The 72089-nt window shown below is 39.0% G+C and overlaps 2 protein-coding genes across 2 annotated transcripts; one reads left to right on the top strand and one right to left on the bottom strand.

Annotated features, from left to right (window-relative positions):
* Positions 1-15616: 15616 nt before the first annotated feature.
* ATP11B (ATPase phospholipid transporting 11B (putative)) lies at positions 15617-50277 on the top strand (the record flags this gene model as incomplete). Its single annotated transcript, XM_079539634.1, has 23 exons — positions 15617-15691; positions 16189-16305; positions 16900-16989; positions 19781-19861; positions 24188-24295; positions 24480-24608; positions 24698-24801; positions 25369-25416; positions 28368-28518; positions 29726-29923; positions 30221-30379; positions 30636-30808; positions 31154-31222; positions 31822-31895; positions 31975-32078; positions 32217-32398; positions 33718-33871; positions 35838-35940; positions 36833-36978; positions 37527-37586; positions 38470-38568; positions 41817-41882; positions 50155-50277. The coding sequence occupies 23 exons, from the start codon at positions 15617-15619 to the stop codon at positions 50275-50277; spliced, it is 2613 nt and encodes an 870-aa protein (XP_079395760.1).
* A 14989-nt stretch (positions 50278-65266) lies between these two features.
* Positions 65267-71833, bottom strand: DCUN1D1 (defective in cullin neddylation 1 domain containing 1; the record flags this gene model as incomplete). Its single annotated transcript, XM_079540097.1, has 6 exons — positions 71623-71833; positions 70329-70497; positions 69648-69778; positions 67111-67193; positions 66784-66880; positions 65267-65346 (listed from the first exon to the last, which is right to left on the bottom strand). Exons 1-6 carry the CDS (start codon positions 71795-71797, stop codon positions 65267-65269), a joined length of 735 nt encoding a protein of 244 aa, XP_079396223.1. The 5' UTR covers positions 71798-71833.
* Positions 71834-72089: the final 256 nt, after the last annotated feature.

The following is a 72089-nucleotide window of genomic DNA, read 5'->3' as shown; positions in this document are numbered from 1 at the left end:
AGCTGATACTTGCTTTTTGCTACACTGACATCCCTGCTCCTAATCTTTAATTTTTTTTCAGCCCCTGGCTTCAGCGCTGTGCATCACTGCATGACTCGGGGCCATTCAGCATGCCAGTACCTCACTCACTGAAGAACAGCCCCCAAATACCTCTCAGAAATAGTAAAAATACACAAGAGCCTTGTACAAAAGCATGTCAAGGGAAAAAGATCCATAGCTGCATGTTCAGGCAATGATTTTGTGGTTACCAATATTTAATTTTAAAAACCTAAATGTAGTACCACCGATTACATAAGAATTACTCATGCACATATAATTAAAAGCTTGCAGGACCTAATATTTGTGTGCGGTTTTATATTTGCATACATATTTTGTATCAGGCAACACTTGTGTCCTCATCTTGCTAAACAAACATCTGAAATCACTACTCTTATAGATACTTAATGGGAAAGCTCGGAGTCTGATCAAGGAAGCTTAGGAAATGGACTTAGCCTAATTTTCAAATCAGAAGGTTACGTTTTTCTTTTGCAGTTGCTTTTTCTGTGTATAATCCAGCTGTGTTAACTCAAGTGAGATGTCAGGACAATATGTTAAATTGGGAACCGTTATTCTCAGGACAGTTTGAAAAGCACTGGTGCATCATTGGTGAGTCAATATCTATCCTAGCTGATCTGCTTCAGGTTTTTTCCTCCTCAAAATGATTTTGTTCTCAAGAGTGACAGAAAAATTCATAAACATCCAGCATCATCTTTGGAGCAATTTAAAAGGTGCAGAGTTTTACTAGCAAGAACTCCATGCAAGAATGCTATTCTAATATAATTTTGCTGTATATTGGAAAAGTAATGGGGTCAGAGCCTTCTGTGGCACACAGAAAAATAGCTACATTCTATGCATACAGTTTCATATTCTAAAATATGTATTTTTGAAGGGAATGTATAAACCACAAAGATCAAATCTTTTGTAAATTGCTTTTGGGATTTGTCCAGTGCAACACTACCACAGCAGCAATGTGGGGCAGGCAGCGCCAAGTAGCTTTATGTAACAAATGCAAGCAGTGGAAATCCAGCCTTGCAGAAGGTGCACCTCACATTTGAAATTGGCAACAAATATACTTCAGAGAAATGGCATGTGATTTTTGGTGTTTGCTGGCCGGGATGCTGCTTACATCTTATTGGGAAGGAGGAGCAGAACGAGCGTATCAGCCAGGCTTTGGCTCGAGGCTGCTCTCCAGGCAGCGTGCCACAGCTATGAAATCACTCTGTTATTTTAGACTCACATTAGATGAATAGGGTAATGCAAGCTGTTTGAAACTCAGTTTTGATGTACTTAAATGTTTTGAAATAATGGCTAGCATTTAATATGGAGTTTTGCTAACATTAGCTTTCAGAGTCGCCCAATGAAAACAGCCTTATTTCCTACTGTTTTAAAGGTATTTGTCTAATTAAACACAGACGCTTAAACCATCCGCCTTCACCACAAGAATCCATTGTTCAGACGTTCTGTCATCCATCTTAACAGCTGAAATATGTCCTAAATTTCTAACTGATTGCTAAGTCCTACATAAGCAGATACGGCTGTGATTTCTTGCTGCCTGCCACAAGTGCCAGGAAGCAAAGGCGGGTAGCAGGAGTGGCACTCCGCTCCTCACACTGTGCGAGATGTCTTTTTGAGTCAGTGTCAGATTTGTCTCCGACTTAGTGGCAACAGTTTGGTCACAAATACCTGCATATCTTCTGCTTCCAGTGATCGCTGTTAATTCCTAACACGGTGGCCTAGGAGCTGCAGGCTTGCACTGGTGTGTATGGTGATGTTCAAAGCCGAGAGTGATGAGGTGCTGGAACAGGCTGCCCAGAGAGGCTGTGGATGCCCCGTCCTTAGAGGTTTTCAAGGCCAGGTTGGAGCCAGGTTGGATGGGGCCCTGGGCAGCCTGGTCTGGTATTAAATGGCGAGGTTGGTGGCCCTGCATGTGGCGGGGGGTTTGGAAATTCATGATCTTTGAGGTTCCTTCCAACCTGGGCCATTCTGTGATTCTGTGATGGTGAGCACAGTTCTGTTCTTGCGAGTGGTTGCTGTTCCTAGTGCAAAATGGAAACCATGGAGGAGCTCACACATTTTGACAGCCAATTTTAACCAAGGAGCAGTTCAGCATAATGCTGCCAGGAGCAGAAAGAGAGACAAGTGCCAGACCCTCCTGGCACAGGTGTGTAGCAGCACACAGCGTGCTCAACTTTTATGTTTAAATCAGCCGTCGTTTGGCAGAGATGACATAAACACACCAACCCTTTTCAAATTCTTTACTGCTGCAGCACGTGCCATTTTTTACAAGAAAACGTAGAGGAGAAAAAAAGAAAAGCAAGCTTCGCGCTTTACTATTGAAAGAACTATCGGCTCCCCCAGCTCTGCCAACCGCCAGCCGCCCCTTCCTCCCGCACCTCAGCGCCGCCCCGCGCTCCGGCCGCACACGTCACTTCCCGGGGGCGGCCGCAGCGCCGCGAGCCGCGGGTGTCGGGGCGGCGCTGTGATGGCGGCCGCGGGGCGCCGGGGGGGCTGCGCCGCTCCCGCCTCGGCCTCGGGCCCCCGTGCCGTAGGGGGCAGCCGCGGCGGGCGGTCGGCCTGAGGCGGCGGCGACGGCGGAAGGCGCGGCGCTGCCCAGGGAGCCCCGCCGCGGGGGGTCGCGACCCGCGGCGCCGGGGATGTTGCGGTGGGTCCGGCAGCAGCTGGTAGGTGCCTCGTCGCGTGCAGCTAACGGCCGGCCCCGTGCACGGCCCAGGGCTTCCACGCGGGGCCGTCCCGGGAGGCGCGGGGCCGGGCTGGGGGGCTGTAGGGCTGCGGGGGGAGGGGGGAGGAGCGCTTCTCCCGTCGGGGAGATCCGGGACCCGGCACTCCGGGTTTTTTAATCGTTACTTAATTTTTTATTTCTCTAACACGTATCCAGGGCTTGGAGCAGTTTTGCTCCGGTATTTTGTGATTTATTCTTTTCTTTAAACCCCGTTGAGAGTGTGAAAAGCGCATTTCCTTGCCCGTGGCCTCCTTGAGCTCCCCATACTTCAGGGAGGACGGCAGGCCTCTCGCCGTGGGCTGACACACCTGGGTTTGCAGGCCTCGCCGCCTACTTCGGAGGCTTTGCACCTGCTGTACGTGTGCGGCACTGCCCTGTGCCTGAGAGCTGCGCTGTGCTTAGGGCTTTGAAAGCGAAACCTAAGGTGAATGTCAGTGCTTTTGGGCGAGACTGCTCGGGAAAGGCTGCCGTAAGGTCTCTGCTTTCCAGCCCGTGCTGTGAGGGCACTGGTGCAGCCGCCTGCGTTATTTCTCTTTCATTTTCTGAAGCAGTGAAATCAATCTGCTTCAAACTTTTTCCGTTGCTTGCAGTTACCTTGCATCCCAGATGTTGCCCAGGTTTGTACGAAAGAAGTACATTAGTTTGGCTTTTTTGTATTTATGGCTAAAAGATTTGTCTCGTGAGTGATTTCTTTTATTTATCAGTTTTTGCAAAAAGAGAATTCTGTGTTTATTTTTTTTATTCTCCTACCTCTTTCCTGTGGACCAAAGCAAAGCCACAAGCTTTAATTAAGTATGTTCAGTGAAAGGTTAAAAATCACTTTAGTCCCCTAACAGCTCTGTGTTTTCTGTGATGGCTTCCGTGGCAGCTTGACAGCGCTGACTGGTTTGGTTTAACACCGAGATCTATTGACCTGGAAATTAATTACTCTTTTAGAGCTGTGATTGCACTTCTCTGTTCTGTAACAGGCATGTGTGTATTTTTTTCAGAATAAAGTGTGCTTGGTATAACAACTATCATTTTTTTTTTCCTGTGAAGGTAGCTTGAGGTTGTTGAACGTGGTTTTTAAGTTGGCTGCTATAGAGCTGTGATTAGAAGAGACTGCATCAGTGCTAGGAATCCATATATCAACCATGCCTGCTTTTCTTTCTGTCTGTATGCTGGCCAGCTTTCCAGAAACATGTCTGGCCTTAAGAGAAAGTAAAAAATTTATTGCAAGAGGATGAGCAGTACTCTTGGCAGTAAGAGGGTTTTCTTCTAAAGTAAAACGTTGGTGGGAAAATAAATGCTTGAAACTTTGCTAGCTTTCACAGGAGAGTATTAGGATTGTAGAAGAAAGGGATAATAAAATGCTTCAACAGGGAAGAAATGACTGGAAACATACAGGTTTTGATGTTTTTCTTTCTGTAAACCTCACTGCTTGACGTTAATTTTTGTTTCACAGCTCATTAAGTTGACACATAGCCTAAGATAGGTATCACACTGTATATTTCTTCAGAGGGACACTCAGACAGCTTATCCCTGTGTATGATCATTCATTTAACATACATCCCACACGCTTACTTCTTCATATGGCTGTGATGTTTAGTTTGTATTAAGAAAGAATGTCAGAAAGCTGAGAACCTGGGGAAGGATGTTGAAAAGATAATTGGTGCAAGTGGGAAGAGCGGGGTGACAGAACCAGGGTGGTTTGTAGATGGCTCTGCCATCTAAGGAATACTCAGACTATTTGAATTAAAAAAAAGGCAAAGTCTGTCTGAGATATTTCTGATGAAGGGAAAAGAATGTGTGGGATTGGATTCCTTCAGAGCATGCATTTTTACCTGTGTTCGATGTGGCAAGAGCTTCTGAGAAAACTATTCTCCTCCGTATATGAGGATTGGAAGCAAGCACATATGTGGGAGTCATCAAAGTTGGTTGTTGTAGTAATACAAAAGAAAAACGTTGGTGTGAGGAAGTACTGGACTGAGGAAAAAGAGAAGGGACTGGTACTTTGCTGAAGATAGTTGTTAAGTACTCTGTATGAAACCAGTGAATATTTTGCAACTTCTTGTTTAAGAGAACTGTATTTTGTATACTCATTAATGAGATGGTCCTGAATAGATATGTGCTCAAAAACCTGTGATCTCATGTGAGTTGTGAAAGGGGGCAGGGAAAATGAAACAGGTGTTCTTAGAAGCAAGTCACGGGGGAACCTCGTATGCAATTCAGATGGTTTCAGCTGTGTTCTTGAAGTGGTAACTTTGTTCTGTGGACATATGGAAATGACTTCCAGTATGAAAAAAAACCAAAATGGATGACAATAAAACTACTGTTCGGTCTTCATTGCCTATGTAGGAATTTGTTAGAAATTGTCAGGAGTTTTTGGTAACTTGGCTGTTAGTTGGCTTTGTTTCATCAGTAGCAGCTAATAACCCCCCATCTGTCCCAGTCTGATGCTGTCTAATAGTGAATGTACTGCTCGATAAGTCAGTAGCAGCGTGCAGCATTCTAGTCAATATTATAATACCATATTGCAGCAGGTTTTAGTTATTAAAAAACGTAAAGCTAAATGGAGTATAATTACTTGTGTTAAAAAATGACTAAAATGCCCTGATGCGTGTGAAAGAGGAGTGCTGAGCAGAAGGATGCCCGAGTTGGGGCTGTGTTACCTCGAGGTTGCAGGCGGTCAGTGGGCATGTGGATTTGCTGCGGATTGCATAACAGCACGGGCACAGCCAGCTCTGCTTGAGAAAAGCAGCTGAGTAAACAAAAGTTGATTGGAAGTATTGTTAATATTGAGGAATGGTACACCTGATTTACATTTCCAAATGTGATACGTTGAACTACGCTGCTGTTCTGTATACGGCTTATGGTAGCTCTCTGGGTGAGGTTTGTGCAGTACTAGTGTGAAGCATAAGCACAAAGCAGTGTTTGTAATGCTCAGTAACTTCCAGTGCCACTTGGTTTGATGCATTTGTGACAGGGTCTGGGCTGTGTTTATGTCCTGATGGTGTGTATGCAGCATAAGAGCTATTGCAGCGGTATCAACAAAGTAACGGTGATTGAGTTGTCCGGCAGGGAGGTCTCCAAAGCTGTGGTAGAACAGCTGAGTGCAGGAACCCAGCTGTGGAATTTTGCAATTAGTCCTGCTGAGCAAGCACAAGGCCACGGATTGCTCTCTGAGCTGTTGTTTTGTGGGGTCTGAGCCCACTGATCTGTTAAGCATCAGTGAGGTGCCGTGTGAGCAACAAGGGAGAGACATGAGCTACCTGCACAGCCTTCTTCTGTGAAGGACAGCCCAAGAGAAGCAGAGTTGGGCTGTACTTGGCAGACTGTTTTTTTCCTACAGCAGGATTACAAGGAATGCTTTTGCTTGTTTTGTGTTTGGTTGTGGTTTTTGTTTTCCTCCCAAGGACAGTATCAATAGGAGGTTTGGTCATCTTTTGCATGAGCTCAAATGAAAACTTTTGCTCTTAATGGAAATATCCTTGCATAGAGTAGCACTACAGGCCTGTATGTCGGGATTTTTTTCCCTTTCCCTCCAGGTATTGTGATCTGTTGAGATGTCCTGAGAGGAGCAGATGGCATTCTGTAATAGCTCGCTGCATTCTGAATAAGGACAGCACTCCTTGTTTACATCAATGTGTGTGCTTTTCTAACTTAATCGTTTCAAATAATCGACCCTGCGCAGGTCTTTGGGTGTGGGGTGTGTGTTGTTGTGTATTTGCTTGGGGGTCTGTTTTTGTTTAGGAGTTGCTGGGTTTTTGCATACTGAAAATACTGTGAACTGTTCCAATGACTGAGAATCCCAGCTTCTGGAATCACTTTGATTTCTGGATGCGATTTTTTTTTTTTTTCCCCCTCTTTTCTTACCTGCTGTGACTTTGCGCTCTTTTGATAAGAAATGAATGGCTGTTAGTCATTGTATACTTAAAAAGGAAATGCGTATTTGCTCAATGAGAGTTCCCCTAGTTCAGACTGCCCAGCTAAAGCCTTCTGTGCTGTCACCAATGGATCACAGTGAGAAGAGTGTAGGAACAGCCCAGGGGCTGCTTCAGTTTGAGAATCAGAATCGTTAATGTTGCAAAAGACCAAACTAGGGGGAGGACTGTGAGGTTGTGATCAGCTTGCTCTTAACGCAGGAGAATGTATGGCCGTGGGTTTTAGGCTGTGACCTGTTAGACTAGTCCTACCAGGTTAAAAGGCCCAAATTGCGTTTGGGTCTTTTAACCTTATTTTCTTTCAATATTCTGCAACTGCTGAGTGCTGATGCATTTGCAGCACAGTGTGTTCCAAAGCATGCAGAGCCTGGCCCTGCCTGCTGCCAGCTGGCTGTGCTGGGGGAGGCATCCGCTGTGTCCTGTGTAGAAGTTTTACATCTTATCTCATTTAAAAACAACAACAACAACAAAAACCTACCTGATAAAACCAATCTTATCTTAACACTGTTTTTTTTTTTTTTTTAATTGTTTTTAAAAAATAGGAAAATAGGAAAATTTGAGTGATTGGATGTGCTGCGCTGCTGTGAGACTGGAGATTTAACCTGTATCTGATCCTGTTGGTTTTTTTTGGTTGCTTTTTTCCCTAGCCACGAGCCTTTTTAGCAGCAGTTTTTTATTATGTTGGATTGCCAGTTGTCACACACAGCAGCATGACAGTTTCAAGGACTGTTATCTCTCTACTGTGGAGGTCCTGCTCCATTAGTAGCTGCCTTAATGTCTAGTTATGGTTTTGGGGGTTATCTAAACTCTCCTCAGAAGATAAGCATACAATCTGAGACAAGTCAATCTGCGCTGAATGAAATCATTTACCATCTGTGTTATTCAATTGCTATTTGATTTTCCTAGTTTTGGATGAATTGACAGCTGTTGTTTTTTCTTACTGTGATGTCCTCTGTTGTCATGACTGCATTTGCCACTGCCTCTCTGAGCACAAGGCATCTACAACGTATCTTCTAAAAAAATCCTTTAACTTCTAGCACCACGTCTCTTTTAAGCCAGCAGATTAAAGCTGTAGAAAGATAGATCTGACAAAACAGCTCTGTTAAAGCAGAGTGACCTGTTCAGCAAAACACAGGTGACATTTGCTGCTAGACTTTTTTTTTAGTATAGAAACCCCTTTTCAACTGTGTACTGTTTGAAGAAAAAGAGAAATAACAACAGGACTAAAATGAAACTGCTTAGCGATAGCACATGGTGGTGGAAAAGACAGGCAGTAGGACCAACAGCCATGCCATCGTTTAGAAGACCTTGCCATTCCTGTGCTTCCCACGTCCTGTGCCTTAAGAAGACTTTTTTCTTCTTGTTTGCTTGGAGAGTAAAAGGGGGAGACGGGAAATAATGATGCAAGCACAAGGAAGCTGTTTGCTTCCATCCTGAAATGTTTTACAAGGAAAAGCTTTACATGTCATAGGCCAAAAAGTGTATTTTGCTATGTGTTGTTGCATTTACTTACTCCTTTATTCCCATGCATCTCTCTGTGCTAGTTCTGTGTTGGCTGTGCTGACCTCTGCAGATATTTAAATATCTGGAAAAAGAATTATGACAAAACAGAGAGGGAGCTTATGATTTAGTGAGCTTTGGGGATGAAGATGTATGTAGACATGTCTGAAAGCAGCACATTAAATTAATGCTTAGGTCCTACATCATGTTTGAAAAGGAATTAAAACCCAGAGTGCTATTTGATAAAAGGAGTAGCCTCAAATCTGTGATGTTTATGGAGCAGACTTCATCAAACCTGTTAGGAGGAGGAGCCAGGCTGCTCTAGCTGTGAATTGAGTTCTCTTTCCCTGAAATTTGCTAAGCAACAACTGTCAGAGCGATTGCCAGTGCAACTTTGACACACATTCTGAAAAAGCCATGAGGTTTATTGTCCAGGGCCTGAGGTGTTTTTGGAAGAATTTTCAAGTTTTTTTTCATCTTGAAGGGAAATATGAATTGAACTTGCAGTGCGGGAGCTGATAGGCACCAGTAACTGTTGCCTATTGGAAGTCATCTGAGTACTGAACACAAGGCTGGTCAGTATTCACGTGGAATAACAGCTGTATGGGTAGCACAGGGCAGGAACCTGCTTGTATGAAAAAGGTTCATTAATGGCTCTTCAAAACGGTGGGCAAACAGCATTTCATTCTGCATTAAGAGTACTTGTAGTTTCCAAGCAAGTGAAGAGATGCGTGATTCTTTTGTATTTGTTCAGTCATGGAACTGACAAATGTAGTTTCTGTGTATGGTGAAATGGCTAGCTGCAACTTTGACAATGCTTTGTAATTTTAGTGAAAAACAAAGTTGATGATGTGACACAGACTTGAATGCCTTATTTCATAGCAGATTTTTTTTTCTTTGCCTTTAGCATTAAGTGAATGAATCCAGTAACCATGAATAGAGTATGATTAGATATTTATTTATTTATTTAGACGCTGTGATGATTATTTAAGGCATGTGAAGGAATTCTGTGTTGAATGTTTTATGTACTGTACTGGGTCTGTACCTCTTGGAGTGATTTGGTTGGCTTGGCTGCTGCTATTTCTGTGTGATGGAGCACTGCAGAATTGTAGCACTTCACATGTTCAAAGTGCTTCATGTATTTTCAGCAAAAATAAGCTTAATATACTTTGTAAGCAAAAGAACAAAGAGTTTGGACTACAGATACTGTTAAGCTTCAACTTCTGATAGACCTCTTTGACCATCATAATTCAGTCGAAGTAGTTAGGAGACCACCAGCCATTTCCATGAGCTTGTGACTTTCTGCTTAAAATCTGAATAGTCACTAAATTCCTTCTAGACTTAAATGCACTTTCACTGAGAAGTCTTATTTTTTGTCATCTCTGAAGCAGATTGCTTTGCCATGCGTGTGTTTGATTCTTGCCAGAAGTCTCTGCTGCCATTTTCCTCTTATTTAGTGAGTTCCTCATTCATTTCTTATTACTAGCACATTTGCCCCTCTGCAGCAATATGTTTTGTTTTTTTTTAAACTTGCCATTCTATCTGGATATGCAGGTTGTGTGGTCATTGATAAAGGTAGATGTTTGCCATCCCATGAGTGCGTGTTTTTTGGGGAGGCTGTTAATGACAGAGGAGGAATATCTTATAGGCACTAGTTTAATGAAATAGTTTCAATGCAGGAGCATAAGAATTCTAATAATATTGTGGAAAAAGTGCGAAATTGGAATTCTGTTGAAGACAGACATTTGTTTTATCTTATGATGTCTGCAGTGGATTCTGGTGCATAAATGCAGCGATTTGGATTGTAGAGGCGTAGGAGGAGGCCTGTTCCTTAGCTGATGTAAAGTTGGATTATTTTAAAATTAAGCAGCATCCCTTAATTTCTGTTACAATTTTTCACTGCAGCCAGAGCTGAACACGTCGTAGGTCTTTGAAAGAGCTCAGGTAGAAAGGTCAACTTGTGTTCTCAGCTGGCTTTTCCCATTGGGTTGTATTGGTGTTACGTGATCAGCGTGTTTGGCGTCAGTCAGCTGGGGAGCTGGCACAGGTGGAGGAGGCTGCTTGGGCTCACTTCTTTCTTGTGCAGGTAAACAAGGAGTGGATGGTCGTTTTGTTTTTAAGCAGGGATTTTTCCAAATTCTTTTTGTGGGCATCTGATGGGCATTCTGACAAAATAAATGAAACTAAGAATGGCTTGAGCTGCATGTGACCAGGCCTTTGTTCCAAGCACCAGTATGACCTCTCTAAACACAGTACTATGTATTCATGTATTGACTTTGTGAAAGGAACCTTTCTTGCTTTCATGATCTCTTGTTTCTTCCAGTGTTTGCCCAAATGGTGTGTTCTGACAGTAGGTGTTTTGGGAAGTTACAAAACAGTTTGTTACCAGCTGTGCTGAACAACCGCGGCCCTGTGAGCAGGAAGAGGACACTGCCTGAGCAGTGCACAACTTGCAGTGCTCTTTTGTGTCTACTGCAGTAGTATTTAAAAGGGCAGAAACAAATTGCACGGCACTATGTAAACCCCGGGGTACTTCAGCTGATTAACTACTTGTTTAAAATTGTTGTGAGAGGCTGTTTCTTCTTTCATGCTAACCTTTGATATGACAAATTCAGTTTGATAACTGCCCAGCTAGATGACTGAAAGAATTACTGCTTGCTGTTTTGAGTATAATCTTACACAAGCTTCTGAAAATGTGCATGGAGTGTGAATATAGATCATCTTACCTGACAAAAGGAAAGTTATTCCATGTATATTAAAAAAAAATCCAAAGCAAGAAAGTTAAATTTCCTCAGAACAACTTGAATCAAACCATATATTGGCAGCAGGTAATAGCAGGCTTTGGGGATTTCTGCTGGGAAATGCCTTGGTGTTTCTGTAGCTGTGGTGGGTCAGTCACCTTCCCGGGTAAATAAGTTTCTGGGACAGACTTCAGATACATTTATTAGTGTTGTAAACCAGTATGTGATGTCCAGAGAGCTGCTGCTTTCCTGAGCTGTGCTCAGTGTGATTTCTGGAATGAGGAGGAGTCTCTGGGCCTTCCTTCTTCCAGTCACTGGATACTGGTTCTGTACCAGGAGTTCTCCTCACAAGTAGGATTTTCTTTTTTTTTTTTTTTTTTTTTTTGTTTGTTTGTTTGTTTTTTTAATTTTCCTATTAAAAATGAGAACAATCAAGAAACACAAGGAGATTGTTAATACACTATTTGTAGGCAGATCTTAAGCAAAAATTGCTTGTCAGATAACTTGTAGCTATTGATGCATGTGTTACAAAGCTGGAAACAGCAACTGATTTGTTGTGTGCTGGTCTCATGTGTCACTAATCCTAGTGGGGAGATCTGCAGATTTCTGCTGTCTCTCCTAACAGTGCTTCATAGTGCTTGGGGAGGATGTGAGGGGATGCTGTCCTAGGGTAAGCTTTTGTGGTAGTGCTATTAGTGAAGTACATGTTTGCAGTAGATGGAGGAGGGTTTTCCTTTCTTTGTTTCTTCATGTTTGCAGGTGATGGGATGGCTGTCTCTTCCTTTGCACAGTTCTTTTTTCGTGGTGCTTCTTCTCATTTGCTTACTTTGCTTGTTTCCTCAGTTACCCAATTCCTTGTTCATGCTCCCACTGCTTGGGCAGCAGCAATGCAGAACTTCTCCCCTGCTGCATGTTTACGTTGTGCTGGCCAAACAGTTGTGTTGGCCATGTAATTGATGGTTTTAGGGATCTGATCCATTACAAAAAACCACCAACACGCAACTGGGAGCATGGAGGCTTTTCAGCCAAGTCAGTTTCCCACTCTGCTTTACCGTAGGGCTGTGCAGGCAGTGCCCAGCACGGCGGTGTGCTGGGGGCACGATGTGGGAAGCGGAGGAGAGGTGGCTGTTGGAATCAGTTTCTTCCACCCAAGGAATAGCACAGAATCACAGTCAGATGTTTCCCCTCAGTTCCCAAGCATGTTTTCTGTGCTGGTTAAGAGGAGCTGAATTTATTACATGGAGGATGTCTTTGTCTAACTCAGAACACCGAGGAGATCACTACTGAAGTGTTCAGTAAAAATGCCTTTGCATTTGGTTAGAGTCAGTACCAATTTATATTCTAAAAACAAACCAAACAGGAATCACCTTATATTTTTTTCTCTTTTCCAAAAAATTAGTCTGGCTTTCTGCTTTGTAAATCAGCTTGACTCGGACATTGCTGTCTTGTATACAAGTCGTGTTCGTTTCAGCTGTTTTCAAAAAACAAATATGTCAAGTTTATCTGGGTGCAGATTTTCTATTAGGCTGTCGTGTAGTGAAGATGGAAATAGGAGAGCTGTATTCCAGTGGTAGATGAGGTCTGGTTTGTGTTTTTTTTTTTTTGTTTTTTTTTTTTTTTTTTTAAAAAAAAAAGCTGAGTGGCTCAGCTCCAGCCAATAAATCTATATTTAATTTGCAGCATGAAAGGATGAAAACAAGTCAATCTTATGGTTAAAATTGATGTTTATTTACAATGGATTCGTGTAATATGCCTGATTAAGAAGTCTTTAACATCAGGTTTTGCAATAAACTCTGCTTTATTTGTTATGAAGTCAATGGGCTGTGACTTAGGTAGAAATCACCTCACTAGGCAGCAGTAGGAAAAGAAACTTCTATTGAAAACTATCAGTGACAGCTATGATTTTTTTTTTTTTCTCAAGAGCCAAAACTTGATGTAGGGATTCCCTACTCACACTACTTAGCTGCAGAAACCCTTTGAGAATGGCACATTGCTCTAATTCTGCAGCTCAGTTCCATAATGACTATAGAAATAGAGGAAGAAGCTGCTTCTAAGCAAAATTAGGAAGCAGCGTGCTTCCTGCAGCTCTGCTGGTTTGTGTGCAGCTACTGCCCTGTTCCCTCTGGGCAGAGGTTTGGACTACAGGCTGCTGCAGCAGGAGCAGCATCTGTGACAACGGTCACAGTAATAGGAGAATTACAGCAGTTTCTCCTCCTGAACAATTAAATTCTGCACAGAAGTTGAACTTTCTTGGAAGGGAAGCGTAATTAAAATTTCTCTGGAGAAGAATTCTCATTAGATAATTATATGATGACAGAGTTGCTGGGCAATTTTGAAGCATCTCTCATGGTTACAGAAATAAAGATTAGGAGTTGTGGGTTCCTGTCCCAGCTCTGCTGCTCACTCCCTGCTGTGGCTGTGGTCAGCTCACTGGGGCTGTCAGGGGTGCATCCTCTGCCAGCCAGAGCTGCGCAGCTCCAGAGGTTTGTGTCTTCAGCCTGCCTGCCTCCTGCATGGTCTGCTGTGTGAGCAGCGTTGGCACTTTGCTGTGGTAGATCTGAACAAAACAGTTGCAGTTTTAAGCTGTTTTGGTCACACAGCTGCAGCTGTAACCTTTTGTGGCTTGAGATTCTGATTTAGAAAATACATCCCTTGCTTGTAACCTTTTTGGTCTGGTTGAGCAGAGCTGTTCCCTGCTAAAAATGCTAAGAGTGCTCCTTCAGCCAGGGCTCAGATAGTGACCTAAAAGGAAAATCAAAGTACTGCAGTAAAAAATATCTGTGATTTTGGAGTGACTGATATTTTTCATTGAGTAAGAAGCACAGAGATGGCCATTTACCACCACTGCAAGGCTACTCATTGCTTTCTTCGCTTTTTCACTTTTCCCCCTGCTTTACATTTAGTCATTTTGAAATGGAGAAGTTGAAAGTTGATTTTCCAGTGTGAGAGAATCTGGCATTTCGTGAGTGCCAGACATGTTCTGCGATACATCTGTGTGCCTGCTCTTACTAATTTAGCACAGTGTTTCTCTTATTTGTAGAACAACTATATTGTGGCATCTTCTGTAGTGATTTACAAATAGTATGTCACAAATGCCATCTCCAAACTGCTTCTGCTACAATATTCTTTTTTTTAATTTTATGTCAGCATTCAACAGATATCTTGCTTTCATGTTGATATGCCTTTTCTTGGAGTTGTGAACAGCTCTTTCCTTGTATTTTTGGCATCCTGTATGTACGCTGTTCCAGTCCTTTCCAATTTCTACTTTCTCTTATCATTGCACGGCCTTCCACACCACGGTGTGACTGCCGTGGCTTCTGCTGCTCACCGGAGGAGCTCTGTTCTCCTTCAGGTCTCTCTCGGAACTCTCCTGTTACTACCCTCTTCTTTCTTCTGCACCTCTTTCTTTCTGAAGTGAAATGTTCCTCTATTAGAGATGACTAATGCAGTAACCTGCAGGTTTGAAAGGATTTTTTAATTATGTCTTTACTTTAAATGACGCTGTCCTAGATGTGAGCATACCTCATGTCTTACATTAGAGAACTTTATGGGTGAGTGAAAATTCTTGCTTGCATCTATCATTTCTTTGTGTAGTTCATTTTGCTCGCTGTTTGTCACCCCCACTATTTATTGGTATGGAAGTCTCTTCTGCTGAAGCTCTCTGAAATACCAGTTCTTAATAGAGATCAACCAAGGTCTGAGCCTGGTTTCACAAGTAGAACAATGCAACTGCAAAGGTAAATTCCTCACTGCCAGTACTGGAACTGGTAATGCCCTTTCTGCCTGTTTTATCAGTTGTCCTTTCTCTTGGCGTCAGAGAACAAGGAGGCCGTATACGACACAAATCACGTTTGTCAGTTCAAAGATAAACGTCTCGTGCTGAGATTCATGACTTCCCACACAGTCACTGGTGGGAGCAACTTGTCAGTTCCAAGTTTAATTGCTGGTTTGCACCACATGGTAGAGCTTTTTCGTTTGTATTTTAGTCATTTTCTTGGACTGTTATCTGAACTTTGTGTCTCTTTTGTTGTCTCTTGCTATCACCTGCTTCTCCAGGTCAGAATACAGGAGCTGGCAAAGGCTCTGTGAGTCATGTAGCCCCAGGAAAGGCTCTAGTAAAGATAGGCAAGAGTGACCTAGTTATAAGCCCTTGTGTTATGGAGACATCACCGCCTTCCCACATGACTTGGTTTGGTTTCTGATTATTCCTTGCCATCCAAAATTTGTTTTTCCGGCACCAAAACTAAGTTTCCATCGCTGCAGCTGAAGCCTGCTTCTATTCTTCCTTACCCTTCAGGTTACTTCTCAGTGGAAGCATTCTTTATGCTGGAAGATGTGCTAGCATTTTCTGAGTTTCCTCTGCCTTAGGCTGTCACCTCAGTTTGTTTGCTCTTTGCTGGTTATTGTTCAGCCTTGTACTATAACTCATGTTTTCTGTTATGCTATTTTATACATCACATTTCAGTTTAATACCTGCATTCTATGTTTCAGTTTAATACCCGCATTCCCCTCTGCTTGCAGAGGCAGCTGATGAAAATCCTGAGCGTTAGACATGAAGCAAGGCTTTGCTTCCAAGGGGCGTCACTCAGATTTGCTGTTTTGGCTGAAAACTATTGCAAAGTGTTTCTGAGTAAAATTTGCTTTCACTGTTGCTATCAATAATGTGTGAATCAATGGTAGAGTCAATTTTGAGATTAGCCTACCTGTTCTTGGAGATTGAGTTCGCTGGTGAAAAACTCTGCGATCTAGTCAGGCGTATATGGTTTCATTTTTAAGCTGATGAAAACTTGTACGAAAAACAATTATTACAACATAGTAGTATGACCTGTTTGCTTTGTCTTTTCTTTTGATCTAATGAAGTTATCATGGGCATAGCCATGAATTTTTTTTTCCATAGTTCACATATTTTCATCTCCATTTCTGCTTCTTTTTTCCTTGAATTTTCATGAGACTTTCTTGAGCCTTACAATTTATTTTTCTTTCATTTTCCAGAATGAGTACACAACTGCAAAAATTGGATTTTTTTTTAATTCAGCTTCTGTAAATTCTCTTGACAGAGCAGACTTTAATTTCCAGGTTTATTTTATTTCTGATTCAAAAGCCTGCGTTCTAAATCTGTTCCTTCATAGCTAAGTATCATTTTTGAGCACAATGTTAGCAGATATATATATTTTTTTTAAACAACAGGTAATAAAAGTAGTCTTTCCTGACCATCTTTTTTTTTTTCTCTCATTTTGTGTTCTAGGGTTTTGACCCACCGCATCAAAGCGATACACGAACTATTTATATAGCAAATCGTTTTCCCCAGCATGGCCATTATGTTCCTCAGAAGTTTGCAGACAACAGAATCATATCATCCAAGGTAAGGAGAAGTACTTGGTACAGCCCATCACTCTCTCCCCAGAACCTGTGTCTAGAATGATGTTGGTCAGGGCTTCTAAAGTGGCTTTTAAACTAGTTTAGCCCATGTCTGGATTTAGTAGGAAGGGTGAAGGGTTTTTTTGGTGAAGATTTGTAAAATTGCCATATCATAAGCAAGGAATTGTTACAGGTTCCCTCCCAGTGTGACCTTGGATAGGAATCAACAGAACTGATAGGATGGGGATGGTGTTTTGTCATTGAAGTGTAGGAGAGAAAGGGTATAGCTGCAAGAATAAATCTTTTCTCTGGTAGCCTGGCTGCAAGAAACTAGATTAGTCTGGTTTCTCCTATCCAAATTGGCATGAGATAGTTAAAATGTCTGTAAAGGCAACACAGTTGCTACTCCTGCTTTCCTTCTAGGTGCCCTTCATGGGCCCATGAGACTGGATACAGCTGTTCTTTTTGGGAGTAGGGCACTGCCAAGACGCAGTTTGGGGAGGGCAGATGGAAAATGGGAGTTAAGGGAGTTTGATGGGAGAGAAAATGAATTCTTCTGTTCAGCATATTGTAACTATTTATTTTTTTTTTCCTTCAGTATACAGTGTGGAATTTTGTTCCAAAAAACTTATTTGAACAGTTCAGAAGAATAGCCAACTTTTATTTTCTGATAATATTTTTGGTTCAGGTAAGTGAATAATACTCAGTTTATCCATAGAAATTAAGGTGGTAATTGCCATTTGTGTTGTGGATTCTGCTGCTCACTTTCCATTCTGTGAATTTATTTAACTTCTCAATTTCCTGTAAAAACAACACATTTCCAGCTTTGCTGGTAAAATTTGAAGTTTGCTTTTATCAAATTGGACAGTGTTGCACATTCTTGTTCTGTATGGGATCTTACTTGTGTAAATCAACACAAGGTTGTCATGCAGTTCCAAATTCCTCAAATTCACATAAAAGGAGCACACAGAATTTACAGCTAGGGTTGGCAGTTTGTCAGATTTGAAGTTATCAGGGCTGCCAGTAAAGTATAGGTCAAAAATACCACTGTGGCTTTTGTAGCCAGATATATTTCTTTTAATTAATAACATCAGCGAGTATATTGAAGGGATAAGACTGTAAATTTACTGTGATATTCGTACCTCCAGCTCTGTAATTGTACTGAAATTCTCTAGAGCTATTGCAGACTTAGATGAAGGATAAGTGAGATAGAGATGGTAGGGAGAGAAAATACCACTTGAAAGATTTGGTTCATATCTAAGACAGAGACAGGATTTTGGGTTACATAAACTGTTCTTTCATTGTGAAGTAAAATAGTTGGCTTGTGTACAACCCTCTGTGGTGATTGACCAGTACTTACATTATGCACATGAAAAAGGTGGTGCCTCATGACATAAACCAGAGTACTGAAGTGCTGGATAGATTCGGCTGTGACTCTGTCATGTGTAAGTAGCACAGCCAGTTGTGCATCTGTTAATCCATTGCCTCTTGTGTCCCATGATCTTTTTCTCTCACATTTAAACAGAGTAAACTTTCTAATAGACTGAAAATTCTTGTTAGGGATTGCTAGGATCCCTAAAGAAAGTCATATTGTTGTGGCTTCGTTTAACAGGATGTGCTTCCTGTTCTGTTGTCGTAGTTAGGATATTGACTTTGTCCTTCCTGTTGTGGTGTCCCATACTGTTTAGTGGATCATAGCACGAGGAAGATGGGAACATGCCAGAGATGGAACGTAAATGCTACTTACGGTTACCACAAAGTGTTGCTTTTTTCAAGCTTTTGTTTCTTCCTAATGCAAATTTACTTACATAATTCAATTTCAGTCACTTTTTTTCAAACTATTAGTTTAGACTGAAGTAATATGTACACGCAATGCCCATGAACCAATGTGAACCTGAAGGCAGAACTGCTATTCAGTGTTATGTTATTCTTCTCTTAATTTATGACTTGAATGAATACCCTAATTTGTATGTCTTGTGTATATGTATTTGTTCTTGGAAACATAATAGGAATAAAGCTGCAGTCATTTTTGTTCTTCAATGCTGTTTTTCTATTGAACAGAATTTTGTTTTTATTCAAATCTCATCTAGAATTTCATTAATGCATAATACTTTTCTTTTTACAAGGCAAAGATGCCTTTAACATTTGATCACCATGGTATCTTCTCTGTTGTGTGAATCTCATGTGACCACAATGCAGTGCCTGTCAATGCCACTTTATTCCACCGGGGATGACAGGGCTGGGCGAGTTCTTATTTTGTGTTTAAATGTGTAGTGCAATCCGATCCACACTGTCCACCTCACATATGCATGTCAGAAACATAGTGGCGGGCTGCTTTTTGGTTGCGTGATGCTCTGACCAGCCGTGAATGGATATGTGTCCACCTCTGTAGCAGGCACTGGTCTGTGGCATTCTGGTGAAATAAGAAGAGGAGCAATATGCCATGGTGATTCCGCTGGTAGAAAACTTGCCCCCCTTTAACATGTGAGCCCATCTTGAGAAAGAGGAAGAGATTGCAAATGGCAGAAATGTCATAGTTAGGCTTATCTGGCCATAACTAGAGGCTTCTAGCAGGGGCTGTCTGGAACAGGGTGCTGCCGGGCTGAAATTGTAATGCTGCAGTTGAAGAACACGCGATACTGCGAGCTAGGTCTGATTTTGTTGTTACTTTCTGAGTTGTCTGCATCTCAGTGAAATAAATAAATAGTGCACGTGTTGTAATGTCATAATCTGTGTTCTGTGGCTCTTGGCTCTTAATAGAGTAAACTTCACGTGTGATTTTCTTTTTCTTCTTTAATGGTTCCCAAAGCAATGCCATAAGTCTCAGGTAAAGTGAATCAAATCAATATCTGTGGTTTTGAATAGCCCTCTTGTGTATATTTTCTTTGCAGCACTTGACCGTGATGTTTTTTCCTGCAGCAGAGAAGAGCCACCAGCATACCACTTCCCCCCCCCACACATTTTAGTGTATACACTGCACTGTGGCATGAAAACAATGATAGCACAAATTGTGAAATGCGCATGTTGGAGGAACCGAAAAGGGGCTGTCTAGGAAAAGGGCTTCTTTAATATCTGAACTGCTGGCAACTGCTGTTTTTAACTTCATTTTCACTTCTGAAGTGTTTGTTGTTATGTTCTGTACTGCTTAAAGCAGTTGATTGTATAGAATAGAGAAACTGCATAGCAAAATGTAGATTTGACTTCATAAGGTGAAAATATATATTTTAGCAATGAGTCATAAGATTGGCACGTGCTTACAGGTGTGATCAAGTCTGTTCTGTGGCCTAGCACCTTTGTACCATTATTGACATCTGTTCAGATGTCAGGAACTGACTTTTGTTCAAGACGAAAGGATGTCCAGTAGAATTCCTATAGAACTTGGAAAAACAATTGTCATGGGTTTGTTTATTTTTTAGATTTGTTTTAGTACAATTGTAAAATCAAATTGGGGCTAATTTTTACATTTTCTTCTCTTTTAGCTCATGATAGATACCCCAACCAGTCCTATTACGAGCGGATTGCCATTGTTCTTTGTCATAACTGTGACAGCCATAAAGCAGGTAAAGGGGAAAAAATCCTGTAGCATGGATCTTGTGGCTTTAAGGTGAAGTTAATTAACAAAGTCTGACCAAGGTAATGTTTAGAAACAACAATTAAAAAGTGATGTCTTAAAACAGACAAAGTATTTCTGATGTTTCTTGTTAGGCACTTCATCATTTTGCTTAGTTGTCAAGCTCTCAATGACTCACCGTAGTACCCTTAAAGTGAATGACTGTCAGACAGCATTTTTGTCTCAGCATTACATGTCACTTGTTGTAAGACCTTTTCTGAAAGCCCCTTGCTTATTCCTTTGGCACACCTCGCTACGTATTAAAATTAATCCTTCTGTATAACTGTGAGAAAGGAGCTTGGGTAGGTGATGCAACCCGTGTCTGTCAGTAGTTAAAAGGCAAATTTTGCTCCAAGGGATATGTTTCATGGCACGAAGTATACACTAACTATAATCCTGTACCAGGTAAAAGATACCATTTGGGAAGCTTCTGCTTTTGGTTGTTTTTTGGTTTTTTTTTTTTGGTTTTTTTTTTCAGTTGCATAAAACTTTTTGGAATACTTTACAGCACTTGAAATAAAAAAAATCTTATGAGTTGGGTAGGAATCTTTAAGCACTGGACTGGATCCTGGGAAGACCTACAAACCCTCTAAGGCTAATGTAGAAAGGGAATCTTCTGCTTTCTTCTTACCCTTAAGGTGAGAGGAGAGAGAAACAAGCATTGAAATAAAGCGGTGATGTGGCTAGAAACTGTAATTGTTTCTGCAGACAGATAGTTTTCAGGAGCTAGGCCCTTCAGAGGATTTGACAGTGCTGTCTTGAGAAGACATTCGATCATAGCAACTGAAAATTAAGCAGGAGAATTATTTGGAGTTAAAGTTGGAATTTCAATTTGCCTGTTGTGACAGCAAGACGCAAAACCACCCTGAAGTAGGGCTAAAATAAAAATAGCTCTGGCTTTCAGTCAGATTGGTGTTTGGGGCAGAGGGGAACTTAATGCTGTAGAAATCCCTGAATTGCCATTCGGTTTGTTGCTGTGCAGTTAATATATGCAGAGCCCTAACCCAACTCAGTTGCTACACTGACACCCAAAAAATGTATTCAAGAGCTGTCATTGTAGAAAATATCACTTAAAGCAGTATAAGATGAAGAAGATGTTGAAAGTTGGTTACAAATATTAGGGTGTGGTTTGTTGTTTTTTTGTTTTTTTGTTTTTTTTTGGAAAAAATGTTAAAGTCCAAAATAGTCCAAGATGATCTGTTGCCTTGTTTCCCAGTGTCCAGTCTTACATTGGGAAATTTAAATATTTTACCATTACCTGAAAAGAACAGAGATTCTGAAATTCATTCTAGAAAATTCAAATCGTGTATGAGTTGTTGAGCATGAGTTTTTTCTGACCATTTCAGATTTATTTTCAAGGGCTACTGGAACCACTGAATCTGATCTGATGGACTCTTGTCTTTACCTGCTGCAAAGTGGGCAAGCAATATTCACAAGCTCTTACCTTGGAAAGACAATTCAGTCTACTCTTTCCAACAGACTGCACTTGAACCAGAGGGAAATATAAATCTTCTTTTGGAATGCAGAGGAAAACACCCAGTATGGTCTCCAAACCAGTTCCCATTTTCTCTCCACCAGAAGTGGAATAGGAAGAAGTTTCTAGCAGAACCTCAGGGTACAAATTACGTGGGATAAATGTTTAACTGTAATTCAGAGGTCTTTCCAAAGATAAAAGGGAAATGAGAGGTGTTATCTGTATTTGTGTTTGAGAAGTTCAGCAGCAGATGGAAAAACTCTACTGTGTTTTCATAAGGCCAGTTAACTTGGTATCCCTATCAAAAAGTTCCTTCAGAACTTCACTGTATTTTAATCTCAGCCAAGGAAATGGAACCTTTTCTTATCAGAAGTGCAGTTGCACCTAGGTCAGAAGAAGGACATAAAGACTGCAAAATGCTGCAACTCATGCTGTGTCATTTTGTTGAACTTGTTAGTTTGGAACACTTTCCTCCTGCTGCCTCTGAAGATGCTTAGGCAGTCCACAGAAGAATCAAAAATAACGGTCAAGAAAAACAGAACAGATGTTTTATTTTTTTATTTTTATCTTGTACAGATAACATTTTCTAAGGAACTTTAGGGAACTTGGTGCATTTCAGTAAGTTCTTAAGTATTTAGCAAATAAGTTTATTGGACACATGGATGTTTACATGGTTCCCATATGAATGAGAAGTAACTGCTTTGCAGAATTTGGTTAAATATACAAGTAAACTGAGAGTGAAAACCCTGCAGTGCAGTTTGCAGGCCTGCTTTAAATTTATTCTTGACTAAAGTACACAGATGCTCTTTTATTAGCAGGAATTAAAAATATAATCAGTGATTTTTATCTGTTTTCTGTTCATGCAATTAAGCAACTTTAAGAGTGCTCCCGCATCTTTCTTTTGGTAGTATTTTTTCAACGTTTTCAAGTGAGGTTAAGGTACTCCTCAAAAATGCTGCAGTGGGTAAACTTTGGGGGAATTTACACTGGCCATGGGAAGTTGGCTCTTAAGAATTCCCTGGAGTGAGGTGTCACCATTATGTTGCAGACAGTAGGTGTCAGATGGAGAAAGCGCTGAAATCTGTATTTTCTAAAGAAGGTAAATTCCTGTTCTCTGCCAAATGCCCATATTGCTCAGCTGTTCAGATTTATGAGACAAACACCCCAAGGTTACTTGATCTTCCTTGAGTTCTTGTTTTCTTCTGTCAGTCACCTTTTAACAAGGATCTGTAGGTACTGGCTCTTGAAGTTTTTCACACTCACTAGAAAAGAGTCTTAGAGAGTTTCAGGATTCTAATTTCCCAGTATCACTGTGTGGCTTCTGTTGTGACATTTTAATAATTTTTAAGCGTTTAGCATATAAAATAAGTAAATTTTTTCCCTTTTTTGGTAGTAACCTAGGTAGCTTTGTACTTGCTGCTTTCGTTTATGCTAGTGACAGTGTGGTTGCATAAAGGTAAAACTGCAGAACTGTGCTTGAGCATGTGGAACTCATCAAATAATTTCCTTTCAAATGCAAGTCAAGGCTCGGAGTTCTCAGCTGCATCTGTGTTAGTAGCCTTTGTGTTAGGACATTTATACAACTTCTCTAGCATAATAGGAGGAGTTGGGATTACGAATGTTGTTTCAGGGGACCCTCTTTTCCTGTTTGCAACTTTCCATGGAAGTTGTTTTTACTCTTTTTCATGTTATTTTATGCATAGAAGCATTCTAGGAAATGTCTCTACTATTGCAAATCAGTCGTGGAAGCCTTGCCAGGAGGTATGAGGTGGTGGAGAATTTTTGATCCTCTGTGGTTTTACCATAAGCTCATGAGTTCTGAGGATTCTTAAGAATCATCATTTGCTTCTTAATGCATAATATTTTATGGCAGTGCTGTTTTGTTTCATTCTGTGCATTAATGTAAGTTTATGAATCAGCTGCCAGAGAATGTCTTTTCTATATTGAGTAAGCTTTTTTTCTAATTCCTAACTGACATCTTACGTACTCTTCCTGTGAGCCTGCTTTTGTTATTGGAGTTGAATGCATGCATGCATTCATCTCCTGCTTATTTGACTAGGCTTAGTGAGCAAGAAGCAGAACTTAAAGATATTCAGTAATACTTGCTTAACTTCTTATATATGAGCACTCTTTTTTTTGTTGTTGTTGTTTTTTTCCAGAAAGATATATTACAGCTGAACTGCTTGTGTAGACAGACAGATTTATTGAGCTCACTTGTAGCACTTAGCAGGCAGTACTGAGACTTGTGGGTCCAAGATCATGCTATTTGTCACCGTGCTTTTAGGTTAAGTAAAAAATGTATTAATTTCTTAAGAAAGCAGGAGAGGAAAAGTGCACCTGGATTCACTCTCATGAATGTTTGCACATGTGCACAGAATAAAGGATGCTTAAAGAGATGCCAAGTGTCTTGTAAAGAAATTCTGCTTAATTTATGTATTAAAAATACATCAGCATAGAATACAAAACAGAACAGCAACAACAAAAATCCATTAGAGAGACTAGGAGTGACTGGTCCATGTTTTGAGGTATATTAATCCATACAGATCTCATACTGAATGAGTGCTTGTTGATACATCCATACAAAATGTCAGTTTGTTTTATCAAAACACAGGACAGTTGTGTTTCCTCAGCACTTTTTCTACTTGAGTAAAGTAAATGGTTTCTCAGCTTCTTGAGTAACAGCTGTGGTTGATGCTGGAGAGAAGTAAGTAACTCCACTGTACAGCAAGCAGTTTGAAGCATGTTTATTTAAAAGAGGTGATGCTTCACAAGTTTATGCTTGGAAAATGTGTGTTTTCACAGGGTTATGAAGACTGGCTACGGCATAAAGCAGACAATGAAGTAAACGGTGCTCCAGTTTATGTTGTTCGAAGCGGTGGCCTTGTAAAAACTAGATCTAAAAACATTCGGGTATGTGCCTAAAGACAGAGTGAAACTGTTTAAAAAAAACAACCCAACAACTGAAGGTCTTGTTTCATTATTAATCTCTGTTTCATGATGATTCATGATGTTCATGATGATTCAAGAACAGTTATAAATTTAAATCTTCTCAAACTTTTTTTTGTATACTTCTCATTTATCTTCATTTCATTAGGTGGGAGACATTGTCAGAGTAGCCAAAGATGAGACTTTTCCTGTTGATCTGGTGCTTTTATCTTCTGATCGAGTGGACGGTTCATGCCATGTTACTACCGCAAGTTTGGATGGCGAAACTAATCTTAAGGTCTGGATTACTGTTATGAAGTAGAATGTAGCTAGTATGTGATGCCATCTGATTTCTTTATCTGAAAGTTAATGGATGGTGTTTTCCAGACACATGTTGCAGTCCCAGAAACAGCAGTGTTACAGTCAGTTGCCAACCTGGACAAACTTGTAGCTGTCATAGAATGTCAGCAGCCAGAGGCAGATCTGTACAGGTATAATTAATTTTGACTTTGTTTCAAAATGCTTATTAATGATGTGTTCACTATTAGGAGAGAGATGGGTTTTGCTAGATTTAAAGTAGTTTCAAACATATGTTTGTATCTCAGGATTTAATTATGAGCGTAAGCATTTATGTATGTGATGAGTTGAATTGGAGTATTTCAGTACTAAATGAGAAACTATAGCGTACTTACATTTTGAGTTTTAATCATAACACTTATTTATGTACCTTTCTGTTCTAAACAGTAAACTTCTTCCCAAACTATTAAAAATTAAGTGGACAGTGAGTCCAGGCAAGGTGAAGAAAGAAACTTGGATATAATTCCTTCAGGAGATTTCAGTTCAATATAGGACTCCTTGTGAAAGTTATTGCCAGTTTTGCCTTTGCCCTATTGTTCTCATTTATTTGCATTGTTAATTAAGACTGATTTGTATTTGAGAAATGTTAATGATCTTTTTGTAGATGTGGAATGGCTCAGTGTTTATTTTATTGCATTTTGCCCTTTTGAGATTTTATGTAGATATATCTGACACGTGACCCTGTTTACCCTGTTTCATAGGTTTGTTGGAAGAATAACTATAAGCCAACAAATGGAGGAAATAGTACGGTAAGTAAAATTCTGTCAGATTAATGTTAAGAACATAGTGGTAATTAAACTGACCATCACAAAAAAAAAAAGCTACGGTTGAATAAGCATCAGGGAGGGGTGTTTTAAATTGAATATTTAGCACACAGATTGTTTTCTATTGAGGGCAGTGTGGCTGAGTCTAAAAAACAAGCTAACAAAAAAGAGCAGTCAGCCAAACAACAGAAACACGAGTCAGACACTTCTCTTCAAAGTGTGATCTTGTGTCATGATGCTAAGTGTGTCACAGAAATAAGCTAGTGCTGTGATTCTTTCACTCTTTAATGTTTATAAATGTTATACTTTTCTAGTAAAACTTCTACATGAATCAAATATGAAAGCAGTATTGATTTCCATTTAAGCTAATGCAGCTATTGGAGTAAAGTATCCAAAATTAACTTTGTATGAACTTTGCCCATAACTGTGCCATTATTTTCAAAGTTTTTTTTATTTTCACATTTTGCAGTTAGCTGATCAGATGAATGGATTATGTTGACCTAATAGATGTGAAGAGAAAAAGCACATGTAAAATTTTATCTTTTTGCTTTAGAAACCAGAATTTGCATGGTTATGTTGTCCATCCATCTTTATTTTACCGATTTGAATAATTTCTTTTGAACCTGGCAGAGAATTTCAGTTTGACAGAGGGGTAGAAGTAAGATAAAACAGATAAAACTGAAATAACATTCCGGTTGCACTGTGAACTTGACAGGATTTTGGCATGTTGGCTCTTCACTTAACTTGCAGCTCTTTCTGAACCAGACATTTGGAACATTTAGCGCTAGCCACTAGTGGGAGGATACTGGGGGGGTGACCAAAGGATGAAACTGAAAGCTCTGAAGATGAGAGGGGATTTACAGAACACACTTGACCTCTTTGCATAGGAAACTGGATGTCATTAGCCCCACAGAGTATGGAACAACTCATTTTTAAATGCTGGTATGTCTATTTCTTTTTAGACCTCTGGGGCCTGAAAGTCTCTTACTTCGTGGAGCAAGATTAAAAAACACTAAAGAAATATTTGGTTTGTAGACTCTTCTTAAAGCATGTTGATGAACTGTGGTTTAACTCTACTTGCAGTGAAGAGACTGTGATAATCTTCCTGCTGGTTACCTGAGGAGATGTGATTGTAGATGAAAGTAATGGTATTACACTAAAGAATCTCTAAGGATACAGAGTTTCAACATCACTTTATGAAAATACTTCAAGTGGTTTGATAAAGGAGTAACTTTAATGGTTAAATGACTGATATTACTGTTACATTGTTCAAGACATTCTCTTGAGATTCTGATTTCCATAAAATACATATTAAAGAGCAGTAAGAAATAATAATGGACAGTATTTTAGTAGGTGTTAAAATTACTGCAATATTACTGTTTTACCATAGTGAAATATTGCAAATAATTACAAAATACTGTCTCACTGTTGCACTGAAGTAAATACAAAAATAATAGTCACCTCTTGATTTTTAGTCTGTGTCTCTTAAACAAAATGAAAAATGCCACAAATTGCATACATGCAGAAAGCAATATCCTTTCTCCTCTTTATTCCCAGGTGTTGCAGTGTATACAGGTATGGAGACAAAGATGGCATTAAATTACAAGAGTAAATCTCAGAAACGGTCAGCAGTAGAAAAGTATGTTTATTCTCTAATACCTTTCTTGCTTTTAGAATTGTTGTTTAGTCTTTTCTCATTAACTTAAGTAGCCTTGTGATCCCACTGTTAGGTTGTAGGCAAGGGAAGAGAGGACAGTTGATTTACTTTCCTTCTGTGTAATTATATCCTTTATTGTTTCTTTAAGTAACACACAGACTTGTGATACTCAGGAAGTAGGCAGCAGAAGTTAATGTAGGAGCGGGGAACACCTAATGGTAGGTGAAGTGCAGTCTTGAACAAGGTGCTTACAGAAGTATTCTTCATAGCACTTGTAGCCTCTGCTGTCTCTGCAACATTACTGTAAGGCTGCATTGTGTCTTTAAATAGGATGAACTAAAATCTTAATTGCTTGCAGATCTTTGTCCTGACTGCTGGTATCTGATACAACAGGAATATAGTTTTGTTTTGGGTATCTGCATAGGCTTTGTCCTTAAGGATATCTTCTACAGTGAATCTTGTTTCTAACACAAGTTGTAGGCTCAGTTTAAAAAAAATTGTGTTATAAATAGGTGATAAATGTTCCTGTAATAGAGATTTAATATGTTGAACTCACTGAATTATTTTAAAAGAAAAAGGAGTTTTGATGTGTTGCCTTTCTTGTTACCAAAAAAAAAAAAAAAAAAAAAAAAAAAAAACCCAACAAAAAAACCCCCAAAAAACAGAGAGTGCATCATCATATTTTCTTGGAAATGTGAGATTGATTATTCTTCTGTAGTCAGATAGAAACAAATCTGTAGGCTGCACAAGAAAAAATTCTGTCATCAGAGGGGTAGAAGGACATAACAGAATGTTTGAGAAGTCCCCTTCATATAGCATACCTAGAGTTAAATAACTAGATGGACAAGGAAGTGCTCTTCTAATTGAGGAGGAAGGTTCGAGGAAGGTTCAGCTTTGAATTTCCGGGGTAGTTGTTTCTGCTGCCATCACAGCCTCACTAGATATTTGGGAAAGAAGGGAATGTCTGGAAGAAGACTGTCAGCCCTCAGAATTCTGGACAACAGGTGTAATACAAGTCAGCTGAGAATGTATTCTTGCACCTTAATTGGTCCTCCTATTGACTGTATGTAGAATGCATATTAGCCAGATGTTGATTTTCTTCTCTTTCCTGTTTTTTTTGTTTTTTGTTTTTTGTTTTTGTCACATAGTAACTTTGGGTCCATGTGAAACACAGGTTAAAAAACATCCACTAACTTTTCTGATCAGGTCATATGTACATAGTGTGTTGACAGATTCAGTGAAATAAACTGAAATTGAATCTTTTTTGGCCTTGTTCTAGGTCTATGAATTCCTTTTTGATTATTTATCTAATAATCCTCCTCTTTGAAGCCATTTTGAGTACTATTTTAAAATATGCCTGGCAAGCTGAAGAAAAATGGGATGAACCTTGGTATAATGATAAAACAGAACATGAAAGGAACAGCAGTAAGGTAATGTGGTTCTACCCAGTAGTTTATCTGAGGAACTTCAACTAGTAGATGTTAAGTGCAATATTTACTGTGTCTCTCTTCTTGGAAATAGATGTAGCTACCACATGATCCATGTGCAAGTATGTGTGTTCTTGGTATTTTTGAAAGAGCTTTAGTCCTTTATAGCGTGGCCCTGGCGTAGAAAAATTTAATCTCCGAGATTGAAGGGATACTTTGAAGTGTTCCTTAAATCGAACACTTAAATACAGTTCAGACTTGTAAAATTTATTTTGTTTTTGAGTTTTGTTTTGTAATGATTCTGTATTTTTCTGTTTGATTTCTGATTTCTGTGTGAGTCTGGCATATTCCAAAGCAGTTCAGAAGCTGACTGGAGCTGATTCTAAGAAGTAGAGGGCATTCTTATATCACAGAAGTGTTAAAAATCCAGTTTCCACATATGACGTGGTGCTAGGCATTTAACACTCCTTTTGTCTCTCATAGAGTTGAGAATTGAATCTGCTCACCAGTTGCCTTTTGTGTTTAAAGGTTCAAATCCCAAATTAGAAAGCTCTGTTCTGTTTCATAAGCAGAGCAAAAATTAAAGTTAGTACATAATTGTTTGGAGAGGAGAATAGAAGGACTTGGAGAATTTCTTTGATTCTTCCAGGATAGTTAAAAATGTGCCAGCATCCATGAGAACAGAGAGCTTCCTCAAACGTGTAATGGGAACTATCTTCGTAGTTCAAATGGGAAAATATCTCAATACCAAGTGTTCTTTAAGTGATTAGTTCTGGTTGTCAGTACAGCTATCACAAACTTTTCAGTATTCTAAAATGGCCTTATCTACAGGTGTCAGTGTTGAGGAGTAGTAAAGAAATTCACAAATTTTCAAATTGTTGAGTGACTTTTCTTTTTAGCCCCTGCAACCACTTACAGCACTTTCCACTGTTGAAGTGGTCAGTTGATCACAGTAAATTTTTTTTTTTTAACTTCTTCTTAATGTGAAGTAACTGCTGTATAAATTATAGTAGCCTCTGGAATGTTTTTATATTAGAAGAAAATGGGCTATATATTTATTCCATTTCACTTAAGCAAGGAATTTGGTCTCCTCTTGCTCTTGCATACATTTTTTTTTTCCACACATATTTGGAAAAAAACCCCAAAACTAGTCAGCCATGCTTGACCTGATCACTGCATTAATCTTCATGTTTCTTCTTTTCTCTCATAGATTCTGAGATTTATTTCAGATTTCCTTGCTTTTCTGGTACTTTACAATTTTATTATACCCATTTCACTTTATGTAACTGTTGAGATGCAGAAGTTTCTTGGATCTTTTTTTATTGGCTGGGATCTTGACCTCTATCATGAAGAGACAAATCAGAGAGCTCAAGTAAATACTTCAGACCTCAATGAGGAACTTGGACAGGTAGAAATTCTATTTAACTTCATTTCTACTTCTTTTTTAATGGTCAAGCTTACTATTACAGACTTTTTTATTGATAGTGCTTTGATATCTGATTAGTTGAAAATAAGATTCAAGCTTGTGATTTTATGGTCAAAATTGGAATTATTTCATGATCAAAAAAGGTGGGTAATGAAGTGGGAAAACTAAGTTGAGGGGTTTTATTCATTGTGTTGTTTTGTTTTGTTTTTTCCTGATTAAAAAAAATAAATGTTACTCCACATCTGTTTTATTTATTTGTTTATTTTTCTTTTCCAAAAGGTAGAGTATGTGTTTACAGACAAAACCGGTACATTAACTGAAAATGAGATGCAGTTTCGGGAGTGCTCCATTAACGGCATAAAGTACCAGGAGGTCAATGGTAAACTGACTCCAGAGGGGTTTTCTGAAGATTCTCCAGATGGAAATAGGCATACTTTGGTAAGACTCCTATTTTTTTTCCCTCACCATTAGGCATCTTAGGTAGTGTTTATGCTGGGGACAGAAAATCCTTCTGGTATTAGCATTAAATTAAAAAATCTGGATTTCAGAGTAGTTTGAAGCTATTAAGTGTTACTGAACAAAAAATATTTATTAAATAGTTGAGATCGTTTTACGTGGAATATTTGACTTCAAAGTATGTACAAAAGTGGGTTGATATCTAAATGTTACAAATCATGGTTCTTCTTTTTTACAGATGAAAGAGGAAGAACTCTTCTTGAAAGCAGTTTGTCTTTGTCATACAGTACAGATCAGTGCAGATCAAACAGATGGTGCCGATGGGCCCTGGCATGCCAATGGAATAGCATCCCCATTGGAGTATTATGCTTCTTCACCAGATGAGAAAGCTTTAGTTGAAGCTGCAAGCCGGTGAGGTTTAAGCCAAATTTACGTGCTGCAGAAATTGCCTTTTAGGGCAAGGAATTTGTATCAAGAACAATCTTAAAATATTTCTCTGAGAAATTTTAAAGCCTGAGGCCTGTTGCCATCAATTTATTATGAAAACATTCAAAAACATAATGCATAGAAGCCTAGGGATGTTGTGATGCAGAATTAGAAATGTTTAGGGAAATCCTTTTGGAATGACAGTGAATGCATTGTGTTGTTTTTGAAGAACTGTATGAAGTGTTTTGTTTTTTTCCATTTAGCATCCAGGAGGCATTACATGTACAGTTCCACAGCATCGAATAAATATCTATTTTCTTCTACTTTTAGGGTTGGAGTAGTATTTATGGGAACTAGTGGGGACAGTATGGAAGTAAAAAGTCTTGGAAAACCAGAAAGGTATTTTCATTTAAAAAAAAAAACAAACAAAAACCAGCAAACAAATAAAAACCCTTTGTTCTTGTAAGAATGACTTAACGTATTCGAGACAGCTTGCATCATAGTCCTTAAGAGTTCAAATTGAGATGCAAGAACTTTGTGTGAGAGTTGTCTGTGTAATTGTATATTGTAATGGTTTGCATCTTTGACCGTTCTTCAAAAGTGAGACTCTAGTAGAGTTACAAATACATAAAGGAATTGGGATGCTTATTCAGTTTCCATGATTTGTGCTTTCAGCTCTAGAAACTCCCGGAATCAGCTCTGCTAGCAAGTCTCACACATGCATAATCCAGTTACATCTTTCCCAAAATTACTGTGTATCTGCAGCATGTCATAACACCTTTCATGTACATAGATATATACAAAGTAATGAAAAACAACTAATTGCAGAAATGCAGATAACAGTGATTGTTGCTCAATGAAATATTGTGAAGTTTCATTATAAAAATGACACTTGGGGATTAGCTCTGGGGATAAGTGTGCATTTGCAGTTGTAAGCAATTGCATTTGGAAATTTATTTCTAAAACTGTGTTCTCTTCTGTTAAAACACAAAATAAAGGTACAAGTTGCTTCATGTTTTGGAGTTTGATCCAAATCGCAGACGAATGAGCGTCATTGTAGAGAGTCCCTCGGGTAAGTGATCAGAAGTTACAATTGAGAGCTTCTGAAGTAATAAAAATATTCTTAATTTCTATCCTGTTTTCCTTTTTAGGGGAAAAGCTTTTATTCACAAAGGGAGCAGAATCTTCCATTCTTCCTCGTAGTAAGAGTGGAGAAATAGACAAAACAAGGATACATGTTGATGAATTTGCTTTGGTAAGTGTAGTCATCCTGCCCAGCTGATTTTTCTGGTTCTTCTGGTACAGACTCTGTGACTTGAACGAGTTGCAGTTGATGCCTTGTTAGACCAAAATCTAGTCTAGTCTGAATTAGTAGTCTTCTGTTTTCTCATAGAAAGGACTACGAACTTTGTGCGTGGCATACAGAAGGTTCACACCAGAGGAATACCAGGAAATTGGCAAACGCCTTCATGAGGCCAGGACTGCCTTACAACAGCGGGAAGAAAAATTAGCAGATGTATTCAACTTCATAGAAAGGGATCTGGAACTGCTTGGGGCTACTGGAGTAGAAGACAAGTATGTAATTGACGTTTTGCAAGCTATGTTCAGAAACACAGCAAGTTTAGGATCTGTAGCTGTATTATGATGCGTGCCACTGGAAGATGTCCTGCCATTGCCAGAAGTTCTGTGCTATTTTTGTTTAGTTTACCTCCTTTTTGAGTTAAGGAACACTGAAAACATATGTTGTACAAACTGATTTTGGCAATGTAACAGTGACATAGTGAGCTTTATTAGGAGACATTTAATGCAAAATTGGAACAATTAGGAGAAATTTAAAACAAAATTGGAATAGAATCACAGAATCTCAGAACCACAGAAACACCAAGGTTGGAAAAGACCTGCAGATCATCCAATCCAAGCATCCACCTATCACCAGTAGTTCTCACTAAACCACATCCCTCATATAATTTAGTAAACATTAAACTTGATAGCTAATTCCTTGTGAAAACTTACATATGTAGCTAATATACAGAGCATGCAATATGCAAGCAGAATGTTTGTAAGTTAGAGAGTGTATTATCTGTTAGAATGTACAGATGGAGCACTTCAGATCTTTTCATGCACCACATTAGTTAGTATTTGTGACAAACTGTTTATAAGCTTTTCAAATGCAGTGATAGTGCTTAATTTAAATTGAGATGTGCTTATTAGGAATTTTTAATTGCCACAGTGTTATTGAAATTCAGCTTTAACTTCATGAAATCTTTTGCTCATAACTGAATGTCATTACTAAACTGTAGTTCTTGAAAATACGTACTTGAAATGCAGTCTTAAATCATCATGATGTTACAGAGCGTGTTCTTTTTTCTCTGAAGTGTTTGGTTAGCTAAGATTTTCTTGTTTGTAGACTGCAGGAGAAAGTCCAAGAAACTATAGAAGCACTCAGATTGGCTGGTATCAAAGTGTGGGTTCTGACTGGAGATAAGCATGAAACGGCTGTTAGTGTCAGTTTATCATGTGGACACTTTCATAGAACCATGAACATCCTTGAACTTGTACAGCACAAATCAGACAGTACATGCGCAGAGCAGCTGAGGCAGCTAGCCAAGAGGTAAAAATCCATGATGTCATTAACTCAGCAGTGTCCTTGATTTTCTTTCATTTTAAAATTTTATGGTTATAATTTTATGTGCCTAATAAATGTTGGGTTTTTTCTGTTTGTTTTCTTTCCATTCCCCTTTCTCCCTCCCTTCTTTCTCCCTCCCTTTTAACTTGAAAAAGGAGTCTAACAGGTTAACTTCTTTACGTATTGTATGGGCAACTGCATAGTTTGTAACAAAACTCAAAGTTTTCCTTCACATCACTACAAAATCAACATTTTTGTCTCTCAATAGAATAAAAGAAGACCATGTTATCCAGCATGGTCTGGTAGTGGATGGGACCAGCCTCTCTCTTGCACTCAGGGAACATGAAAAACTGTTCATGGAAGTTTGTAAAAGCTGTTCTGCAGTGTTGTGTTGTCGTATGGCACCGCTTCAGAAAGCAAAGGTAAGTATGGATATAGTCAGTATTGTCTTGTAAGTACTTTTATCTTGCTGTCTTAGAGACAGGCATTTCTGGAGATAGTTTGTTTCTGGTTGTCTTGCCTTTTACATGATTTTTGACTCTTTTCAGTTCAATTGGAGTAGTTTGCTCAGAAGTTTGTACGTGTATTTGTGAAAATTCAGAATTACATTGGGGAAAGGAGTCAAAGTACTGCCACGGTGGGATCGAATAAAAAAGCTAATCTTTAGTAAGCCTCTCTTGTGTTTTATAAGGTGGTAATTATCTTCATAGCATACATAGTTTTGTGTTGCCTATTTCATTATACCATTCAAAATGGGAAGGCTGAGTGAGGAAAGAAGTTTGTGACAGTTTTTTCTAGCTTTGTGTTGGTTTTCTGCCTTAGACATACTTTGTGAAACTTATTCCAGGGCTAAGATGGAATGCAGATTTGTATTTACTTAATCTTTTTCTTTAATTTTACTGCTTGTCAGTATATGGCCCATAGTCTCACTACTCTCGTTTATATTTTTGTATTTTTTTATGTCTCTGATGCCCTTTGAAACATAAAATCATAAAAGCATAGAATGTCTGGGATTGTAAGGGACTTCATATCACCTAGTTCCAACCCTCTGCCATGGGCAGGGTTGCTGACCGCTAGATCAAGTGCTAGATCTTGTTTCCTAGGGCCCCATACAGCATGGCCTTGAACATTCCAGGGACGGGGCGTCCACAACCTCACTGGGCAGCCTGTTCCAGCACCTCACATTCTTTCTGTTAGAAACTTCCCCTGACATCTAATCTGAATCTTTTCTGGAAGGAAAATATGGTACTTTCCATAGATAAGTATGTTTCAAAGAAGTGCTCTGGCATCGTCTCATGAGTTCATCAGGTGTTCTGTTGCTATAGTAAAATCTTTGCATTCTGTCCTCTTGCAATTGAATCCATGGAGATGCATCTCTTTTTATATGTAAGGAATTTCAACTTGAATGAATGTGGCTTGGTTAAACCCTCTCTGTCCTTGCACCAAGTTTCTTTCTTCTGCTGGTTAATGTACTGTTTGGGCCCTTTTTCTTACTCCTCTCTTACTTGTTTCTTATTCAGTGTAGAATAATGGGGAGCAGAACTATAACCTCCTATTGGTAGTTCATCTGCTCAGGGAAGTAAAACAAAGATAATTAAACATTTAAATCCATCAGGTCAGAGTTTCCTTTGTGGCCTTTACTGCTTATAACATTGAAAATTAGAAGAATCTAGCCAGGTCTGATGAAGGGGTTTAAATACTGGATTACTCCCTAAGTTTTCCATTCTAACTTTTGGCTTGATTTGCAAGTTAAAGCAGCAGGCTCCAGGGAGACCTGATAGTGGCCTTTTGGTTTCTAAAGGGAGACTATAAGAAGGACGGGGCAGACTCCTTAACAGGGTCTGTTGTGATAGGACAAGGGGAAATGGTTTTAAACGAAAAGAGGAGAGATTTAGATTGGGTGTGAGGAAGAGGTTTTTTACGGTAAGGGTGGTGGGGCACTGGAACAGGTTGCCCAGATTGGTGGTAGAAGCCCCATCCTTGCAGACATTCAGTGTCAGGGTGGACCGTGCTCTGAGCAGCCTGATATAGCTGTAGGTGTCCCTGTTCATTGCAGGAAAATTTGACTGGGTGACCTTTAAAGGTCCCTTCCAGCTCAATTCTGTGAGGAAGCTGTGAAAGAACGGCTAAATGTGGGCATTATGCAAAATAAGCTAAAGCCAGGTGTAATACTTAATAAGACTTGCAGCCAAAAGCGAGCAGCTTTTCTAAAGAAGAAATGAATTAGCCAAAGATGTTTCTTACCCATATGTGTCCATTCGTAAAATGAGGTAATTACACATACAGGTAGGTAACTATCAAAGATGTGCAGTGCTTACAGCACAGTTTGTAGAAAGACTGTATGGTTCTAAAAGTTACTGCCTTTTTTTTTTTTTTTTTTTTTTCCAGGTAGTGAGACTGTTAAAAACATCTCCGGAAAAACCTATAACATTAGCAATTGGTGATGGTGCTAATGATGTGAGCATGATACAAGAAGCACACGTTGGCATAGGTAAATTACTGCTGTTTAAAGAGATAAAGGCAAACAAGGTGAAAATTTTTAGTAGAATGTTTGACGGTGAATAGTGTTTATGAACAGATAAACTTCTGACACTTCTGCAACTTCCAGGTTGTTTGCTTTTTGAAGTCTTAGGTTTATTGTGAAGTCTATGAATATTCAGAGGTCACGCTAAATACTGTCTTAAGAACAGAGATTCTCTTTAACCGAAATCTCAGAAGTTCTCTGCTTTGTTTATTGGAATTGGATGCCTCTTATTACAGTCATTGCCAATTCCTAAGTTCCTGTGTAAACTTTACATTCAGATCTTTCTTTGCTCAATGCTTCTGCCGTTTTCACCATGTCTGTATCATTGCATTAGTACTACTTGTGTCTGGGTTGTCTTTGAGGCTTGCATTGCATCTCTGGGGAAGTTGTTACTGATTTTTTTTTCAGCTGAATTCTCCATTAACATTGTTTTCTATAATCTGCTTTGAGCCGCCTTTAACCTTTTCTGCCGTGGTGTGTAACTCAATATGAAGAAACATGAATATCTGAATTAATACCCGTCGCAAATTCTGTCTTGGTTTTGTTCGTATGTTCTTATTTCTATGTCTTCTCATAAATCTCTTCTTAAGTGTAGCTTATGTAAATAGCCTCTTTTTTCTACCTTCTCTTTTCATTGGTTCAGCATTAAGCAAGCAATTTCCCTCAGATGTGTCATGAATAATGCTTTTGTTTTTATGCTTATTGGAGTCTTAATGTTGAAATGTAAAAGAACATAACGATGGCTTTATATATATGTTAGGTGTTGATTAGGTGTATATAGATGTAAGTTGTTGATGTTTTAAATACGTATATCGTTTTGATAATGTTTAACCTCTTCCTTGTTTCACAAATATTACAGGAATCATGGGCAAGGAAGGAAGACAGGCTGTAAGAAATAGTGACTATGCAATAGCACGATTTAAATTCCTCTCCAAGTTGCTTTTTGTTCACGGGCACTTTTACTATATTAGAATAGCAACCCTTGTACAGTACTTTTTTTATAAGGTAAGTTGTCTGACTGTGTGCCTGTGAAGTTCATAAAAAAAAAAAAAGTGTATCTGTTTCCCAGCAATAAATTTGTTTATTGGAATTGGCTATCTCTTATTACAGTCATTGCCAATTCCTAAGTTCTTGTGTAAACTTTGCATTCAGATCTTTTTTTGCTCAATGCTTCTGCCGTTTTCACCATGTCTGTATCATTGCATTAATACTATTGGTGTCTCGGTTGTCTAGATGTAACGTTTTTGGGTGCAGCTGTAATATCTCTGTTCATGCATGTTTTCACTCATGTATGTTTCTTCAATCAGATATGAGTTTTTAACTTAGTAATTGCTTAAAACCTATTTCTAGTGGAAGTATTAAGTACCTTGATGAGTTCACCTGGTTTCAGGATTTGATACTGTTTGTCTAGAATTCTTGCGTTAGCCACCAAGGCACATATTTGTTTTCTAGCTGTATTTTTACTAGCTTGCCAAAGTTAGCATTTTCTTTTTGAGATTACAGGGTCTTCTATATTGGAGGATTAATTGTTTGCCTCACTTCTTGTTTTTCAGAATGTGTGCTTTATTACACCACAATTTTTATATCAGTTCTTCTGTTTGTTTTCACAACAGGTAAGTATTGGATGCTACTGGATGTTATATAGCTAGTTAAAGGTGTACAATAATTGAAGAAATTGGAAGGAAAACAATGAAATAGTCTTTCCCTCTTTGGGAAGAAATATATTTACTGTTTGATTGTTTTTAATATCTGTTTTATTATGCCCAGTGCTTGGGAACTCATATGAAAGAAATTTCACTTGTACAATTTTTTTAAAATGTGACTCTGTAGGAGCTTTTTGTCAAGTCTACTTGCTAATATGACTGTCAAAATAAAGTAAATGGCTACTGTTTCTTCTCCTTTAGAAAAAATCATAAATCAGTAGTGAAGTTTGTTACTTTTGCCTGTATTTTTCAAGCTTGATTGACCAACTGCTGGGTCCGTTTCCTGTACTGAAACATAATTATATGGATGATTATATATAAGTATTTCTGATGCATGTAACTCTTCTATTCACCTGTTTTCTGAAGGAGTAGAAAAGAGTTCTTTGCTTCACTGTAAACATAAATATTTCGTGCTGTTAATTCTAAAAATCTCCCATATACCATATTGCAACTTCCTTGTAGCCATTCTGCATACTTTGAGAGTACTTCAAGAAGGTTTTAAAGTTTCAAGTCCTTCTGTATGGTTTTCTCATGCTGTTGACAAATTTAATTTCTTCATGGAAAAGATTGATTACAAGGAGCTTCACTGATTCACAGGTCTAATACTCAACAAATATCCAGCTTATTTTTTACAGTTTGAGAACTTGATGTTACTAGATTGTTATGTAAATATAGCTTGTTTTCCTGTTAGTAAATTCACATGAATTAATGATATGTTGTGGCTCTTGTCTTTTAGTAAATGTGAGCAACATTTTTCTTCAAATCTCAAAATAACCTTTATTTCCGTTTTCAGACCCTCTATGACAGTGTATACCTGACTTTGTATAATATTTGTTTCACTTCCTTGCCTGTCCTCATCTACAGTCTTTTTGAACAGCATGTGCATCCGCATGTATTGCAGAGTAAACCTGTGCTTTATCGGTACGTATGTCCTACACACATTGCAGCAGCAGCACATCATTCACAACATTGGCATCTGCAGAAGTCTGAACTTGCTACTGTGCATTCCTACCGTATTTCTATCTGTAGTTTATGCCATTTTTTGTAACTGTCCTCAAGGAAGGATAGTTACTTAGCTCATAGTTTTCATCCCAAGTGTTAATTAAAAGTAGTGTTTTAAGAGAAGCGTGTTTTTATGTCAGTTATGTTAAGTCTGGGAGGGACTTGGGTAAATGATTGGTAGACTTCTCCACAGTCGTTGAGGCATCACTGCAAAATGCTTTTTTAAGAGGGGAAGCTATTTCCTGTAGAATTAGGTATCCTCCCAGTGGTAGCATGTTGTACTGCATACTGCTTGTGGAGAAGTACATTATTTTTGTGAAAGAGGTGTCTCTTAGTTTACTTCTTCAGTTTAGTTGAAGCTCTTCTAAACAGAACAGTGGGCAAGTATCAGGAGATCTGAGTATTTCTTCTGGCAATTCTGTCTCTATGGGGGAGGATTTCTGGTGTGTGTTAATTTTGATTTGACTCATAAAACACAATTGCCATTGGTGATCTCTGCATAAGCAAAGGCAGCTCTGAGTTCCTTTTTGCCCATGATTTACTATTTTTGTAAGTCTGCATTCATTAAACATATCTTGTTGCAGTTGAATGTTACATTTATTCTAGGCAATAATAATCATGTAGTATAAATAGGTGATGGAGTATATATGGACAGTCTAACATCCAAAATTTACTCATTTTTGCAGAGACATCAGTAAAAATGCTCATCTTGGGTATAAACCATTTCTTTACTGGACCATCTTGGGCTTCTTGCATGCATTTGTTTTCTTTTATGGTTCGTATCTTCTAATGGGAGAAGACACTTCATTGCTGGGAAATGGCCAGGTAAATTGTCATTAGATTTTTCCATCATTGTATCCTTTGGTGATATTTGGTTTTCTGTTATAGAACTTGTCCATTTGCAGATTTTAGCCTGTGTTAAATCTCCTGAAAATGCATTGTTTAAATGGATTTAAAGTATACATATATGTGTATGATGTAAGTTGCTATTAAATAATGTTTTTAGTTGAGTAAAGACAAGAACTAACTTAATGAAACCAAATTCTAAAATAGATCCCTTTTTTTTTTTTTAATGATATGAAAGTTGAGAGGAAAAGTCATGTTAAAAAACCAAACAACGAACCAAAAGCAAACAAAACGAAACCCAGTAAAACTTTAAATGAAACCATTGTAAATCTGCTGCTTCATTTCTCCAGTTCATTAGCCCAGGCTAGAGCAATCAGATTCTGGCTTCTTCGAAATACTGTTAGGAGTAACAATCCAAAAAGATATTTGTTTTCCTCCTTATGCTGTTCTTACTGCTGAAATGAGTTGTGTGTTCATTCATGTGCAGTCATTGGTAGAACTGCAAGTTACGGCACTTGGTTTGAAAAGATTATTTTGCTGTCTTTGCTTTGGTCGTAGGACTGAGGATTGTCCATCTGATGATGGACAATGGTCAGAAACTGAGTAACTAAAATTAAGAGGCAGTTAAGGGTGAGAGAATCCTGCATGCTGCTGAAGTGCTTTCTTCAAGAAATCATCACTTCACACATGTGATAAACTACAGAGTCAGTGCAAGGCAGTAATCCAGCAGTAGCTTCATTTTTTCATTCTGAATTCCCAATTTGGAGCCAAACACAATGGGAGAGATTGTACATAATTTGCTAATGGTGGTCGTTTGTTAGACTTTCATCAGCACATCTTGCAACAATTTGATCTTTTAGTTCTTTTTTTCTCCCCCCTTTTCCATGCTGTGCATGTCGTCAGATATTGAAACCTAACAGGCAAATGGTAAGAGTTCAGAAGAGGAGGAGATACAAAATATTGTATCTGTTACTTCACAGGATTAAAGGATGCAGCATCCACAGTGTAAAAGTGTTCAAAAATAAAATGGTGGCAAGAATCCGTTCGCAGTTTGCATTTTAACTCTGTGACCTTTATAGAGCAGTGTCAGCAAAGACACTTTCTTTCACAGGTCATTCAGAAGCAGTGGTCTAATTTTATTTCAAGATTATCGTTGCAACAATTAGTAGTAAGCATGCTGTTAAATGCTTCGTATTTACTTTTCACACCAAGGTCTGACTTAACTTTTTCCTGTGTATGAAGTTGGCAAAAGCAGTTGTAAGACCTGTGATTAGATTGCTGGGATGTATAGATATGTCTTTGTCAGAGCTCTGTAACAAGGACTACAACCGTGCCAATCCTTGTTTCATGACCCTGTGCTGCACTGACCAATCAAATCTGAGATGATTTTGATTGCCTGTCTGCATGTGGTCCCTGTGTCCTTGCTTGCTTAGGTTGCTGCTGGTATTTACCAATACTGAGGTCGAGAGTTTGTCCGTTTCCAGTATATCAGTGATAAAAGTAGCTACGAAAAAGCAAACTGTGGATTCAGCACCAAGACTGCTTGCAAAAGCACAGTAGCTGGTCCTGTGTAGAATGGCAGTGTGCATCTGAGCAGCATGTGGGTAGATGGATGACAAACTCCACATCCTCTGCTTGGTGTCAGAGCTGAGATTTTGTTGTTGTAGAACTTGTTCAGAGTTTTGATGTTTAATGTATGTGGGCAGCAGAATACCAAAGTGACAGCATCTTAGAATTTTGTTTTCATTAGCCTTGAAACAAAGTGTCTTTATGAAAGTGTCTTTTTCTTTGAAAAAAATAGAATGGCACCATTATTTTTGAATTGTACAAATGTGCTTGGGAAAAATGTGGACTTTCAGGTGATGCTGCATAAAACTGTCTGAAAATGTTTATTTAAATCCAAGTGTTTTGCACTTGTGTTAAAGTGAATACCTGCTACCCAGTATTTGTTTCTGTTCAGATGCTTACGTTAAATCAATCAATTTGGTATCTTTATCCTACCATTTCATGTAACTGTTCTGATTTTACTTCGTCGTTCATGTAGGCTTTTGGTGATCTGTTTTGAACCAGGAAGGAAGATGATGTGGATTGTTAATTTTGCTCTTATCATAAGCTAATTTTTTGTAGTACTCTGTGTTGCATCCTTCTTAGTTTTTCATAATTAGTAAAATCACAAGCTTTTGTCCATGGTTTTGTTACATAAGTGTAGCTGATTTGAGAAAAATCTAACTTAACCATTGATGCTGTTAGCTCATCTTTTTTCCTTGACTTTTTACCTTGCTGTTTTCTTAGATGTTTGGAAACTGGACATTTGGTACTTTAGTCTTCACCGTTATGGTTATAACCGTTACGATGAAGGTATGTTGCTGTACTCCCTTCTCTTGTATGTGTTAGAAAAATACTTAGTTGTGGCACAAATATGGTTCGTAGCACATTCAAATGAGTTCAGACCAGCATTTGTCATTTTCTGTAAGGTGGGGGGAATAAGGAAATTAATTGAAGTTCTCATTCTTTCAGATGGCGCTGGAAACTCACTTCTGGACATGGATAAACCATTTTGTTACTTGGGGTTCCATTGTGTTTTATTTCATATTCTCCTTATTTTATGGGGGAATTATCTGGTGAGTGATTTTCTTTTTTCCCTCTAAATACATGATAAGTATAGAATCATAGAATCGCACAGTTGGAAACGACCTGCAAGATCATCTAGTCCAACCAACCTCCCATTCCTATCAGTACCACAAGCTACTAAAGCATCTCTTGTAGCTCCTCATCCAGGCGCCTCTTGAACGCTGCCAGGGACGGCGACTCCACCACCTCCCTGGGCAGCCATTGCAGTGCCTGACCACCTTCTGAGAGAAAAAGTTTCTCCTACTGTTCAACCTAAACCTCCTCTGGTACAACTTCTGGCCGTTTCCTCAGGTTCTACTATTTGCCTGGGAGAAGAGGCCAGACCCTTTTTCATCACAACCTCCCTTCAGGAAGTTGTAAAGTTGTAAAGTGCAATGAGGTCATGAGTGAAGTCATGAAAGAACATTAAAGTATTATGTTCTATTGCGTTGCTCTGAATTTTATGGTAGGTGCTGAAAAACAAATTTCTAAACCTACAGAGACCAATTACTTTTGGTGATTCTTTTAGAAATGGCAGCCATGCTGCTTAAGCTGTTGTGCTTAGGGAGGGAATTATCTCTGACAGCCTGTGATTATTAAGACATTTTTGTTTGTAAAAAGCACATAGAATTCCTAAAGGTTCTGTGTAACAGGTGAATGCTTGCAACAAAAATTAGGGCGCTGATGTTTGAATCAGTGCAGTAATATATTTTTATTATACTTGAATTTTGGGGTCTTGGAGGTCACTTTCCTCCAAAGTTCTATTCCCCTTTTACCAGTGTTCTTTTGCAGACCAAGTCCAAGAAATTGCTAATCTCTTTGGGCAGTATACAGTTTTAGTTTGTATCTTAAAGACTTACTGCTTGTCCATCTGTACTGTACTTGGTTTCTGGAAGTTCCTTTTATTAATATCCATTTCTTTTAACTTCTCAGGCCATTTTTACATACCCAGGATATGTACTTTGTATTTGTTCAGCTGTTGTCAAGTGGTTCTGCTTGGTTTGCCATAATACTCATAGTAGTTGCTTGTCTGTTTCTTGATGTTGTGAAGAAAGTGCTGTACAGGCATCTACAACCAACAAGTACTGAAAAAGCTCAGGTAACATTATGCTTTTATATCCAACTTGATCAGCATGTTAAAAAAACACATGTTAAAATCTGTCTTGTACGCTCATTGCCTTCCTGTGATATTTTAGTATCCCCTTACATTGCTGTCATCTTTTAACGTACGGGTGAGTGTTCCCGTTTCAGAAGATTAATTTTAATTTAGAATTACTGAACTAAGGACACAATTTTATGGGAATGAGTTAAAAGCTTAAGTAAGCAATGCATTAACAGTAGCAAACACTTAGAGAGGGCTCACTGAGGCTTTTACATGTTGATTTGCAACTGTGTAGGAGGATTAGGAACTTTCTTGCTCAGCTTTAAAGATAACTTATTTTTGTAAACGTATTAGAAGTTCTCTTCAAATGTAATTGATATTGATTAGTTTTTAAGATGTTGATGGAAAAAATAATTTTAAATATTACTTTAGTAGAACTTGTTTTAATGAGTATTTCTCATCATATCATACCGTAGATAACACGTATTTTGTTGCTGATTAGAGGTAATTACCAATGTGGCATTTTCATAAATTAATCAATGAGGCCTAAAGAGAATCTGTGATAACAGAATCTTCCTCTTGCCAATACAGGCCATAAAAGCTCCCCAGAATCATTCTGTTAAAGTTAGGCTCTCTTTTACGTAGAATTCTCATCCATATTTTAGTGTTTTCTTCTATTTAGTGGCAGTGCAGTTAAGAAGTCATCTTAACCCATAGTTGTTGTCATAGTTAATCTCTCTGTTTTTATTTTTCAGCATATTCCTTTTGTATGCATTTTCTGATAATCTGAAAATTCTTCAGTTAATTTTGTTTGTTTTATTCACACTTATGTTTGTGATCAAGGTAACTTGCTCTCTGGTATAGATTGATCTTGAATCTTTTTGAGGGGGGAAAAAAAACCAATTTACTTTCCATCACTACATATGTCAGTGCCAAGTATGGAAATGATGAGTCCCTCAGCTGCATTCAGCTTATTAATTATGATATATGATAACCTGTTATCTTTGGCATCTTTTTTACTCTTTTCTTCCATGTCATCACTGAGAGGTCAGATAGCATAGGAATCTTACCAAAAAGCATCCTGTTCTGTTCTGGAATCAGTTTTTAGGTTTTAGGCTGTTTAATGTGTGCCATATTGATCATTGTGGTGTCCTATTTGCTTTAATGTAAGTTACATTGAGCTGTGTATCATGGAGCACTTATCACTGCGTTACATCAGCGCTGCTAACTTTAGCATCAAACCTTTAAATTACTTTGATGTAAGTGTATGTTGATTTTCTTAAATTACTCTGCCCTGCTAATTTGTGTTCAGAAACATCCACCTGAGGCATTCTCATGCAGCTAGCCAAATATCCCGTTAGTCCTTTTTGAGAGCTGGAATACTAGCTGCTTTTTCCACTCAAGGAATTTAATAGCTCAAATCTGAGATAAAGAACCACGATTTTTTTTGAGAACTGCTCAGGTAGACCTGGTAAGACTCTTAGTTGCATGTTTGATTTAGGAGAACATGGCTAATTACATATCTTGCCCCTTGTGTCATCTCCCACCCTTCTCCCCCAAACAAACAACCAGAACTTACAGCAACGTACTGAACACTTGCTGTTTCCTTCCTGTGCATCAGCTGTTTCCATTTGGCAGTGTATCGTTACGGTCGTTGAAGATTCTCATGTCCCTAAAGTCATTCCATTTAAAAAAAAAACCAAAACTTCCTTGATTTCCCCCCCCCCCCCCCCCCCCAACCTTATCCATGTACTTATTTCTGCGTTCTCTTACCTTCTGGGTCTATTCTAAAAAAAATTGCAGGTTCAGTTTGTTTCCACTGCAGTTATTTTGACCGTGACATAAAGAAATTTAAGTGAACTAAGGCAGAAACATTTGATAAATTTAATTAAATGCAGTTATTGTTCTGTGTCACAGTGATTTTAAGAAAAAAATCAGTGGCCTCTTGTAGGCTTAGTGTGAGTTGACTTCTATAGCAGGATGGGATTCGTGAGTTCTGCCTTTCCCAGTGGGCTCAGTTTGATTGTGTAGTCTGTGGGTTTTTGTTCTTTGTTTTGGTTTTTACTGGGGATGTGAGGGGTGGGGATGTTTTTTTTACTGTTGATTTGTTTGTTTTAAATGTGTCCCTTTTTTTCTTTTTTTTTCTTTTTTTTAAATAACCTTAAAGATAATCCATCATATTATGTTTGACTTTGATATGTTGCCCTTTGGTCTGTTACCCCATTCTGGGTAACATCTGACTACAGTTCTGTTCTTTTCTGACTATAGCAAGTAGGAGGAAGTGGACAGTAAGGACAGTCTGAATCAAAATGTAAATCTTGGGGTAAATGTAAAATTACAGCCCTATTAAGGAGAGAAGGTAATACTGAATAAGGATTCCAGGTAAAGTATAGTCATGTAAGTTCATAGGCTTAGAATGAAAGCTAAGGTGCACTTAAGTACGATCCTCCCAAAAATATCTGGCTGTGATGATTCTGGGAGTTGTCCTCAAGGTACCAGGTGTGTGTTTCTGTATATAACGTGTGTTCCACTTAAATAACAATGTCTTGTCCTGTGTCTTTTTCTTAGAAAATTACTACTGCTACTGACTGACATGTATGTTCCATCCCTTCTCTGTCCAATTGTAGATGTACTCCAACAGAGTTGCTTTAAGTGACGAGTTCATCGCACTGCAGCCATTGTCCAGGGCAAGGAATCAGCTGAGCAAAATTAGGTAGAGTAGGAGGGGCAGTTCCTCATCAACTCTTATGCATGCTGAAGGTGAACTAACAGTGCTGAGAGAGACGGAAAGAGGCATGAATGTTAGCGGGTTGAGAGGGCAGTATATCTATATAGCGCAGATACATTTGGTGTATTTTTTGGCTTTGCTCTGTGTTTTTGAGCCAAATGCTTCTCTTAAGTAGCATGTTGGACGTGCTTTGTTCTTAGGAAAAAAAATCCCTAGCATGATGCTCAACTTTCAGAATACAGACCTAGCTCTTCTTGCATCCATTTTTAAATAATTATAATTTCTAGCATGTTTACAATGCTTTTAATTTCTTCATGATCAAAATTAACAGTGCTTTTTGCATGTCGGAATAATTTCAGCTTCATAAGCCTGCGACAAAGGCCCATATATCGCAAGCAGCAGTTTGGTGCAAGTTGTTTGCCCATATTAATTTGTTTTCACTTGTATTGAAAGCGCAGAAAATGTTTTTGGTTTGGGTGCCTACATACACTTGTGCAGCTAAGGCTTTTTGTGTTCTGTGCCTCTACAAAGCGAGTGTTGTTTGTTTTCTGTGTGTTACGGGTACATATTCTCAGACCTTTGTATACAAAGTGGTAGGAAATTATTCGAGCAAAGATTAAAGCATATGTGTGTTGCAGAATTCAAATCAAAAAATGATTCTAAGTCTGAAACATCCTGACACAGCAGTGATGTCTGAACCTGTTTCTATTACTGACACTTATCTACATCTCTATTCTATGCTAAGAAGTAATGCAGAGAACTGGTTTCTTTTACATAGCTTTTAGCTGACTATTGTCTAAAAATATGAAAATGGATGCTAGGAGAATCAGGCACAGGTTTCAGGGCATTCATTCCCATTTGCTTAAATAAGGAAAAGCAGAAGAAATGATGAATGTGTTGTAAGAGTACTTTCAGTGATTAACTGAAACAGTGAAAGTCCTTTAAAAGAAGGAGAGGGATAAAAAAGAAAAGCTTTCTGTTTCCTCAACGTACTGTGCCTTTGCTGGGAGAAATGTGAAGTGGTCATTCTGTTCAAATGGTTTATTAACAGGTTTTAGCTGTTATGTCACACTGCGAAACACAACAGGAATCCTACCATTTAGATTGCTGAACACCCCAGGGAGGCAGTGTTTTTAAATCTAGCACTTACTAGCTTTAAAGGAGAAGCAAAAACTGCAGTGTAAGCACCTCTCCAACATCAGTAAACTTAGTAGTATATTCTGGAGGTTTCTCTGCAAAACCTTTTTTACAGGTCAGCTTCTTAAATTCCTGGTTTACCAGTGTAACATAAATAATCTATATTTTAAAACTTTGGATGAAATATATTTTCAGTAAGCTTGTTTTCTTTCTGGGTTGTTGAAGTAAATGATGTCTGCATCAAAGGTTTTTCAGCAAAAGATTCTGTTAAACTTTTCAAAACAAAGTACATTTTAAGAGTTAAGCAGCTAAATGGTGAAGGAAAAGTCGAGCTGTCTAGGGATGCAGCACCGTAGTTACCATTTAACAATACATGATGTCTTGCTAATATGAGGGCATCTTCTTTGTACTGCTTTAGGGAAGAGTTGAAAAAAAAATTTTTTTCATCCATGAGTACATAAATCCAGTTCTCTCGTGTATAAGAACTTTTGAACTGAGTATCTAATATGGGTACCTAAAATACAAGCGGAGTCTTACACTACCAGGTGGAATTAGAACGTGCGAAAAGAGAGAGAACAAGGACTCGGGTTTCTCTAGTTCTTATTAAAAGTCTCCAGATAAAGTTCAGAAGCTACTCTGTGAATCCTTGCCTAATGGGAAAACCAATTAATAGATTAAAAACCACTCACTTCACTAGACTAAGTAAAAACTAATTTGGGATGGAGACGGTGGTTTGGTTTCTGTGGCGTCCCAGGCAGCTCATTTCCAATAGCAGCGGAGCACAGAAAGCAAGGAAAGCTGTAGGAATGGGAAACCAAGCAGCTGCTTGGTGAGTGTTGTAGGAAATGGCTGATTGTCACAGCTCAGTTGTGTGCCCGCTCAGTAATTGCAGCCTTTCTAGCTGCAGATTGCACGTGGATTGATAAGCACACTCTGGTAGTTGTGTTGCTTGTTTAAAACTTCAGTATAGTGCCAGGTTTAACTGACTTATGCCTCATTTTGCATATGTGCTTACTGTTGTGGTGATTTACCAACACTACAGTGAAGGTTTACCGATGAAAATTAAGATGTGTGATGCTATCGCCAGTTTTTATGTGGATAGGAAATTTGGAGAAAAAGTTAGGAGCTTATAAGAACACTCGGGTGTACACAAAGTTAAGTGCTTTTAGCGGAATCTGCTGAGCGTCCGTGTGATTTCTGTATGCAGTCTTGTGCATGCCTGTGAAACACCTGTGAGCTGTACTGTTACTGCTGTAGCGTGGGAGGAAGAGGAGATGAGGCAGCACACTCAGGTGCAGGCTTTGTGCTTTAGCAGAGGTTGATGGCCCAGTTCTTCAGCAAAATCCTCTTGCCTCTGTAGCCATCTCTGTTGAAGTTTTAGGAGCATGTGAAATATTGTTTGGGGCTATTAAGTAGGCCCCTTTATATCTCATATCGTTTTTCTCTTCATAAACAAAGTTGATGTGTGAGGATTGTGAATGTATACGTGCAGTGTCTGTGCTTTATAAGAACTGCCGGAAATCTTACGCTACGTGTGAGACATGTTGCTCAGATGCTTGTTCTAATTCTAATCACTGATGGAATTAACTGTCTTCACTGAGTTTTTACATTCTGCATTTCAACAGTAAATGCCAGGGAAATGAGAATCACTGGCAAGGTTTTGATTTTTAGGGAAACCACTGGTGTGTAACATTTTCTCTAGGGCTCTCAAACACTAGCATTTACTGTAGCACAGCCAAGACTGTTTTTCCCCATCTGCCCTGCTGTGACTCTGTTGTTGCCATGTTTTTCATTTGTTTCTGTATAGATCTGCTTGCTTTGGTTGTCTGTGATGTAACTCCTTGCCCTAGCTTCAGGACCTTCATTTCTTGTCTTTTTTTTTTTTCCTCTACTTGCTATTGTGTATTAATTCTCTCCAAATAGCTGTCGTATCTGATCCAGACCAGCTGTGTAGAAATCAGAGCAGGAAGTTTCCTGTTTCTTTATATATTCCTTATAGAAAACACTTATTTTAATTTCCGAGAAGCCTATGCAAGTGCCCACTAGTGAAATATGTCAGAACACATTCATTTGCTGTACTTTGAACAGTCTGTGAGCTTTTCCTTTACAGGTTTGTTAATTGTTAGCATGGGGTGGTGCTGGTCTGTGAGGTAATCCACAGAACTTTTCATAGGAAGAAGGAATAAAAAAGAGTAGATTATTTCTTACTTATCTTCAGTCACATGTGTACTTCATGTAGACACTTTTTTGTAATTCTTTGGATCAAGCAGGCTTACAAATACCAATTTATTGACTTATTTCAAAGAGGTGGAGAGTAGAAAATCTAGAAAAATGTTGAAACCGGAAGTGCCAGTGAAGTTGTTGGATGTCATTACTCATTTTCTCTTAAAATTCTGAAGCTTTCTAATTGTTTGATATTTGGGTACATAATATGTTATGGGTTAAAAACAAACAAAAATAAGAGTGAGCTTTACAATAGAGAACTGAGTTTCAGCTTAATTGTGGAATAGCAGTAGCCGCTCCCTGTATCTTCTGTAACGTCTGTATGGCATCAAACGTGTTGGGAGCAAGGAGCAGGAAGATAACCTGCAGTGTTCTTACCTTGATGTACAGGGCTAAAGGTATTTCCTGTTAAGTAAGTCCCAACTGCGTATTTCAGAGTGATGAAATGTTTAGTTGAAATGTCTCTTGTGTGGCAAACAGAACAATAAGATGGACAAACTGCAGTGATCCTTTTTGTTGGAAAGGGAAAACATCTAAACCTGAATCTGAAACCAGAATTTGAAAATTTGAAATAGGTTTCAGATTTGTTGTGTTTCCCGTTCTGTAGTCTGTGGTGCACAAAAATACCAATTTTTTATAATACTTGTGCACTGATAACCTGTGTTTGAGTTACCAGTTAACTCAAAAACATTTACCTTTTCTGTGTAAATATGCTCTGTTCTCTCAGGAACAGATCTGTAGAATCAAAGTTTCTATATAAATATGGTGACTGTTGTAAAGCGATGCAAGCATGGTTCTTTATAAGATTTGTTGCTTTTCTATCCTTCTAGATGGAAGAAGATAAGGGTTCAGTCAGCTCAGCATGTGACTTTGCTGAAAGCAAGCACAGAGGGGAGGACAATAGGCAACTGCTAGATCCATCTAGCCTACAGGACAGTTCTTACGTTCACTAGGTAGTACTCCCACTCTACCCTACTGTGTGTGTATATTTATTTTTATATATCATTCTGTGGACAGTCACAGAGCCATCTCCAAAATACCCATATTTTTTATATCTACAAGAAAATTTACATCACAATATGTGCGTTTGATTTTCTTTTTCAAATGAAATCTTTCTTTAATTCAGCATTTCAACTTTTTGATTTATTACATGAAACAGTCCATTATCATATAAAGTATTATGTTATTGTGATCTCAAATCTTAATGTATGAAAACACTTTTTTTCCAGCCCAAATGTGAAAAATATCAGGTATTTTTCCAAGTTCTAATTTGGTAAGCTTTGACTCTCCTGCCTTTCATTTCCTTTGGGTGCATTTCAGGTCTTCGGAAATTTATTATGCTCTACTGCCTCACCATGCCAGGTTTTACTTGGATATAGACCTATGATTGTAACTGTCTGCCATAGAGAGGAAAGTGAGAAAAGAGAGTCTTTACCATAATATATCTTCCTTCTGTATTGTGGGCATCAATATAAAAATCCATGCTTGCTAGACAATGGTACACAACATACCTACACATAAAATAGAATGTACTTTCATGTGTCCTTAATGCTTGCCCTGTGTTATTTTAGACTTAGCTGTGAATTTGATAAAAGATTTGTGTGAAGGCTATATAAGGTCATAGTTGTTATTTTTTTTTATGGAAAAGCTGTTGTTATCCTTTAATCATGGTTCAAGCATGATCCCAGCTTTTAGTTGGTAACTCAGAATTACAGAATGGTTTGGGTTGGAAGGGACCTTTAGGGTCCTCTCTTCCCAAACCCCTGCTGTAGGCAGGGATACCTCCCACTAGACCAGATTGTTCAAAGCCCAGTGTTCAATACTTGAGAAGAGCAAATGAGATTCTACTGAGGAGCTGTGAGCATTTCTCTAAAATCCAGAACTGAAGGCTCACTCCTTGAGAACGAGTTGGTTCCAACTCGTGCCCATCTTTTAATGATATCTTGGACTGCTCTGTGTCAGGACTTTGAAATCCTAGGGGAAGGGATGTTGAGAATTTGTTCTGCATTGCAGCATACACAAAGTGAAGATGGCTGTATGTGCAGCAGGAAGCTTTAGGACTTCCTTCTGCTCTATGTAGTTTATTGTCGGATGCTCTGTGACTGTGAAATTGCTGTGAAGGTCGTTTTTGCTTTCACTGCACTGCTGTAAATTATGCTGTTCCTAATCACTATATCTTCTTTGACAGTATAGTTGTGAATAGATGTGATGGTTGTCAGATAAGGGAATTCAGGGACGTGAGCCCTTCGTTTTATTCTTGTTGTAATCAAAACCCCCTTCAGAACTGTCAGTTGCAATGCTCCTGTCTCCCAGGTGTTTACAGAAGTTCATTGTCTTAGTAAATGTTAACGTGTCCAGAAGACCTCCAGAACGAGTGGGAGTTCTGACTGCACTTCTTGTCCATGGCATCCGATACACAGCAACTGCATCAAAGGTTTCAGTCTGTAATCCTTGTTGCTTTCTGTAAGTTGATGTAACTGCTGACCTTCCTTCAAGCGTTGAGCAGTGTGGCTGGAAGGTTCTGGAAGAATCGTGGGGAACGTAGAGCAGAGCTGAGGAAGGGGCAAGTATAGGAAGCAATGCATGTGGCCCCATTTCTGCTTGTGTGCCCCCCCCCCCCCCCAACATACCAGTTGTTTTTTTTCTTTTGGATTTCCAAAAGCCTTCTCTTTCTTTTGGCTGCTGCTGCTTTCTAAAATAGAAACTGTTACAAAACACTAATCTATTGGTCCCCTGTTTTTTAGGGGGTTAGGAAGGAAGGTGTGTGCTCCTAGCAAAAACTATTATCTGAGATCAAACTGAGGTGCTTTGCTTTCCTCCAGTATTAAGCAAGTGCAGATGGTGTGAAAGAAATTGAGGCTTTGGTTTCCAAAGTCAGACATACAGTGATGTTTTGTCAGATGGTAAAATGTTGGGGAGTGTTCTTAAAAGTGAGCTGTGCTCTGCCATAGACTAAGATGCCTTCTCCCCAGCTCTCCTCATTCACGGGTTTGTGAGAGTGAGGTGTGGGTCACGGATGCTTAAGTTTAGCCTGCATGTTTGGCATTTGATTGACAGGATGCTCTCATGGGGAGCTTTAAGTTAAGTTAGAATCTCCACACGCTGCTTTTGTATTTCTTTTTGAAAAGAGTCATGCAGTCAGTTTGGGATATTCTCTGCCCAGCAGTGCCAAATTTCAGTTGAATTTTAGTTCTGCTGCCATTGACCGGTGCTCAAGAACAATGAAGTGCACTCATAGATGCACTCCTCTGTAAACTCCTCTGTGTCTGTAATTTCTTTCATTTTGAGTCTTTTTCTCATGCACTAAGAATAAAAAATAGCATACTATGCTAATGTTGACTAGTTCCTCATAGTAGCATGAGCCTGACTAAGCCTTTTTAACATCAGTCTTACTTGTATTTATGTAGGATATTCACAAAATCAGGAATTTGCTTTTCTTACCAAGCCAAGAGGGTACCTATGGAACTGCTAGGATATAAATTATTACTGAAAGTTGCATTCTGCACTTCTTGAGGAATAGTTAACACTTACCATCATGTTGCTGCAGTGTTTGCAGCTTTGATCTGAAACTTTCTCATGATAGATATTTAAAAAGGAGTAGACCTGAAGTTTGTACAAGATGTACCTCTACTGAGGCTAATCAAGGCTGGACAGCTCAAACTCCAGAGATTCATTACAGCTGTACAGAGAATTGCTAACCAGTTTCTCTTCATTTTAAGCTGAGATGGTGCTAAAGAATTTCCATGTGCTCAGCAAGACTGCATTTGAACGTTGGGAAGATCAAACGTTAGCATTTAGGCATTAGGAAGGGAAATGATGAACATGACTGTAGTACTTCTGTAAGACTGAAAAATATTCAACACTAACTTAATGAAAACCTCCCTTTTCTGAGTGATATCTGATGACATCTTTATTGATAGAATCTGCAAATACTGATACATATTTTTTTCTTTTTATCTTTCCAGCTTACTGAGACAGGTTCAAGTATCAACTGCATGGACTCCATGTGCTGCTTCTCAGATGGGGAAACAGCATGCACATCTATTAGAAGAATGCTGGAACGACTAATGGGAAGATGTAGTCCAACCCGGGTCAACAGGTGTGGAATTTCTCTCAATAGCCTTTGCTGCAGACGATTCTCCTATAAACTGGAACCTGATGAGCCTGCAGCTATAGATGCATAGCAAACCAGCTGCAGGTTCTCTTTAAGTAGGAAGTGCAACGTTTTACTGTACTTTATTCACCCTAAAAGATAAGTTTCTTGCTTCTCTTTGCGTGTTTTCTTTTGGGATCAGGAGGGGGAAAAACGGTTCTCAACGATTTCTGTTGAACTGTTTAGTTTGACTTTAGTAGAAGTTCTTGAGTTGTATCTGTCTTAATTTCTCTTGATTTTTGTACGTTCTTCTCCTTAGATAATCAAGCCTCGCTGCTGCTTTTCTTCTCCTGTTTTATGATTATTATTTTTTTGCCTTCACGAATCAGGAGTTGTTTGTAAAGTCGAAAGACTTTTCCCCGTGGTTCTTGATGTACAACCTCCAAATATTTACCTTGGAGCTTGCATTACTCCTGAAGATACACTAAAGGCTCACACTCCCCTCCTTAAGTATAACTTTATTGTTACAAGGAAAGTCTTTAAATCTTTCAGCCATTGATTGATATGGAGATTAAATATTTTTGTAGTATAACTTTTATATTCTATTTCTAAAATCGGTAATTAACGGAACAGAACGTCAGGTTCTAATAATTTTAAATGGTTTTTTTTTTTCAGTTCTAGAAGGTGTCAAAGTCATATGTGCCATTCCAAAGTATGTGCTAAACAAATCTTTTCCTTCACAAACCACGTGTGAGACAAACCTCAGTGGGATAGAAGCATTTTAGAGTAATCAAATACTTTAGAGGAATGAGACTGCTCTTGCAGTGAGCAAAGCGGGGGGATAAAAGCTCTCAGTAAACCTGCTTATGTGCCATCTCCCCACTTCAAAATAGAGAGGGCTGTCTAATAAATATGGAAATATTTGGGGGTAGAAATAATTATAGTCTCTTGTACATCGTAATCTCTCAATGCCTGAATGATGTCATGGTCTTTCATCGGTCAAAAGGTAAACCTGAAAGAGCTGTGCTTCATGTGTTTTCAAGGAAACTTATTTTGTGTTTGACTTTGTCACTTTTAGCTAAAGGTCGTGATATCATTCATTCAGTATGAAATCTCGTGTGGGCAGTTTTCACTGACGAGCTTTGTCAGTTCTGATTTTGCGTCCCTGTTTCCAGCTCTTGCGCTGAGCACTGCCTGCGATTTCAGTTGGTTTCTCATCTGACTTGCTCATGAAATTTATTCAACATTTCTACGCGTCCAGGGAATAATTATGCAATGTTTCATTCTGTATGAAAAATGAACTGTTATGATTAAGTACACTTTTAATTAAAATTTGCTGTATAGAAGGTGAGCATGATGTATAAAATAAACAATTTAGTAGAATTTTTGATCTACAAGATGAGCATTTAATTGATCTGAAAATCAACATTTTAATGGTAATTGCTCTAAGCTCTTGGTTTGTTTGGGTTTTTCTTTTTTTCTATTTCTTTGTAAAACTGTGCTTTCTAAATGAGGAACTTCTCATGCTGCTTTTTAAAATTCATTGTTATCTAATCAGAAGCAATTTTTTTTGGTTTACATTTCCCTTTAAAGAACTTGTGTAGTTATACAAGGTAGGTATTCTGTTTTATTTCCTGCAATGCATTTTCATCTTTACAATTTTTCTCTTTCCACTCAGTATATACTGACTTTCTTCAGGAACTTGCTTAAAACTATATACTGAATATAAATCATATTTGACAGAATATTGGTCAGTTTTTGAAGGTAGCTTTTTCTCAGGTTTCTTGTCTGCTTACCACGTCTTTTTCAAACGAAGTTCCAGTTAGCTCTGTAATTTTAGAGTGTTTAATGGTCATGCAGAACTGTCCTGTGCTGCATTGAGGGCCTGAAGCTCTGTAGCTTTTGTTTCTGCCTGTGGTTGAAATTATTCAGAACTACTTTCTAGTTTCCCTTAATTTTCTGAACAGGAGAACTAGAAAGAATGCTCCTTAAAATGTAATTCTTGCTTGCTTTCTTTGGTGACTTCAGTTCCATCCATACTACGTTATTACTTAAAAGCTAGTCTAACAGTCAGGGTACTGTTAAAAGTCAAGGCTATTTATGTTCTTTCCTTATGCTTGCCATATAATAAGCATCAGTCTTAGTTTAATTCTGCTGTAATCACATTCAACAGCTACAAATTGAAAAGTGCTGAAGGTGTGCTTAGCAGAGCTGTTCGGCAATTCAGAAGTGTTTGTAAAACTTAAGTCCTAGGCCGCTTTCATTGAACTCAGGAACTGATGTTTTCTGAGGATCCTGTGATCCTGAACAGTTCAGTCTTGTGTGTACGTGTGCTTCATAAAACAGCTCTGTATTCAGCCAGGAGGAGCTGCAGATTGGCTGTAAGCGTGCTGTGGAATGAAGAGCAGTGTTTAAAACAGTGTTGATGTCATAGGTTGTGTTGTATTTTATGCTCATTATAATCTATCAAGTATGATATTCTGTCAAGTATGAGAACATGAAATCAAATATGGTATCAACTTTTCCTAGAAACTTTGGATCAAAGTTGTACAAATGCTTGGAGTAGAGGGCTACAGGAATATAGTACTTTATGCTTGTGAAATGCATTTAAGAAGTATTTGCTATAGTTCCATTCACCGGTTAGAATGTGAACTGTGTGCCATGGTAAGAATGCATTTTTGTCTGTCTGTCCCATTCAATTGTCTGTCAGTTTGTCAGTCACTAAAACATTAGGAATTCTGGATCACTTCACATTCTTGTAAGATTCATTATGAGTTGTTGGCTCTCCCATGAGTGGTACTTGTGTCAAAGCACTGCATGTAAAAGTTCTGAAGAAACAGCAGATTTCTGACAGAGAAGACACATTTGGAGGATAAAGTTCTTATATTCCCTGCCTTCCCACCTTTTATTTTTCAGCTTTTCACATACAGTCCTATAATGCTGTTCAGTGGAGAACCGTGGTTGCTGTGCAGTAGTAGAAACAGTAATCTGTCCTTGAGGGAAAGATGTTGGGAGATCATATCTGAACCAGAAGCCGTGTTAGCTTTTCGATGCCTTAAATTTTAACTTAAATTTAACAGTGAGAGTTGGAATAACCTCATGTCTGTAGATAAGGTTTTGCCCACGTGTGACTTTAGGCAGCGTTTCACATCAGAACACCCATGAACTGACATACTGTGGCTGGCTGTGCGTTCTGCAAGGCTGTACTTGAATGTCCTCAGGCAGTTGAACCGCACTGCTCTCAGTGCCTCAGCTTAGGTGTGCAACATTTGTTTTCTTTGCTTGAGGCACGTTACTAAAAATGTAGTCGTAAAGCTGGCCTTGGAGGCCTGTGGTCATTTCAGCTCAAAGCAATGAAAACATCTGATTAACTTTACATTTCTGGCAAATTTGGAATTGTTAACTACATAGTTGGATTTACTAATTGCAGTATACTTTCAAGGGTTAAAATGAATTGCAAGTGAAATATGAAATAATGGCTAAGTCTTTTAAAGGGTTACATGAGCCTAATCTCGTAACATTTTTATCTTTGCTTTCATAGACTTTTTTCCTCACCTCTAGCTTGTAAGTTCCCAGTCAGCCAAACTTCTTTTTTATTGTTACTTTAGATCATGGAGTTCATCGGATCCCTTCTATGCCAACGACAGAAGCATCTTGACTCTCTCCACAATGGACTCCTCCACTTGTTAACAGGGACATTTGTAAATACCTTGTGGAAGCCAAGTGGTGCTCACGTACCTGTAGTAGGTTCTGAAGCGAGTACAGTTCTATATCCCTGCCCTAGACAGGACTAGTGTGACTTAAAGGCAAACTGGCTGTCCTGTAGCCAAGCATAGCAGTCATCTGGACTGTATTTGCTTCCAATATTTTTTCTAATGATATCCACAAATTGCTAATTTTTTTTGGTAAGAAACACTTTCAGCTCTCACCATTACATCTTTTTTGTTACCATATTAGCAGATTGGAACCTTGTATTTGATATTTGAGACGCTGGTACAACACAGTGCAAAATCTTCTCCCAAATGCAAGCGATCAAATAGAATTTGCACAATGAAACGTAAGTGGAACATAATGAAATTAGATTGCTCTTTACTGCACACGCACTCAGTTTGAACTGTCTTTTACAGCTGCTATCTTAGCGGGTTGCAGATCAGATTATTGTTTCCATGGACGGTTTCTAAAGTGTTTAAATACTCAGTAATTTTAGAGATAAATATTATTCAAATATTTGTGCTGGTGTATGAATGGCAATTTTATTAGTCATCACTTTGAGAAACAGCATACATCGGTCATTCGGAGTCGTGAGGATTTAACAGGTCGCTGTTTTCTTGAAGCGTGATTCAAAGCCAGTCATCTTCTCTAGCAACTGTTTCGTTAACCAGTCACAAACTTGATGTGGAAAAATGGGTAAGAAACAGTGGCTCATGCAGGTGTCTCACTAGCATAAATTTTTGAGTGAGGAATCCTTTTAATGTTGGTGAATCTTTGCATGTTTTATTCTTTTTCATGTATTCATATTTGGCCGCGTTGTACGTTGAAGATGCAATTAATGCTTAATTATCTTCATATATCTGAAGAATCTGAGACATTGGTGGCAGTGTTTTGATACCTAAGTATGTCAATAAAAACAAATTGCACCAATGCAGCTTTGAATGGTACATGATGCATCTTGCAGGTACTTTTTTTTTCTTTCCTGTCAGTTTAAATAAATGTGTCTTCATATTTGGGGAAGGATAACAACATTTGCCTCTTTGTTCTGCAGTGTTGGCCAGAGCTATTAGGGTTCTTTCTTTATGTGTGAGAGCTAAATGAAGGTTAGAGCTTTGTCTTAGGTAGTCCTCAGGTGCAGGCCAGGAAAAATGCTGCTGTGTTTGGACACCTGTTTGGGAATCCAGTTTGAAGTCAGTCTCAAGTCCTATCACTATTGAAAGAATCTTCCTGCCAGCCAGCAGAAGGTAAAAAGCAGTGTATTAAAATTCTCAGTGAAAGAAACTAGATCCAACAGACTGTAAATAGCTAATAGCTCCTGTAACAACTTCTTAACTGAAGATGCAGTTAAGCTTGAAATCAGTACAAAACCAGCATTGGCTGCTTTCAGCACACCTGCAGAATAGGGGGAACCCCCCTATTGGCCTGAGTAAGTTGCTTGTCTTAGCAGTTTCTCATTCTGAGACAGTCTTCTATCTGACATCAATATCTAAGATGTTTCTAAAAACTCTAACAGATATCTGCTGTTTTGTCATATCTTTTGTGTGTAAGCCACCATGTTTCACTGTTGAGAAGTGTGTGTTTGTCCGTGTCACCCACAGCACCCAGGCAGAGTGTGTGACTGTTGGGCCTCATTAGCTAGCTCATCTGTGTGTCTGGCTGGTGCACCATGTGTGGAAATAGACACTGTGCTTCACTCTGTCTGAATGTCAGAGGGTTTGATAAGCCCACTCCAAGCACTTAGATGGGGTCAGGATCTGTACAGAAATGTTTGTTGGCTTTTACCATACAAGTATGTTGATTATGTGCACAGAAGACGCACAGTCCTGAACTTGAAGAATAATTTACATTGATTATATATGTTTCTTTAAAACGTTCCATCTCCTCTTGTCCCTCTTCCCCTGCTTTCCCTTTTCCCAGTGTTTGTAAGGTTACCGAAGAAACACGCATTTAAACAGTTCAGGAAGAACTTAAGAATCCATCTGTCTGCCAAGGTATATTTTTCTATTTGCAGTACAAGTTAAACCTGTAATTTATCATTTAATGAGTATAGAATCAGTTTGCACATGACCAGATTTTTGGTCTGGCAAACACTCAGTTAGGACCATATGTTTTTGTAGATATGTCACAGATGATTGAGAATTGCTTTTGCTCAAGGAAGAAAGCTGTTGTGTATTTCTCTGACATTTAAAGTGTATGAAACACTCGTGCACTGAGTCTATTGTAAAAGTCAGTCAGTCTTGACAAAGATGACAGCACAAAATGCAGCTTACTCCATTTAAAGAAGAATTTAGCTCTCTGATTCAGTGGTGAGGGAGAATGTGCCATAGGAAGGAAATAAATAACTATGATAGAGCTGGGTCTCAGCCTTGAAGCCCATAACATGTGGCAGGAAAGCAAGCAGTCCGTTAAAGCAAGTTACCAGACTTATGCTTTTTAACCATGCAGCAGAAAAGAGGGAGTGGGAATATGTTCCACTTTGTTCACAAACTAGAATGTGTGTAGATTCTGCTTAAAATATTCTGTGTATTTTTTAAGGCAAGGGAGGAGGGAATTTAAAAAAGGAGGAAGAACTCATTCTGAGTTCTTGTTTTCTAGTACAAAACATTATGCAGCTCAACTCAGAGTGCGCATATATTATTAGACAACCATAATTTCTTACTGGAACCTTTAGTAATACTTTCCAAATGTTCTTTTTTATGACTAGCTTCGATACTGGGGGGGAAGAAGTCTCATTTTCTAGTGTTAGAAGTGTCTCAAAGCTGTTGAATCAGAAGTCTATATTATTTTTAATAGTTTTGTTTTCTTTGACACTTACTTCCATACTTATTGAAATTTAGTGTCCAAAAGTGCATCATAATGTGTTTGTGAGCCATTTAAGCTGTCCTTCTTTTGCTCTGGAAAATAACTTACTTAATAGCTATAACCACCAGCACTGCACCTGCTTTGTTCTTTTTTTTTTTTAATGGAGATGCATTCCTAGAGCTGGGTGAACCAGCCATCCTGAAGTATGGATTAATTTCAGCCTTCTCTTCTTGTTTCTAAATTATTTCCTACTTAGACTTTTGTTGCAGGCTGTTTCTTTTTTTCTGTGACTCTTTATTGTTGGCTGGTTTGTATGTTCTTTGCTTCTGTTTGCTTCCAGTGGTATGACTTCTCTGGTTTCTGCTTCCTATTTGATTGACTCAATTTACAAACAGGAGGAAAGATGGGATGCTCATGGCTGCACCACCTCACTCTTGCCCTCGATCAGCTTAAACATGCATTCGCATCGGTATTTGCGAGGCTTCTGCTTCCCTTAGATTGTTCAGCTGCTCATAGAGATGTCAGCACTGGCTCTGCTGCCCACGCTTCTGTGGCTTTCGTTAAAAGGAATGTTCTCATCACGTTGATGTACTTGCCCTGCTCTAGGTGTTGCCATATTACCTTGCTGTTCTACAATAAGTATTTAAAATTGTCACTGTAGATACGACTTCTTTGTTGCTGTTTCTGGTTTGTATAAATGCATGGACATGAATAAAAGCTGATGGGCCGTGGGCCAAAGATCTCTATACGTAATATGAAGTGATAAGAGATGAAAAATACTGCAGATTACAGCAGTGTGACTTGCCTAAAAGAAATCCTACGCTTCACCCGAATGGGATGCAGTGTGTATGTTCCTCAGCACTTTTACATGGAGTAGCAGCAGAGTTCAGTCATTCTCATCTTTTTTGCATTGTGGCAATGAATTTTAAAAAAATATATACATATATCACTGTTTTCCTCTGTTGCTGGTATGGGTTATAATGGGGTTCGCTTTCAGATACAAAGAGGATGCAAGGAAGTGACTTCCTCTATTTCCAGTTATGTTCCTACTGTAGATTTCAGTTCTTATGCACACTTACCATCACTCCTTCCTCCTGGGAGGGGCATCAAGTTCTCCTTGCTCTTTTTTTTTTTTTTTTTTGAGAAAAAAAACCAACATGAATAGGAAAAGCATGTGAGGGTACCATGTTAACGAAGTCAATCCTTAATTTTAGGCAATTAAGGATCACAGGCAAGTGGTAACTGTAGCAATAATTAGTACTAAGAATTCTGGACCTGTGACACTGTGGCTGCCTCGTGTTCCTTCTGACGCTGACAGCGCATCTGTGTGCTTGCGCATCGTGCAGCTCGGGCAGTAGAAGTTGCTTTATGGTTTATGGAAATGAATTATATTTATTAAATAAAACTTTCGCTTACAGCTGAGTCATTGTTTTAATTACGGGTCAGAGGAAAAGATACCTCAGAGCAGTGAGGCTGCTCCCCCCTCTATCCCCACCTTCAGTCATAGAGGAAGAGACAGGAACAGTCCAACAGGGCTGCACAGCTCCACAAAGACATGTAACCAGAGACTGACAGACAGACAGCTGCATGGACAGATAGAAACAAACGGACAACTGGACAGATGGACAGGCACATGGACAGATTTTACCTTGCCAACCTCCTTCCACATCCCTTTCCTCAGCTTTGGTTTCTTTAACAGTGCCCCTGTTCAATATTTTGCCTTCTGCCCTTGAATGCTTTGGGAGAAAGGCTTGACACGTCATACGACAAAGACATTAGAATTAAGCTTAAAAGGGAAACACAAAGTACCAGTTTATTTTGTTATCTACAAGGAGAACTGAAATAACTAGTATGAGGTTATTGGAGGAAAAAAAATAGTTGGCAGAACATCAGAAGCTACCAGTTAACAAGTACCTGTTCATATGTCCACCCTTCGGCCATTCTGACTGCAGAGCCCAACTCCTTAGCTGCTCTCTCCTGTTGGTTCTCAATCATTCAGTACTGCAAAGCAAAAGCCTCTTCCTTAGCCCTAAGTTTACAATTTCCTCAACTACATACGGGGCTGTCTGAGCTCTCTAAGAGCAGAGGACTTAAAAACCAAATACAGGCAGCATTACCACACACAAATAAAATCTACAGAGACGTCTGGCACTGTTATTTCAAATAAGTGTGAATGACAAAAGTTTATTAAATGCGTTCTTAAAAAATTATATCTTTCTTAAATAAGGAGTTCTCTGCAAGGAGTTCATTGTAAAACAGTTCTGAAGCAATTCATAAGTTATGCATTAACAGGTTGTTCAATAAAAAAAAGTCACTTTATGGTACTGTAGTCTTTAACCCAACTTAAACAAATGCACTGTGTGTGGTGTCTTCCACTGCATGGTAGGTAATGGTAATGCAGCACAGCTGGGTAAGGTCAGCTCCATTCTGTACCTGTAAACATTCAGCATAAGCAGTAGGCAAGACTGCATCAGTTCATAGATACTTTCCCCCAAAAAAGACTTACCCCCCCTTAAAAGTGTGTGTTTTAGGCAAGGGACCAATATTCCACTCTTATTTGTTTGTGGCTAAAAAAGCAGTCTAGAAAGGTCTTACAAATAATACACTGAAACAATGCATGAGAAGACTTAGTCATGGCAATTTCATTGGAGCTTTATTGCCTCTGTTGGGAATGCGAGGGATTTAAGAAGTTACATTTGAACTTACAGAGATATGTAAATGATGGTTTCTTACTAAATATAATCTTGACATGAGTGTTTTATATCAGGGCACTTCTAATTTTGTACATATTTAATGTATAAAAACAGATTATAAATGAGATGTTTACCTTTTTTTTTTTCCTCACATTTGGCAAAATTAAATTGATCCATTAAGGGGAGATGATCAGATTGAGGACATTAGCACTTAAGAATTAAAGCAATCCAAGGAAGCAACTGTCTGCATTCTTAAAAAAAAACAGAACTAAAGGAACAAAAAAACCACATGGCCATATCTGAGCACTTTTCAGTACAAAATATTCTCTCACCAGGCATTTTGTCCTTAGAACAACACCCTGTTAAATCAGTGTTTTTTGAAAAACTCTTTAAGATGCCATCATAGCACAAATAACCTTTTTCTGCAACATAATTACTCAAAGTTTTATGTATTTCTTTATAATTACACAGTAATTATAAGCACATAGTACCAAACTGATGACAACACTATTTTGTTGAAAAGATTTTGCATTCAAAAGGAATATTCTTTAAAACAGCACGGCATTATGCCACTACCCCACGTCAGACTTCTTTTGAGGGACAAGTCTGTCCTGGGACAAAAACAGTTGGTTCTCATCCCAGACACAGCGTACGAACAAATCAACCTCAAACTGTACCAGAACCCTCAAGACAGAAAACAGCACGCAAAGATACCTTGTAGAGCTTTTTCCACACACACCCCGCCCCTAATCTCAAGTCCCCGTTTATATTTACACAAAATTTAAAAAGGAAATAGTGAAAGCAGCAAAACACACATTTTTTGGCATAGCCAATTCCAGTAGCTGGAGAAAGTCTGCAATGGTTCTGCGGAACCGGATTCTGGAAATAAATGCACAGATGGGTTTGCAAAGGGCACTGCTATGAGGGGAGCGAGCCTTGTGGTCAAACCTCACAGAACAGAAACAAACATTTTCAGCAATCTTATAGTCTTTTTTTTTTTTTTTCTCCTTTTTTTTTCCCCCCCTAAAATACTTTCAGCATCCGCACACAAGTGTTCTGCTGCTTACTGCAAGTACCAGTTACTATTTCAGAAGTGCGGCCTTACCATGGGACTGCTCAGCACATGGACTCTCACCTCTGACCTTAATGGCAACTAAGGCTTCTGCTTTCCCGGAGCTTTGTATTTTCCACCTCGCTTTTACAGAGCAGAACTGATCTCAAGAGAACATCTCTTCCCCAGTAACAACTCAGCAGTAGATCACGTTTAGCACAACAGCAGGGCATGAGCTCTCTTGTAACATTACAAATAAAGGATTGCATCCGATAACACCTGTTCTGAACAAAAGGAACTTGGTTTAATTAAACGCAGTAAGACAACGAGAAGTAGTGATGAACCAACAAAATAACTTAAGGAAACAAAGCCAGTGTAGTAGTTTATATCTGATCTGTGTCTGGACATGCTTTACACTTCATTTCTGTATTTGGCAACCACAGTGAAATGTCCGTTTAAGGAAAGCTCAACAAAATAATTAAAAATCGGCGTCATCCATAGCGGCAGTACCTCTACATGATGAAGATTCAACTTGCTTCTCAGAGTAATGGTTTCAAAACCAGGTTTCATATCAAACTCACCATCTTCTCATTATAACAGGGCCGTTTGCTTCCTCACACCTCAAACATGAAAGCTCCATGCCTGAATTTGAAATACTGTGTTGTGCTGCAAACGTTAAGACACAAATTCAGCATATTCAAGTTTTAGATTTCCACAGCAATGAGAAAGCTTTTGTGTGACAGAAGCATTTCAGAACTGCAACAAAATCCATTTCCTTAGATGACACCTAAAGAATCTTAGAATCTACCCTTACACACACAGCTCATCTCACCAAAGGCCGTCTGTAACACCCAACACAGCTGCTGTAAGCGCACAGGAGTTGTGTCATACTTCAACTGTTCTCAGGGGCAGCTGATGTACAATCAAGTAATGCAGACAGGCACCCAGACAGCCCAGTATCAACAACCTGAAGCTTTCCTGGTTCTTTTGTAACTCTTATTACCAGACGCTCACACTCACTTAGACCATACCTGCAGTTTTCCAGAAAAGGGAAAAAAAAAAATTTAATTAAAAAAGCAAAATCAGACCCAGTACACTTAAATATATCACTCTTAAAGGAAGTGCTATCAAGACTGTCTTTGCAACTAGCCCCAAGTGTATATTTAAGGATTCCTTTAGAAACTCTTCTGATGTTGAGCTGTATAATTCAGATGCCATACAACAGTCGTGTGGTGATGACCAGCATTGTGCTTTATGCAAAACCAGAAACCTCAAAATCATTATAAAGCTGCTCGGACTTATGGGAGCTGAAACTTGGGCAGTCCAGAAAAAAAATCATCATCCATGATGAAATCCACAATGTTGGAATTTTAACGGGCAGCAGTGGTCCAGACTAGAAGAAAAGCCCAAACCACCAGTAGAAGGATGAATTACGATATGGTCCATGATGTATCCTTAAAGGTTTGTCTCAACCCTCAGCCACATTGTGAGGATTGATCTTCAGTTCAGTCCAGCCAGCAGAAATTGACTGTGCAATTTTCCATTTCAGGTATTTGTACAGACTATGTACACTCTATAAGGGTCCTTTAGTGCTACACTGTTGTACTTTTTGTCCCAGCAATTTGAGGGCGTGCAAATTCCACAAAGTCATCAATAAGAACTGGCCATGCCCCTAAAAAAAAAAAAAAAAGAAGAAAAAAGGAGGACCAAAGCATAAGAAATCAGTTTGACACAGGCTTTCTTTCTTTTAAAGCTTTGGATCTGAAGAATTTATTTACATTCTGGTCTTAAATAGTTTCAAGCAAAAAAATATTATTTGGCTTCCTTGCTTGAAATGTAAACGCTGGTTACAGATTTCTGCCTTCCTTAGACCCTGCTGATAGAAATCCCCCTCAAGAGTGATAACTGCCTTAATCCTCCTGACCAAACTAAAAGTTCCAGCTTAAAACTGTCTGTTGTTGGGACAGTAACTCCAACTTGATGATCCAGGGTGGCAGGAGCTGCTTGCAAACCCCTGGGCACTGCATGGGGCAGCCCATGCTGTAAGCTGCAGCCAGCACATGCAGCTCACCATGTGATTTTGCAGGAATGAAAAGCACACCTGTTAGAATCAGCACATGGCGCCATATCCAAAGCCAACAAAACGCACTGCGATGGCCTAGAAACTGGTATTACACTGCCATGGCACTACATTTCCATACTCCTTATCATGACGTAGTTAAAATGCGCATCAACATCTAGCATGTTACAGGTAGTGATATCTAAAGAGCTGCCACCACCACTCCTGTGCACCACAGTCCCATAAAGGTTAAAGTAAAGGTGGGTGCTTGAGCTCCTGCCCTGGAAATATTTTTACTCCAAATAACTAGAACATGTTTTTCTGCCTTTAGCTTTCCAAAACCACACTGACTTATGGTTGGCAGCAGCCAGTTTGCTTAATGAAAAGGGAATGAGAAGTGTCCAAAGTTATTCAAGTTGTAGAAGTTTGCTCCCCACTGCTCTAAAAGTACAATAAGTTCAGTTTCCTCCACTCAGTGACTGATCTGCCACCAAGGACTGATGGTAATTAGCAGTTTTTGGCTGCAGATGGATTGAAAGAGGAAAGATCAATACAAAAGTTTACAAGAAACACATGGTGCAGGAATAACTTCTGTTCAGTGACTGCTGTATTGCAGCCAGCTCCACATTATTATGTCTGATCTTGATGCAAACCAAAATAATCAAACTTTGAATGTATTCTAGGCTAAGAAATGTATTATCTACAAGGAAATGCACAGCCCACCCAATCCATTACTTGGTTGAAGATGCCAAAAAATGCACTGGCAGAGAACCCATGTTTTAAAATGGACAGATGAAGGGCTGTCCGAGAGCAAATTAACATCTAAGCTAAGAAGGAAAAAATAAACCAAGTTTAAGAAAACATCAGCATTTCTTTTTTTGAAGCTGCAGTAAACAGATGATAACAGCATGCATTAGGCAGCTCTAACTGGACTTTAGATCACCAGTGATCTTCTAATTCTGCTGCTGTTAGACAGCTGTGTCAAAGCAGACACACAGAAATAAGTGTAACGTAAGACAGAAGTTAATGAAAGAAAATAGAAATTGTTACCTTCCTCATCATAGTTTGACATATCATCTGCTATCATTGTACTAAAGTCTAGAAGGAGGTTCCAGGTATCCTTAGGTATTGATCTTTTATGATGCTCCTGTTTGTAGGGATGGAAAATTTACACACACACACACAAAAAAAACAACATTAAAAATCTGTACACAGAACCTTTTTTACTCTCCCAGAACATAACTCCCCTGCATGCACTATGAAGCGCAGTAGCTGGGGTCTGTGTCAGAACAGCCCATTGCATCAACAACAGAAACACATTTATCTTCCAGGTTTGGAAATTACTGCAGTCCAGTTTTTGTAAAGGTTTAAACTTACCAACAAAAATTTGTTCCACAAGTCTAGAAATTTAAATCTTCCATTAAGTACTAAATTCCAGTAGGCAATGGCCATTTCTAAATCTGTAATATTAAAATATATTACTCTTAGACACATGCACTTCAATACATCACCTCAACAGGCATCTCAACTAAGATGAACTGCACAGTCATGAAGGTTCAAAGATGAATCTAATGCAAACATACCCATGGATCTTCTATGGAAGAGAGCCATACATGGAATTGTCATACAAATACGGTACAGATTTCAATGCTGCCACTCCAACATAGGACTGAAAACTGCCCACATCTGTGTTTAACACATCCAGAACACAAGGCTATTTCACATGCTTTTTGCTGCCTGGCTGTACCTTAGGGACAATTCGGTGAAATATCTGTCTTAGAAATTAAATAATGCAGTATTTCAGAGTATGAGTGGGTTTGTTTTACTTACATATAAATACAATCTATGTTCAATTGCCTTTTCATGGTTTCATTTTCAGAGCGTCACTGTTAGCAGTACTGGCTCTGTAACATGGCTTTATTGAGCGTTCGTTTCTGCAGTCGGATTTCTCTTTGAAAAACTGTTTGAGTATCAAAGTCTCAATTTGTGCATTTCAGCATCCTCTGAAGTTCTCACTGGTTTTGAATCTGTTTCTCAGAGCGACTGAGAAAGCCGACAAGCATTCAGGAACAGCAACAACGCGCTGCCTACCGGGCAACTGCACGCTGCTGCCAGCAGTGGGCGCTGTGAGCGCACAGCACTGAGACGCGCTGCTGCACCTGGCAGGGCTGGGCAGCCCCGCAGGGATTTGCAGAAGGCCAAACTGACACACTGCCCTGTTTGTTACACACACAATGATGAGTTAGTTGCTTAAATAAGAAGCGTGAGAGCTCCGCAGTGCTACCTATCGCGATCTCCTCTACCAGGAATTAATAAGGATATCTGCAGTGTGTAACAAAACGCTGATCTTAACTGCATTCAGTATCCATGTCGTAATTAAAATAACTACAGAACGCTGCCTAAGAGACCCTGCCTGTCACAGGAGCTCTTAGAGCTTTTTGCAGCACATCTTATCTCTTCTAACATAAACAGTCCTCTTGTGGGAGAGGAGAGAAGAGGCACATGAGCAGCTGCACCTCCGGACAAAGCAATAAGCCACAGCTCAATCCAGAAGCAAAACAAAAACCACCCCCTTCTCTCCCGACCCCCAACTACTTCACAACCAAACACGCAAACAGGGAGGCGGACCTCAGAGCTAAAAGCAACAGCAAGCAAAACAGAGAATGAACTCTGCACTGCTGGAGGGCAAACAGAAGGTGTCTGGGAGAGCTCCTGAACTGCTAACATCTTTGATATTAAGAGTTTATGCGTTAAAAGTTAATGTATAACCACATTATAAAGCTTTCTGACCAAAGTAATGAATAAAATCTGCAGAGCATTTTCCATCAGCTGCATGGGGTATGATCCCACACCAAAGGCTTCAGCCATGCGGCTCAAGGAGCACATACTAATTAAGCAGAAGTCCGAACAGTCACTGAATACATTCTACCTGAGAGTGACAGCACATGAGATGAGGAATGTCTGCCTTTAGCAGAAGATTTGACTACAAAACCAAGCAATTTAGCCTTCAGTTAAAGCAGGCTGGTCAGGGACATCTTTCATTACAGACAAAAACACATTTACTGCTAACGAAGAACCTGCTGGGCTCTCAGTACTGTATTTCCTCTCAACAGTACAACACTTCAGGTAAGAAGTTGATGGCCACAGAGCACAGAAATACTGGTTATAGCCAACACCTCCACACGTACACAGACGTGCATTCTGGCTGGCTAACGTTACTGCTGGAAAGATAATTTTGTCCCTTTCTTTTTTGCAGTTTGGAGGAGACAGATTTGCAGTCTGCTCATTTGCTCGGGTCTGTGTTGGGCTTTTTCCCCCCAAACGACTTTTACTAAGCAATCTTTCTACTTCACCTCTTATGTAATGAAAAAAACAACGCTGCCTGGTCAGTTCATTCATTGAACGGAGGAAAGGTGGTAGGGCAGCACCAAGGGCACAGCAGCACCAAAGGCACCAAGCCCAGGACGCAGAGATCTACTTGCACTATGCAAATTCTACTTTGCGAAGATATTTGCATGCATTTTGGCATCATAGGAGACTCCACACAAGTGCATTTATATGGAAATCAGTTTTACAGGTTAAGTTTACTCTATAAGTGAAAACTGAATTACTTTGTTTAGTGCTGCAAATTCTAAATGATGTAATTATGACTTTAATGTGAGATCACACTCCTTTGTGCTGAGAATTCCACATACTCCATGAGAGAATAAACCCTCTCGTATAATTTTGTAGTCTATATTAATTATGCAGATATTCCTATCAGCTCAAAGATCTGACACTGACATCCATCTTTCACATAATGAGCTGCACTTCATCCCAAAGGTGGTTAGCATTCAGCCTCACTGAATCACAGCACTGCTTTCATCAGTCATCCCACATTCCATGCACAAACATTTATGATTAAGAATACATACCTAAACCTTTCTGTCCTGGATTCTTTGCAAAGTTGAAAGTAAACTGATAAAAATCCTTAAATCTTCCCGGCTCTTTTAACTCTTGCTCCATTTTAGGAATCTGAGCCTTTAGTTTTTCTATGCTGTCACACCTGCATTTTAAAAAGCACACTTGTGTATTATTGATTTTGCTATAACATAAGAGATACAATGTTAAGAGTCTTTTATAACATCACTGTGGAATACAGTTATCAAAACAAAAATCAAGAAGCCTGATTTATCTAATCACTGGTCTGTGATTAGAGCACTATTTCATTCCTTTGTTGTTACTTCTTCACACTGCCCACTGCACATGATAATCCACAGGATGCGATAAAGATTACTGCATTCACATCATGCAGAGAAAACTCAGGTATGCTGCACTGCTGGCCAATGCCCTTGCTTTCCCTATGTAAATAACTGTGGCAGCCACATCACACAACCAAGGCAAGGAGCATTCATTAATGCCCCCTTCCTCTCGTGGTCACTAAGCTGCCAGTGCTCAGACACCAGACACATTTCTACAGAGGCAGACTAGTGATGCCAGACTCTGAAAACCCCTGAAGTCAAAGAGGACAACGCGACTCTGAATGCTTCAGAAGAGGACTGTGCCATCCAGCGTTGGCCCTGGGTCGCACTCAGCACCCAACACTGCACACTTACCCTAGCTCAGTCATTCCATCCATGAATTCCAGCTTTGAAAATTCACACTGCGTTGCAGCTCGGAACTTCCATGCAATGATGAGTACAGTAATGCTGGCTGGGTCAAGGGCTAGATCATCACAAAACTGCTGTATACCATCTATACCAATTTTATTTTCATCTTGAGGATCTTCAGGATATAGAAATAAGTGTCAGAAAATACAGAGACTTTTGAAATAGTTCATTTACTCAACAAGGGTCTAAGAAGAGCAAACGTTTTCAAGGTTGCCAAGATACGCTCTTAGAAGCAAACATTTTAAAAGCAAGGTTAGTTTCTTATTTTCAACGCTGAAGCCTTAACATTTGAGGAAGTTTCAACAATAGAGCTTCCCATACAACGAAGCTCATTTGATTTTATTGAGAGACAAAAGCACCACATACATTTGGTTTCTGCAGATGACACTGACTCATCCCAGAGAGGGAACAGCAGTCCTTCCCCACCAGTGCCTCAATCATTGGTGTCTTTGGGAACTATCATAACCAATTCCGCAGCGCCCATTCATAAGCTGTTCTGAAACAATTACCAAACCTCCCCATACTGTACCAAGCATTATGCATCCTCTGGCATCACCACCATGCATGAGATTGGCCAAGGTAACCTCCAAGAGGAGAGTCACACTGCCCCGTTACGACTGCAGGTCAGCCACGCACACTCCTCTGTCCACAAAGGACTCAACATCTGGTCTGGAGGTGAGATGCTCACATTTCAAGTGCACTAACAAAAAATCTACTGATGCAAGCTGACAAAGACTTGAGGGAAATTGAGGTGTTTGGATTATGCACACACACGAAAACTGACAGAAAATGTAGCAGCAGTCAGTTATAGCTCTCCTAAGTGTTCCACTGTTTTGAATTCACCTTAATACTTTGGTGGGATACTACCAGCTGAACACTGTCTGTATAACATTAAAAAAAAAAAAACCACACTATTTTCTGCTCTGTTTGTAACACTGATAGAAGTCAAAAGCTGATAAAATTTAAGGTAGAATCTGTCAGTGGTCATTGGTACGCAGCCTTTCTCTATGCCAGGAATGAGACCCGAGCAATACGTGTCCCCAGAAGGAATAAATCCACGTTAACCACTGCAGGTACTCACTGAACACACAGTTCCAGATGCTCTCCTTGTACACATGGATATACATTTAGGGTACATAAAGCAACTTCATGTCATCTTTGCAAAGCAGGAACCACACGTACTTCCCTTCCAACTTACACACCACGATTAATAACACACAGTGAGGAATGAGGCACTCACCTTTGTATCTGTTATATAGTTGTTCTAACTTCTTTCTGTCCAATGATCCTTTAACACTCTCTCGTATATAAAGTTCGGGATTTTGGAAGAAGTTGTCTGTTGCAACGTCCAGCTTCCAGTCATTCTGGGACAGACAACTCACTGCTGTCTTTTCACTCGATTGTGTGAAGACCATGAACTGACGCACTTTATCCTTCTGCGATGATTTCAACTTGTTCTAGCAAAAAGAGACAACACAGAAGCTAGAAATGTTTGAACAGAAGAAAACATCAGTACCATTCATTCATTGCCCATTACAATTTTGCCCGGCAGTGAGACTGACTGAGTTAGATAGAGATTTCATTTCGCACGCGACCAGTTTGCTAAGCATCCCGGTACAGTCAGACCGAAGGACGTGCTGGATCAGCAGCAGGGCTGCGTTCTTACTGCAGTGTGTACAATAGTTCAGGGCACCAAAGCATATTTTT

Source organism: Tetrao urogallus (assembly GCF_951394365.1).
Source record: "Tetrao urogallus genome assembly, chromosome: 9".
In the NCBI taxonomy this organism is placed as follows: Eukaryota; Metazoa; Chordata; class Aves; order Galliformes; family Phasianidae; genus Tetrao; species Tetrao urogallus.
This window is presented reverse-complemented; position numbering and strand designations above follow the sequence as displayed.